We start from the raw sequence: 72,089 nt of genomic DNA, 5'->3' as shown, positions 1-72,089 counted from the left end.
CAGTGTGGGGCTGAAGGTCGTTTTAAACGCGATTGCCCTCAATTAACCAGGACCAGACTCAGAACCACGACCATGGAAACAGGGACGACAACGGGGATAGCGTTGGGGGAAGCAATGGAAACAATGACGCCGGGGCAGCGTGTACATGATTGGTCAGGGTGACGCAAGGAACGATCTTATCGTAATAATGGGTAAGTTTCTTCTTGTCGACTTCTATGTTACTTTATTGTCGGATTCGGGTGTGAATACCAATTATATGTCTTTGAAAGTTAGTTGAATGTTAAAACATACACCAACAACCTTGAACATCAAACCTGTCGTAGTGTTAGTTTATGGTACGAGTCTAGAGGCCGTTCATAGTTCAGAATTGTAATCTTACCCCTTGCTGGCCAGACGTTCCCTATCGACCTCATTCTTATAGTTTTGGACAACACCTATATCTCACGCACAGTATCGCCTAGCTCCACTAGAATTGGAAGAACTATCGACGCAGCTACAAGAACTCTTGGATAAGGGATTTATCCGACCTACCTCTTTGCCTAGGGGAGCTCCAGTATTATTTCTGAAAAAGAAGGATGGCACCTTCAGGATGTGAAATTGATTATCGTGAACTGAACAAGGTGACAGTGAAGAACCGTTACCCTCTGTCGCGAATTGACGGCTTATTCGACCAGTTGCAAAGGTCGAGTTACTATTCCAAGATTGATCTAAGGTCCGGTTATCATCAGCTGAGAGTCCGGGATGAGGACGTCTCCAAGACAGCATTCAGAACTCGCTACGGCCATTACGAGTCTCTAGTCATGCCATTTGGGCTTACGAACGCGCCTGCAGTCTTCATGGATCTTATGAACAGGGTGTGCAAACCTTATCTTGACAAGTTCGTCATTGTCTTCATAGACGACATTCTGATCTACTCCAAGAGTCAGGGGGAACACGAGCAGCACTTACGTCTTATTTTGGAACTTCTCCGAAAGGAACAACTGTACGCCAAGTTTTCAAAATGCGACTTCTGGCTTCGTGAAGTCCACTTCTTAGGCCATGTGGTGAACAGGGATGGGATTCATGTCGATCCATCCAAGGTAGATTCGATCAGGAACTGGCCTGCACCGCGTACACCAACGAAAATACGCCAATTCTTGGGTTTGGCGGGGTATTACAGACGATTCATTAAAGACTTTTCGAAGATCGCACAGCCGCTTACGCTACTGACACAGAAAGGTGTCACCTATCGCTGGGGAGACTCCCAGGAAACCGCTTTTCAGTACCTGAAGGATAGACTATGCAGCGCACCTATTCTCTCATTGCCAGAGGGCACAGATGACTTTGTGGTTTATTGTGACGCATCGATACAGGGGCTTGATTGTGTATTGATGCAACGGGATAAAGTTATTGCCTACGCTTCTCGTCAACACAAAATTCATGAACGGAACTACACGACGCACGATTTAGAGCTGGGAGCTGTTGTTTTTGCGCTTAAGATATGGCGACACTACCTGTACGGTACCAAGTGCACTATCTACACCGATCACAGGAGTCTCGAGCATATCTTCAAGCAGAAGGAATTGAACATGCGTCAACGACGATGGGTCGAGCTACTCAATGATTACGGATGCGCCATCAAGTACCATCCAGGCAAAGCCAATGTTGTGGCTGACGCCCTCAGTCGGAAAGATACCTTACCTAGGCGTGTACGAGCCTTGCAGCTTACTATTCAGTCTAGTCTTCCTGCACAGATACGTGATGCTCAGGTATAAGCATTGAAGCCAGAAAACGTCAAGGCTGAAGCCTTACGCGATTCAAGGGAACGATTGGAACAAAAGGAAGACGGTGCCTATTATGTAACGGGGCGTATTTGGGTCCCACTGTATGGCGGTCTACGAGAACTTGTGATGGATGAAGCGCACAAGTCCCGCTACTTGGTACATCCAGGTTCGGATAAGATGTACCACGATCTCAGAACTACATATTGGTGGCCAAGTATGAAAGCTCACATCGCGACTTACGTTAGCAAGTGTTTGACTTGCGCGAGAGTCAAGGTTGAATATCAGAAACCCTCAGACCTATTTCAGCAACCGGAAATACCGCAATGGAAATGGGAGCAAATTTCCATGGATTTTGTTACTGGCCTACCTAAGTCCCAGCGTGGGAACGACACTATTTGGGTAATCGTAGATCGACTCACAAAGTCTGCACATTTCCTGGCTATCAAGGAAACGGATAAGTTCTCTACATTAGCAGACATCTACTTGAAAGAAGTTGTCTCTAGGCACGGGGTGCCAACCTCTATCATTTCGGATCGCGATGCACGATTCACGTCAGAACTATGACAAGCAATGCACAAAGCTTTTGGCTCTCGGTTAGACATGAGCACAGCATATCACCCTCAGACGGATGGGCAGTCTGAGCGCACAATTCAAACTCTAGAAGACATGCTTCGGGCATGCGTTATCGACTTCGGCAACGGCTGGGAAAAGCATCTTCCTTTGGTGGAATTTTCGTACAATAACAGTTATCACACCAGCATACAAGCCGCTCCATTCGAGGCATTGTACGGACATAAATGCCGGTCACCTCTCTGTTGGGCAGAGGTGGGGGATAGTCAAATCACAGGTCCAGAACTTGTAGTTGATGCTACTGAACGAATTGCACAGATACGACGACGCATGGCGGCGGCTCGTGACCGTCAGAAAGCTTACGCGAGCAAACGCCGGAAACCGCTCAAGTTCCAAGTTGGGGATCGAGTGTTACTCAAAGTCTCACCCTGGAAGGGTGTGGTTGGATTTGGTAAACGAGGCAAGCTCAATCCACGGTATGTTGGACCATTCGAAATCACTGAGAAGATAGACAAAGTGGCCTACAGACTAAACCTACCAGCTGAACTCGGTGCAGTTCACAACGTATTACACGTGTCGAATATGAAGAACTGCCTGTCAGATGAGACCCTCATAGTTCCTTTCAAGGAACTCACTATCGACGAGCGGTTGCAGTCCGTCGAGGAACCAGTTGAAATCACGGACCGGGATGTTAAGGTCCTCAAGCACAAGAGAATCCCTCTTGTTCGAGTTCGTTGGAACTCCCGTCGTGGCCCAGAGTACACCTGGGAACGCGAAGACCAGATGACAGAAAAGTACCCCCAGTTATTCGAAACCAATGCAACTACTACTGAGGCTGAAGCTACTACTGCGGAATTTCGAGACGAAATTCCAAATCAACGGGGGGATGATGTGACACCCCAGGAAAACCAGTAAACGATACAACTACCTAGCTTCCTCAGTAACCGCATGCTAAATTTCGGGACGAAATTTCTTTTAAGTTGGGGATAATGTGACAACTCGAATTTCCAAGATTCTATTTCGCATTTATTGCACGTTCATTGTTTGTGTAGTTAATTATTTGCACATTAATTGCTATGGAAATTGGATACGTTTTGATACAATGAGGTGTGTTGTGTGATTATACCTGGTTATGTGTTAATTGTGATAAATTTGTTAAATGTATGAACTTGGTGGTGAAACTGTGAAATCAATGTGAGATGGTGTGCTTGTGTAAGATATAGTAATTAAGGGTGTGTAGAGTTATTAGTGAAACTTATATGATACTTAACCCTAATCCTTCACTAAACCTCTCACAAGAAACAAGGCACGTACTTTCATTCTTTGGCTTTCTCTGGCAATCATCACATCATCATTGGCAAGCTATTCATCACTTTCGATTCCACATTTTCTCTAGAATCTACACAAGGTAAATGATTACTGTTTATTGATTGTTTGATTGTATCAATTCCTGATTATTGTAATACTTGTAAACCCTAGCTTTCATGTGACGTTCTGTGATTGTTGTTTTTGGATTCTGAGTATTATGATAATGATGTTGATTGGTGAATGATCATTTGCCTGATGTTAAGACACAAGGCATGTTAGAATGATTGACTGATGATTGATTCCTGCTCTGCGAAGTCAGGTTTTTATTCTTTGAAAAATATATCCACCCAAGCCTGACCTTCCTTGGGTGTAACAATCTCATCATCTTTTCTTTCAATAGATTTTTGAACACGTCCTTTGGAAGCATAAAAATCTTTGATACTTTTGGCCTTACCGTTGACCATCTGTCCAAGGATACGTTTCACATTTCCGTTGAAAGTCTTTTCAACATCAAATTTCTTCTTGTCAGAATAAAATTGATTTGAAATTTCAACTTTTCCAACTTTCTTCATAAAATTTTCAGCACACAACAGTGGAAAATTTTCATCGTTCATAGTTGGAACTGATCTTTCAACTTTTTTCTCAACACGTGGCTCCTCTGATTTTGTGGAATCAGATTCATCACCAGAACTATTACCTGAACCTTTCACAACCCATTTTTGATTTGGCACATTATCTTTTCTTCTTGAAGCACTCTTTGAACATTCTCCTTTCTCAGAAGTTGAATTTTCAAAGCCAGTAAACTTTCGGGTTGACAGTTCAGTCTTCTCAACAATTTTTTTCTTTCATTTTACCTGAGACTTCCTGTTTTGGCTTGAATGTCTTTGGACAATCCTTCGCCACATGACCAGCAATCTTGCACTGAAAACAAGTTCTCTTCTCAATCTTCTTCGGAACTTCATTCTTCTTCAGTTCTTCTTGCTTCTTGGCAAGGAATTCCTGATTAGACTGCTTTCTGAATAATTGTTCTTTCTCAGCCTCTGTTGTTTTCCCTGAAACAAACACAGTTTTTGGTTTATAAACTTTTTCATTTTTATAATTTTTCGGTGGAACAAAACCTAATCCTTTCTTTTTGAAATTACGATTATGGTTTGGTTTCTTTTGGAAATTATAACCACAATTGTAACCCATTTTCTTGTTTAATCTTTGTTGCACTCTTGAAGTGTATTGTTTAGGTTTTCCGATAAGATTTAAATCTTTTATTTCAGAAATATTAATTTCTGTTATTTTGAAAACCTTTTGAATCATTTCAAATTTGACACTTCTTATTGGAAAAACTTCATCAGAATATAATTTGTCAGAATCTTTCAAAGTATATGCCACTTTGAATGATTCATCATGCAAATTAGCTTTTGATAGCAAAAATTCTTTATCATAAACCCGTTTGTTCTTTTTGAATATCGGCTTTGACACATTGGACCCAGACTTTGACTCGGGTTTGGACTCCAGATTTGACTCCTCACTGTCATCTTTATCTAACACCTGATCGACCACACTTTTTATCAACTTTGACTCATGATCAGTGTCTGATGACGTATACGTGACATCAATATTTTCTGGCAAGTTATCCGACGGCCCAAACTCCCATTGTAAATTGATAGCCTTATTGACTCTTTCGGAATTTGGATTTCGAGGTGAATATCCATTTTCGACCGGGGGCGGACATCTGTTATAGACCACACTTGATTTCTTACCAGAAGTCTTCACCTTTTCTTCATCTTTTGTCACAAATTTCTCATCTTCAGATGTCTTTACTTCTTCAAATGTCTTCAAATCTTTCACAACTGGATAGATCCTGTCAACAACAAAAGTAGAACATGAGTAACTCTCTAATAATTTCTTAACTTTCTCAGTTTCTATCTTTTGTGTTGCTAACTCCAATTCCAGATCAGCACATTTCTTTATGTGAAAATTTGCATCATCAAGCTGTCTTAGATATGCTAACTTCGGTGTATTCATTGCCACAGCTTGTTCACCATCAGAATCCGTATATTTGTTAATTTCTCTCTTCATTGTATCATAGGATTCTTTCAATCTGTTTATGTTGTGCAACAATTCATTGTTCTGCTTGATAAGCGAATCACAGTTCATGCACTTTTCTGGAACTTGAACTGGTTCTGCATCAAGTTTCACTTCAAATTCAGGAACCTCTTTGACTGTCCTGTTTGGTTGTAAGAATTCAGCTCTTCTTTTCTTCTCAGCTTTAGCCTCAGCTTTTAATCTCTCTTCCTCTTCTTCCTCTTCTTCAAGCTTTCTTCGTCTTGCTTCAGCAGCTTCTATGACTCTTCTGTTTCTTTCTGCACATTTCAAATCATAAGCATTAGCAATGAAAGCATGAGTATTGAACAGATTGTTGGACATCTCTTTGGCCATAAATTCTTGATCTGGGCAAAAATTGTCCCAATTGAAGCCTTCAGCTAATTTCTCATCATCTTGTTCTGCCACACAAACTTCGCTGTCTTTTGGAATATATTTATCCCATGAAAAGTTTTCATTTTTGCTTAAACATGCTCTTTTTGGACTATCAATCACATCTCTCCCGTGAGCAGTTTGTGCCTGATGCTGTGCTGGTGACGTGACTTGATGATAAATCGCCTTTTTGTGATAATCGTTGTTTCCAAAAGGATTTTGGGCTCCAGTAGCTTCACGATTTTTGCACTCCCTCTTGAAATGCCCCTTTTCCCTGCAACGAAAACACGTAACTTTAGATTTGTCAAAGCCTAATGTGAAAACTCGAATTTCTAAGATTCTATTTCGCATTTATTGCACGTTCATTGTTTGTGTAGTTAATTATTTGCACATTAATTGCTATGGAAATTGGATACGTTTTGATACAATGAGGTGTGTTGTGTGATTATACCTGGTTATGTGTTAATTGTGATAAATTTGTTAAATGTATGAACTTGGTGGTGAAACTGTGAAATCAATGTGAGATGGTGTGCTTGTGTAAGATATAGTAATTAAGGGTGTGTAGAGTTATTAGTGGAACTTATATGATACTTAACCCTAATCCTTCACTAAACCTCTCACAAGAAACAAGGCACGCACTTTCATTCTTTGGCTTTCTCTGGCAATCATCACATCATCATTGGCAAGCTATTCATCACTTTCGATTCCACATTTTCTCTAGAATCAACATAAGGTAAATGATTACTGTTTATTGATTGTTTGATTGTATCAATTCCTGATTATTGTAATATTTGTAAACCCTAGCTTTCATGTGACGTTCTGTGATTGTTGTTTTTGGATTCTGAGTATTATGATAATGATGTTGATTGGTGAATGATCATTTGCCTGATGTTAAGACACAAGGCATGTTAGAATGATTGACTGATGATTGATTCCTGCTCTGCGAAGTGTATGAATTAGGGTTCCTGTTCGTATGAATGTAACTGATGTTTCTTGTGGCTGATGTTCTGCTCGATGAATTATTTTACTTGTAGTCTGAGTTTTGATCGTGCAAGTTTGTCCGAGTATTACATGATGTTGTGCTTGTCCGACTTTTAGCAACACTACATAGCCCGACTTTTAGTGATTCATCATAAAGTCCGAACTTCTTAAATGATAAGGGGACCGAGTTTTGCCTTGTAAGGTTGTCTGAGTTTTGGCCCCAAGACCTTGTCCGAGTTTTATGACCACATCACCTGTCCGAGTTTTATAAGGAGTGCAAGAGTCCGAGTACTTTGTTGTGGGTTGTCCGAGTTTTAAAGGCTCAAAGCCTGGTCCGAGTTTTAACCCCCCAACCTCATGTCCGACCTTTGTGACCCCCTACTTCTATCCGAGTTTTGTGATATCTAGTCCGACTTTTGTATGATGTTACCCATGTGATCCGAGTTATGCCTTGATGTTATGTCCAAGTTTTTGTACTAGGGTTGTTGGTTCAATAACATGCTAACACTGTTACCTTAATAACCTCATTAATTTAGTAATTATGTTATATGTTAACCATATTATGTCCATTAAGTTGCATAGGTTAACTCTGCTAGCATCTCATTGATATTGTTAACTCTGTTGAATTAATTATACAACTCCGTTAAGTATAAACTCTGATTAGTATGATGGATCTGTTAAGTCTGTTAACTGTGACAATTACATTAACATCCACGTTAGATTAAACTATGTAATCAAAGACACGACGCATGAATTACGAGAAAATGATTAACTGTTTATGTGACGTATGATTCTATACATGATCGTATGATACTGAATGCAACTATATGATCTTGCATGCGTGATCATTCTATGTGATATCATCATGTACACAATAAACACACAAAGCACAGTTACTCGAATATCAAGGATTTGTAAACCCTAAGTTGATGCAAACACTTACATCGTATCATGTGCAACATATCCTAGGTCTTGTGTAACAGACTTAGACAATTGTTAAACCCTAGAGCATAGCATACCGAGCAAACCAAGGTGAGTTCACACTCTTACTAAGGCATGGGATTCCCAGGGCTTGGGAATGGGATTGAAGGAATAAGGTTGAATAGATTCGTACTGACACTAATGCTAGACTACCATACCATTGTCCTCGGTTGTGCAGGACACATACTTATGCTACTCACTGTCCTCGGTTGTGCAGGGCATATGCTTATGCTATTCACTGTCCTCGGTTGTGCAGGACACATACACACAATATACGTATACTTATACTTACTACTATCCTCGGTTGTGAAGGATACTTACGTAATACCTACGTAAAACTTGTACGTACTACTGTTCTCGGTTGTGAAGAACACTTATGGTTACAAATAGTCTAGTGGTTATACAACATGGGAAGCCCCTACCAATAGAACGTACTATCGGCACAGTAGAGCCACATGTTACAAACGAATATGCTAGTACGCATTTACTTTCTGTGAACTCGCTCAACTAGTTGTTGATCCTCTGTTACATGCCTTGCAGGTCGTTAGATACATGGAGCTTGCACAGGGAGGAGCTGGTCGTTGTGGGCTTGGATCGTGATTATCTTGTTATACACTTATGACATTTGATACCTTATTGTGATGGGTTTTACTTATACGCTTCCGCTAAACAATGATAACTTGCTTATGTTTTGGAACACCTTTCATATGGATTTGGTTTGGTTTAATGGCAATTACTTTTAATATATATATTGTTCTATATGATTGGTGGCTTGATCCTGGTCAGTCACGCTCCCAAGCGGTGATACTCCGCAGGTGGATTTTGGGGGTGTGACACCTAAAGTTGAAACACTAGCGTCACGAAAATCATCTCGGCCTGTAATTTGTTTAAACTTTTCAGCACGTCTCATCACGCTAGCCATGCACCATTTAATGTCCACTAATTCCATTTCTTCAACATCGATTTGATCGTAATCCTCTTTTGTGAGCATTGGATTACCGATCTTTCCAGCCACAAAACTACTATAAGATTCCAATACCATTCCCAACAAAGACATTTGATTTTTAGCAATCTCTTCAGTGTAATCCTCATCATTTTCAATACTAAGAACAATGTTGCACTGAAGTTTTCTTCCATTCTTTGTTACAGAAATGTTTGGATCGAATGATGAAAATCTTGTGCTGCTTGATCCCTGGGATGACTTCTGTTCTGAAGAATCTTTCACACTGTAAGCAGTTTCAATTTTCGGAGAATGGTTTGTCATTCCAGAAACACCACCTTTATAATACAAGCTGATATCCTGTTCTCCATCATAGTTTTTCATTCTCACGATCCTCCTTTGCTCCATCTCTTGAGCTTCCAAATGCTTTATGAAATCTCCCAGTGTCATACTCTTGTAATCTTTTCTGTTGGATCGTAGCATCATCAGAAACGTTCCCCAAGTTTCATATGGTAACGCATCAGCAAGTTTTTCAACCAATTCCTCAGTAGTTTTCTTAATTCCAAGTTTTGACATGTTTCTCACCAAGTTACAATATCTATCAATTATCTGCTTGGTGTTTTCAGTTTTCAATCCCCGGAATAAGTCAAATTCTTTCTTCATGAGAGACATCTTATTCTTGAGCATGTCATCACTTCCAATAAACTTTGCTTCCAATTCTGACCAAATAGAATATGCGGTTCCATCATGTTGAAGCAGTATCAAGATATCTTCTTTTATAGCTTGCTGAAGCAGACTCACCATGAGTTTCTCATCTCGATATTTCTTTTTGTCTTCCGAACTCATTTCTCTAAGTGTTAACGGCACACCATTTTCAACATTGTTTTTTGTGGGCCTAACATATTGTTCCTCAGTGTGTTCCCACGCATCTAGATGATAAGCCTCAACCCAGTTTCCAAAACGTTCAGACCACACATTATAATCATCAATATCCATGAGTTTAGGTGGTTTTTGTGCAGTCCCCGTTTCGTTTTCTAGATTCATGTTTTTAGCAAGGACAGCTGGAGTAGACGGAGTAGCAAACGCGTTGTAGAAATCTTCGTCCATGTTTTCAAATGAGCTGGTACACAAATCACCTTGAATCACCTCGTACAATAATACCTGACAATCAAACAAACAAGATACAATCAGTTTAAAAAATTATCGAATACTAAAATAAGACTGATACTCGGACTGATGAATATTCTGATCAGAGAGAAGGTTGACACACTGTGCAGACAGCTAAGACCCGGATCAAATACAGATGACTTGACACTTTTTCGTACACACTGACGGACTTTCAAATAACCTGATCTTTTCAGACTTTTGAACTCCAAACTGTGCGAATTTGGTAATGAACTGACAACTAAACTTTGAGCTTTGAGATTGGGCCGATGTAAACAGTGGGCTTGATAATAGTCGACAAAAACAAGTATCACTATGATATGATATGATTGTAATATGGTTAAATGCTAAACATGCCGACAAAACATTCACATTGTTCAATGAACCATCAATATTCAACAATTTTGATTATCTCTTAATTCCCACTTGACCGCAAACGTAAAATCAGATAAGTTGATGGTCGACAATATCTTCATATCACATGCAAAACACTTATATTTAACAATGGCCGACAACTATTATTTCAAAAGAAATCCATTGGACCTCACAGACAACTAATCACTTCAATGGATTGGACCGATTGTCTAAGTGGCCGATTATCTAAGTTGACAAAAACATACTCAAACATGCATTGGGCCAAATATTACAAAGGCTGATAGGGCCACAAACTCGGTAGTGGACTTGATACTAAACAGTGACCGGATCTCTATCTTATCAACATATGTGGGCGGCACTTTTAAATGTGGACGGCACTTTAGATTAGAATCTCTTTTAAATGTGGCGGCAATATCACATGATATTATTTTTATATGCAGTCAACAACACATGCCATTGGACCACACATTTAACCACTAATTATACTTGTGGCCGACAATACTGATGATCACATGCAATCAATACATTTCAAACGGACAACTTTTATTATCACATGCAATGTTTATCAGTATATTTAATTCTTTTTGTGGCTTGACTATAACAATTTTTAATATCCAATACACAATAACATGCAAGTAATATTTGTGTGTCACTTCAAACGGCCATCATGGTAACTTTCAAACGGTCGATCAAAATTCAAACGATGTGTAACCTTTTCAAACGATGGGAATCATTCAAACGACCACTCAAACGGTAACAACTTTCAAACGATAGTTATATGTTCAAACGATGCATTTTCAAACGGTCACTTTAATTCAAACGATAGGAAGATGCTTCAAACGATAGGAACTCTATTTCAAACGATGGGACAAGTTTTCAAACGGTGGAACTCATTTTCAAACGATGGAAAATGATTTTCAAACGGACAAGCAATGATTCGTTCAAACAGACACCTTTTTTAAGCCATGTTTTGTCACTTTTACTTCGATTTTTGACCTGAAATTCTCAAGGCTTTGTTAAAACACCATTACGCACATATTGTGTAAGTTTCAGCCAATTTCAACCGTGAAAACTTGAAAAATTTGAAAAAGAAAGGTGTAGAAGTAGAAAATGCAGCTGAATTGTATAGAACTCCTCCTCCTGAGCTCTGATACCACTTGTAGGATCGGTTTCAGACCCGAACGAGTCAATCAGAAGAGTTTATCTCTAAACGAACGGCGGAAACAGACGTGTAGAGCTCAATTCAGCTAGATCTACTCTTTAAACTGTTGTATGATTGATTTCGTAACGTTTTACAACCTGACAACACTTCGGCAGCACTTCGTTGCTCTAGCCGGAAAGTTACAAATGTGAAAGTTTGAAACCTATTTATACTAATTGACCCTTCCGTTTGAAACACTTTCAAACAGACAGGAACTTTCAAACGGACAGACATTTCAAACGGACAGGACTTTCAAACTTTCAGCAGTTTCAAACTTTCAGCTTCAAACTTTCAGCTTCAAACTTTCAGCTTCAAACTTTCAGCTTCAAGTTAGTAAACCGAGACTCGATATAAGACGTAGACAACAGATGAATGCACCAACAATACCCCATACTAGAAGATGAACCCATGCCGAATCTAGCAGCCTACCCAAGTTTGGACCCTCCAGATCCCTGCTATGATAACGATGAATACATTAGGGAAATTTTAGAGAATCCATACCCATACCAGGGAAATTATCGTTGCTAGGGTGGTTCCAGAATTGCATTTCACGCCCGTCGTATTTCCAAACGAGCTTCTCTCCTATTTGTTTGATTCTCTCTCCTTCCTCAACTAACTCCTCACCAAAAGTACGGAGTTCCTGCACACTTTCCTCACTAATGGACCATAGTGGTGCGGGTATTGGGTCAGGGTTCTGGGGCATAGGTTCTCCATATAGGTATGGGTTGTCAAGTATCTCATGGACATACTGATCGGCATTCCAATATGGATCTAGAGGGTTAAGGTTGGTATATTGGGCTATGGGGTTGGGTATTGGGTTTCCCTGTGAATAGAGTTCCTGGTAATCCCTATGGTCATCCTCCCATGGGTCATACATTAGAGGGTTAGGTGCTGGGATTTTAGGTATCTCGTTTGGGTCAAATGCTGGTATGGGAAATTGATCTCCTTGGTTACGTTCTATCTCCATTGGTTGAGTTGGGAATAGTGGCAATGGCTGTGGTGCAATTATTTGGTCTAGCTTTGGGTCTGCTGCAGTGGTGGCTAGTATGTGAAAGTTGGCCAATCGTCTATTGACTGTCTTGGATCTAGGCGTTCATTTCCCTATTAGCTGCTGCTAAAGCCCTTTGTTGCTGCAATTGTCTCATTCGCTTCCTACGCTCATGTGCCCCCCGACTGAACCATCCTCTCTTTTTCGTAGGGAATGGCTCTTCGGATTGCGCCTTAAAGATGAAGATCCCCTCTTCAGTATCAGCAGAATACCCCGAAGGAGTAGGCTGTGAGGAAGTTCCTTCACTTTTGGGAGAACTGTCTAGGTGACGATAGGCGTCAGACGGACCTTAATCACTCATACTGTAAACTAACAAATTGTCAAATAACACAAAACGATAATACACAGATATGCACTTAGTCACATAGATTATTTCCTAACATAAATGATAAAATTTTGGTGTCAGCAGAACACTTCCGTGGCTTAAATCAGTGGCTGTGCTCTGATACCACCTTCTGTCGCAACCCCCGATCCCTTTCCCCGGGAGCGGGCGACCGCGTATCTCAGAGTGGTGGTATCGGTGTTTATTAATTTGGCAGCGGAAATTACATCAGGACCGTAGTTAGGAAATAGTTTATCAGAGTAAACCACCATACTTTTATAATTAATAAATATATGGGAAAAACCCAAGTTTCCATTACAAACATGTTTATAGGAATAAACTTTAGTTTATTGAAATAAAACTTCTTCTTTATTTAGGTAACTTTTTATAGCCACTTTTCCAAACCTTCAGTGCTCTCCAGCTAGCTTCTATTTGGCTTTCACATTTTGTTACCTGAAACGCGTTTAAAAAGTTTTATCAGCAAGAAATACTGGCGAGTGAATCCCAGTTTAATCAAAACAAGTTTTATCATTTTACAGCATTGAGGGCATCCACAATTACATTTGTTTACATCTATCAATTTACCACCCACGGTACTGTCAATCCTGACTTGTGGTCATGCTACTACTCACAGTGTAGTAATAAGTTATGTATACAAAACCCCAACATACCGACAATAATTGTAGAATCACAAATACTCAATCACTGTTAAATATAATTTAAAACAATTGAGGTTTTGTAAAAATAGTTTACAAAAAGAGGAATTACTCACATAGCTATTTTAGGTATTTCATAGTGACTTCCTGGTTATAATCTATTAAATTTAAACAATGCACACGCGTTAGTATAATAACCCAAATTTACATTAGCTATACCCTCCCCCCGAGACAGAACTCCAACGACTGAGTCGGGCAGAGCCTAGACATGCGTTACGGAGCTCTAGTTCAATCGGGCAGAGTAACTAATATGTAATTGGGGGTTATAATACTTACAACGAGGCAGAGCTTCGTTTTTTAGTGGGTATAATGCCCGGGTATTATAATTACTATTCAGAAGTTGAGAGGATTTTCGAGAAATGAACGATTTCAACTGAAGCTCAAAATCCTTATTTATAGGGTTGGAGATAGGGCGGCTCGCGGCCCGCGAGGCCCTTCTCCTTTTCTTTTGCGGCCCGCGACAAGGTTAGGCTAGGTCCTAGCCTTGTCGAGTTAGGGTTATAGCCACGCCGAGTCACCTGCCACGTGGCGGAACCGGGTTGAGCCTGGTGGCCAACTGTCGCGCCCCGCGACAGATGTGATGGTCCTGGTCTCGGCCCGCGAGGATCGCATATTTTTGTTTTATTTGATTTTTGTAAAAATAAAGGTATTTCCGGTCCTTTTTCGTATACGGGGTGTATTTTAGGACATATAGGGGTGTTTTAAGTATTTTTAGGAGGGTTGTTATACCGACCATTAGTAGCTCTCGAGCCTCTCAGCTTGTTTACAACCCTAGTTATAACTTTCTGAAGCTCGAGCCTGAGCTCGGCTCAATTCGAACCTTGGATTTTGGGCTCAAGCTCAGCTTGCTAGTAAAATTTAAAACTCGAGATCAACTCAAAAGCTTGATCTAAGTATATGTGGCGTGAGCTCGGTTCGAAGGCTCGATTTAAAGTTTAAAACGAAGTATTTGCATGTAAGATATTTTTGTGTTAAAAGTAAAACGAGCTACACATACAAGGCTCGATAAGGCTAGACGAGCCTAAACGAGCTACAAATACAAGGCTCGAGCTCGGGCTCAATATCTAATCGATCCTTATTTTAAGCTCGAGCTCGGGCTCGATAAGGCTCGACTCGTTCGAACTTTTATCGATTCGATCTCAACTAGCTTGCGAGCCGCTCGACTCATTTGCACCCCTAATTTTGGCATTTGATCAAACAATCTAACGGTTGAGATTAAGTGGTCCCCAAATTTCCAATTCACGTGACTAAAAACAAGAGAAACAAGTGGGGAAAGGGCAAAATAGTAAGATCTCATATTGGTGATTCATAAACCCATTTTCCCATGATTTTCAAACGGTCATAACTTTTTTATATGATAATATTTTTTTTAAATACACCATACTAACGAGCATGTCATTCTCTTTAATATGAGTAGGCTATTGCTATAGTTTTATTAATTTTTAAATTTTACAAACTATAACATTACGTGTATGTAATTACGTAATGCGCATTTTATTCTTGAAACAAGTGTAACGTTATGTGTAGGAGTTTATGGGTTTTTTCATCTATTTATTACACTTGAACAATTAAATTTATTGAATATTGTCAAACCATAACATTTTTCTCTTGACACATACTTTTGAATGTAAATGAGTGTTTGTCATTGTTCGCGTGTCAAGATAGGTCTTGTTTTTTAATGACGATAAAAAGATGACACACAAAAAAGAATGTCATTAATTTATTGAATGTTGTAAACCATGACATTTTTTCTCGGCACACGCTTTCGAATGTCATAAAATGAGTGTGTGTTATTGTTCGCGTGTCAAGATAGGCGTATTTTATAGTAAGGGCTATCTACGGTTGTTAACGGAGAATGGTGATTCAAAACAATAGGTGTCACGGGGAGTACCGTTGGGAATGCGGTGGTGACCGGTGATCAGTTCGGTTCATTTTAGTAGTAATGAGCTTCACGCATTAGCAACTTTCAATCCAAGTAAGATCAAGACCATGTCCTTCCAGCCAAGGATAAGAACGGAGTAACCGGTGAAGGTTGTTCTTTTTAGCGGAAGTATCCGATCGGAATTTGTGGATAGGCGGCCAGAAGAAGATTCGTCATGGCGGAGGCTTTGAATTTTGTCGCGTCTAGCAAGGAAAGAAGAAAATGGAAGAAATGAAGAACTTGTTTTTTTCTTTGACTGGTGGTCAAGAACGAGATTGTCCAGGTGATCCAAGAAGAGGGATGTCAAGATTGATCAAGGGATTGGAGTTGTCGATAATAGTGTGGATATGAAGAGACAGGTCCAATTTAAGAGGGAGAATGAAGACGTTAATCTTGAATTAATGAAGGATCAAAGACAGGTTATAGTTAATTATTAGTGAATTATTTATTGAGTCTATATATTTAAATAATGGATAAGTGTTGGTTTATTAGATATGTTTATCTAGTTAGTTAAATTATTATTTGAAAGAGTAAGTTACGTTTTTGGCCCCCGTGGTTATATCACTTTTACTATATTAGCCCAAAATAAGATTTTTTAACATATGTGCCCTCATGGTCTCTATAACTAACTATTTTGGCCCCTGAGTCTAACTCAACCCCAAACCTGGTTAATTATTAGTCACATGACGTGCACATGATGGGTAAATTGGTAACCCCCCCTTTAGTTACTTTATAAAGAAAAAAACCCTAGCTACTTTATCACTTATTATTCTTCTTCGTTTTTTCACGACTAAATCCTAGTAATTTCTCCTCCTCTATGTTCTTTGTTCCCAGAGGATGAACCGCACGGAGACTGGTACGGCGCCCCTGTTTTTTCTCTTGGCCAGAAACTTATGCAACGACGCTCTTCTCGCTATCGGAAAATCTGAATCCTTCGCCTGCTGAACATCTTTTTTAATCGGTTCTTTTGATCTAGAAACATCAACAAAAGGAGGAGGAGGTTTAGGTTTTGATGTTTCAACTCCGTTCTTCGCCATTAGCATCAGATCTCTCGCTCTATCTGCCGGAACATCATGCAAAACTAACACCTGGCCTTGGTAAAATAAAGTCATCTGTGCAGTATCAGTTTTAGCTTCAACTTTGTCTTCTACTTCACAGGAGGAGGAATCTAAGATAACATATTGAGGAATAACAACATCTACTGGTTTCTCCTCCACTTTTTCACCTATAGAGCTTAACAAATCAACAGTCGCAGACTGACATGTGGAATTAGGATTCGGTGATTTCAGAGATCTAACCGAATCAAAGAGGCCTGTACCTGTAGCGTCAATTTTGCATTGATTCCGAAATTGAGATCTCGAATTTTGCCTTTTTCTTTGAGAAACAAGCTCAGCCGATTGCAAGTCTGGAGATACTTGGATCTGAAACTGAAATGTGGGTTTTGGTTAGGGGATGATGATGATGGTTGAAGGGGGTCATGTCCTTGAAGATCTGGGTTTAAAGTTGATGTGTTCTTGAAGATGATGATGTGTTCTTGAAGATTTGGGTTAGAAGATGATGATGTGCAGATGATAATTATTGTTTTATTTTATATAAAGTCAGTAAAACTAAGGGGAGAGGAAATTACCAATTTACCCATCATATGCATGTCATGTGACTAATAATTAACTAGGGTTTGGGGTTGAGTTAGACTCAGGGGCCAAAATAGTTAGTTATAGAGACCATGGGGGCACATATGTTAAAAAAATTTATTTTGGGCTAATACAGTAAAAGTGATAAAACCACATGGGCTAAAAACGTAATTTACTCTATTTGAATTACACTTTGAGTTTGGTTAAAATTAAGTCTAGTATAACTAAAACAGTGGCGAAGGATAATGGGTGCCCGGGGGTGCACCCGCCCACCCCAATGTTTCGGTTAGAAGTGTATATGGTCCGATTTTTCGTCCGAAAATTTTAAAAATTATATAGGATCGCCCCCCAATTATTTTTCCTAAATAATGGATAGTTTGGTAAATATATTTTAACTCTTATTTTATTTGTTTAACCCTTGATTACCGACCACACAATAAAATTAATATCTCACAATTAGCTTCATTATTTACATAGAAAAAGAAATTGCTGATAAGTTTGATTCGGGAAACATATTTAATGAATTCAAAAATCTTAAAGGTCGCCGGGCTGAGTTGTAATTTTTCGTCGAGGTTCCATTTATCTCGCATCATTATATATATATATATATAGGTCTTTTGTTTGTTATACAATATTTAGTTTTTCTATGTGCAAGAACAGGTCCTTTGAATGAATGATTATTTTAGTTTTATTTGAAACTATTATTATTTGACCTGACCTGAATCGAATACCCGACCCGACCCATAACATAACGATAGGAAATTTTTTTTGGGTCCCATTAGTTTACGCCCCCTCGAAATTTTTGGTCAAGCTCCGCCACTGAACTAAAAGGTTAGGTCTTGATGTGTGTAAAATGCAACATATAAATTACATCAAATGAGGCATAAAACTAACCCTTTTTAAGTACTAATGTTGGAAAAAGAGTGTTTTTGTCTTCCTTTTGTATTTTCAGGATTAAATGAGCTCAAATTCACAAAAGAAGCAAAAAGACAGCTAAATCTAACATAAATACAAGAAAAGGAACATAAGTGGACTGCCCGACCCCTCAACGGCATCCTCCCAAGCAAAATAGAGAAGGCAGAAGACTGAACACGCCCCGTGCTCAGCCAGCACGGGGCCGTGCCCAAGAAGCAGCAGAAAAGACAAACCTATAGAAGCTTCTATTGCCCACCACGGGGTCGTGTCCAGTGAACACGGGGGCGTGGCGAAAGTACAGCAGGCGCATTAATTGTAATTGTGAATTACAATTAATGAAGAGAGAGAGTGTCAGACAGGCACGGGGGCGTGTCCAGCGGACACGGGGCCGTGCCCAGCCTTCTGTTCAGCCTATAAATAGGAGTGCTTGGTTTCATTTCAACTCATCCCTTGGCACACCTCCTCTCTCACACTTCATCCACCACCCACCACCATCACAACACCATCATCCACCACCATCATCCATTGTCCATCATAGAGTGTGTGAGTCGTCTCGGGATCCAAGATTGATCGTAAGAGTTCTTGACAATCAAGGCCATGTTTGCCTAAGTCTCTTACATCACTTGGTGAAGACAAGTGTTTAGTATAATACTTTTTATTTTTAATCGTTTGCACTTTTTATTTGGTTTTGTATTAATGACTTTAGTAACTAGTTGCTTATGTTGAAGGTGATCTTTCTTTATCGTTTTTCCGTGGTGTCTTGGCATTATTTTACTGTCTATATAAAATAAAAGATTTTCACCATTCATATCTCCACGGTCTATATGGAGATATGTTGGCTACCTGGCCGGGGGTTAAGGGAACGGTTTGGTAAGGGTCTTGCCCTTGTTCAGCGTTTAGAGGTCCTGCAAGGGACCTGGGTCAAATTTAGTAGGATCTCCTTCAATGCCCATAGGTATTGGATGGCGGGGATCCAAACTCTTTGATCCCCTCATAAGTTAACTACTATTAATACTATAACCCGGCTATTTAAGACTGTATCCCTGCTGACTCAGACTACTTAGTCGAGGGTAACGTCACCGCCAAAAGCGGGGCCTACCATAATTTGCATTAATAACTTAATTCATTATCTTCCAATAATCCAACCCTTTAGGATTGTATCCTTGCTGACTCAAACTACTGGGTTGAGGGTAACGTCGCCTTCAAAAGAGGGGCCTACTACAATAACTAAGATATTCTCTTAAATAAGTGCAAAAGTGCTAAAATAATCAAAGGTTATACTAATACACGAGTCGGATCCAAGTGATTCATCTTGTCTATCTGTTTTTATTTTTATTTTATTTTTCAGCATTTAGTTAGTTTTTATTTTCTTAGTTTAAAAACCTTTTCTAACTTTTTGATTTGATTAGACGTTGATGATAAACCGGTACTAAAAGCTCTTGTGTCCTTGGACGACCTCGGTATCTTACCAACACTATACTATGTCCACGATGGGTGCACTTGCCCATATGTGTGTTTAGTGTTAGTAAATATCGTGTTTTATAAATTTAAAAGTTGGCTAAAAGTGTAAAAAGGGCTTAAATATACATCTAAATTATATTACACCTAACGCACATCAAGTTTTTGGCGTCGTTGCCGGGGACACAAGGATTTTAAGAAAGTTAGGAATCAACGGCCTAATCATACTTTTATTTTTCTTTTTAATTTTCTAGGATTTTTTTAGTTTTTCAGCTTCTGCAGAGCTCAGCACGGGCCATGCCTGGTCGGACACGGGCCGTGCCCAGCGTAGTCACTGGCAGTTTTTAGTTTTCCACGTTACATAAGGCTGACCACGGGGCCGTGTCGATGCAACACGGGGCCGTGTGTCACACCCCAACCAATGGCGAAAACATCGGGATGAGACGAAGTGTGAAGATTGCTAGAGACATCATAACGCTATTTGTGACAATATTTAATAAACCGATTTCATTTCATAAAGTAAATTGTCAACATTACAAGAAATTCAAATACAACAAGTTCAAAGAAGTACATAACAACATAAGCAAAATTGGTACAACATATTAAACCTAAACGTCTATATGTGTATCTAGGCATCAACGCTACTTCTTTTCATAGCATCGTCATCATCAACCTGTAACATGTTTAAAATACAATTCAATGCAAAAGCAAAGGCGAGTATACAAGTTTGATACGTTCATAACAAAAGATAAGTTTTAAACAATTCCTCATAGCAAGCATTCGATTCAAGATAAACAATAAATTTGGCATGTGTCTAACATATCAAACCAATAATGAAACGGAAGATGCTCATGACATAACCACAAGTTTACGGGCGGGTCGTTAATCCTATAGCGCTACATATATCACGGTTAGGCTCGTACGAAGTTAATGATAAGTTCAACACATAAGTATCACCCAAGTTTAAAGTATCAAGTAATCAAATAAGCATGCGTGTAATAGGAATGTTTATGTATTATGATAAAGTTTGTGTGTAAGTTTATAAATAACATGTTACACCCCAAAAAGTGGTAAACGAAAAAGGGGTCAAGTATACTCACAAGGCTTGCATATGCTTTCCGATTATCCAATTGTTGACGAGTAGAGATTTAGAGTCCGAATGTATAAGGGTTAAAGTTCAAGTATGTTTAGAGTCGAGATTCGGTGTTTAAAACAACATAAAAATAAGATATGAGAATAACATGGAAAATAATCATTTAGTACATATGATGCTTGTTCTTGACACTAGGAAACTCGAAGGAGTTTAGATGTTTTCATGGAACAAGGTTCCATTAGAATCGTGACAAGTTATCATAGTCTAGGATGATGTAATCTAGTACCCCGACATATGAACACTAGTTCATCATCAAAGATTCGATTATTCGAATAATATGTTTAGGTTATATAATATATGTCCAATAGTTCAAGCATGAGGTAGAATATTAAAATCTTCATTTTGGTACCTCTAAATGTCATAGAAATCATGTAGGAGGTAGGAAGATCAAGTCTCAATTTAGGCACCTCTATGTGTTCACCACTACACTTGATGTAAAAAAACAACCAAGGAGGGTCATGAACATACAATAAAGAATAAGAAATATACACACTAACTAAGAGAAATCATCAAATCATGTGAGGATTGTATGTTTGGACAACCCAAGTTGTTCCATAATCACTCATGTATCAAAGACAAAGTTTGACATGACTTGTGGGTTAAAAACCCTAAACAAAACACCAAGTTTATGAGGTTTAATCCTCTGATTTTTAAGTGTCTCAACCTTGTTTTTAAGCCTAACCAACCACTAAAGTGTTGTAAGCATTAGGACATAGGTTTGAGATGAGATAGACTCAAGTTTGGTAAGAAATAACAAGGATTTCATGAAAACAAAAACAATTAGTGGACTTTGGAGCCTTTTTGCCGGAGTTCCAGGGACTTATTTACTGTGAAAAACCCATGAAAACGTAGATAAGGTCAATACAAAGTAGTAGGAAAAAGAATCGAGTGAATCGGATAAGAATTGAGTGAGTTATGCTCATTTTCGTGAAGGGGTGTCAATCTGCTCGAACCCTTGCTTTCAGCTACGGTTTGGAGGATGTTTTGAGAGTTTTTAGTGTTGCAAAAGTGGTAGGGAGGCTGGTTATAAGTGGTATTTATAGGGGGAAGGATTAGGGTTTCAATGGGTTGGGCTTTGGAAGTGTTTAGAAGGGGTTACACCTTGAAACTAGCCCACAAAACCCAACTATATGGGGCTGAATTTTACTGAATTGGGGCTCCCATATTTCTTTATTTTTTTTATTTTTTAAAAACATTATAATGAGTAATTTTGTTAATTAAGTTGTGTAATAATATGCAACAATGTTTCCCCTAACTTGTAACAAGGTGAAATATGAAATAAAACATGATTTAACTAGGTAAAAAGTGTAATGTACAAGTATGTAACATGTTTGTAAGTGACAAGTATATGTCACATATTAGATGATTAACTGTTGTATAAATAAGCATATTATTAGGGGTTTTTAGGTATCAACAATTTAAGGACAAGCATGGACATGCATCGTGAATAAGTATCGTATAAGTATGAATTACAAATAAGGATTCGATGTACAATGAATTCGAACGTATGAACATGTATGAATATGTAGATGGTGAATTTAAAGAAATACGAATTTTATTTATGATCAAGTCTCGGATTTTACAACGAAAAGACGACTACAATAATACAAGATTTCCAAAAATAGCATTACAAGGCGAGCTTTCTAATTATGGAAAGTATGAAAAAGCAGGGCGTTACAGTCTCCCCTCCTTTAGGAAATTTCGTCCCGAAATTTATTCAAGAGGAAGACCTTGGAGAAAAAGCATTTTGGCTAAAAGAATCGAGACTTGGGAGTTTTGAAACGTTTAGAAAAGTACGAAATTTTGAAGAACGATAGGATAGGAATTTGTTTGACTAAAATGAGTTGAGGCGTTTAAGCATAGGTAAAACGTGTATGCGTGCGCATAGGCAAAGGAGTTTAAATAAGTTTGAATGTCCCAGAATGGAGAGGTATCTTTAAAATATGATATCCAAGAAGTATAACTTTCGTATAATGCGTTTAGTATTTTGATGAAAAGTGTGGTAGTTTGCATGGGGAGTCTAAAGGATAGTATAAAAATCACATTTTCGTAAAAATTGTTTATTGAGAGTAACGAAAAGATTTGGTACTTTGAATAACGCGTTAAAGGTATACTAAGTACATTTACATAAGAATAAAGAATAGGAAGACGGTTTTAAAGGTAATGAGATAAGTTAGGATTTGAATGTTTAAACAAGCTTGATTGCGAACGGGGTTCATATGAAAGAAAGGATAATGGAGAATAATAGGAGTATGGGGTGAACAATTGACACTAAATGAATGCAAGTATATGAATGATATAAGTATTAGATAGACGAAAGTAGCGTGTTAAAGATGAAGTCTCGTCATGGATAATCGGATATAATGCGTTTGTGAGTTATTTAAAGTTTGTATTAGGTCAAAGGGTCTACAAAACACTGAATTTCTCATGGCACGTTTTACGACGGTTTGGTAACATGGTGAAACACTTATATATAGGAAGTACCAGCGGCGTATCCACCATGTTTTGACCATGTCACGTCTGTCTCGTATTCGGTGTCAGGTTACGTTCCGTGTCTTACCATACACTGTAGTACACTCTATGGTTCTCATATGCCTATCACTATAATCCCGTGTGCACCCGCGATTATTTTGATCGTCGCATGATCTGCATAGCTTGTACTAGTTGTGTATGAATCAGGGTATACATAAAAAGAATAAGAATGTGTACGTATAAGAATATAGTATGTAAGCAATTCCATGCTTAAGTATGTATGGGATCCACGCAAGCGAATCCCTCGGATTACGCTCGCGTATAGGTACGAATGTATGAATCATAAGTATAAGCAAAATTATGAGCATAAGTATAAGTTTAAGTATGAATATACACGTAAGTATGGGCATCAAACGTACGAGTAGTATGAGTATACGTGTAAGCATTAAACGTATAAATATAATTATAAGCATAAAACGCATGAGTACAAGTATGAATACGATTATAAGTATAAGCATAAAATGCGTTGTTATGAATATGAGTGAGAGTGTGAGTACAAATACTAATGATTACGTATATAGTATTAATTGAAACATAACAAAGTTACGTATGTAAGAGTGCTCAAAAGGTTGAGCATGTAAATACGAACGATATAAGTGAAATTGTCGCGATGAAGCGACAAAAACGTGTATGATGATATGCATGTATAGTTGTTTAAACGAAACGTTGAGTTTATTGAATCAAATTTAGATTGAGCTTGGTTTAAAAGGTAGAATATAGTTTGCATATGTATGAGGATATAAAGTACTTATTGGTCATGCATATCGTATTTTGTAATGAATGGAAATGCTACCTTTGTTTTAAAAGAGTTTACGAAATCCGAAGATGGTCGGTCCCCATGAAGTCTTCTTGCCCACGTGTTTTGGAAAATAGGTGTAGGAAAAGGTCTTCGAAAAAGTAAGTTCGTTTCATCAAAACAAGAAATTTTGGAGTTTTTGTGAATACGTTGATCCTTGGAAAAGGTATTTATCAAAGGTCTTAGTGTTCATTTTAAAGGGTTTTGACAAATGGTTCGTTGATGTTGGAAATATTCTTTGGTAAAACGATCTCATAATATCTACAAGATCCTATAAGTAATTGAGAATGGTTGGTTTGGTTTCAATTAAGAATGGAAGTCTCTAGTATGACGATATAATGTGAGCAAGTTTTAGTGATTAAATCGAATATGAAGTTCATGGGCAAGAGTTTCGTTGGACCGATTTAATTGATAGGTAGCATTTCGTAAGGTTTTGGAGTTCGAGTAATAAAACGTTTTAAGACATGATTAAGAATCTCGTGTATATGAGTTGAGTGAAAATAGATTGTAGAATAAGAAGTACGTTTGATAAAACAATGTATTTTGAAATCGGTATGAGTGGGTATTTTGAATAATGATAAACAATTTGGGTATAAAATATGATCGAGTTTGCATAATAAGATATTTTGAAGAGGCGTTTTGGTAATGATCACCTAGGTAAGGGAATCACCCCTAACTCGTTGGTGTTGTCGTTTTTTTTTAAGAAAGGGGGAGTGGAGTTAATCGTCAAGGTAAGGAAATCACTCCAATCTTAATGATATGTCTCCACTCGTCGTTACAAGGAATATGAATTTAAATTATATGAAATCATGCATATATATAAATGTATGGAAAAGGTTCGATATGTTGTGTGTGTGAAAAGAGAAATCGAAAGTAAACTCGAGTTTGAAAGATTGCATCGTATAAATAAATAATAGAAACACATGTTTGATCAAAATTTGGATGGTTCCAAAACGGAACTTTGACTAACCAAAGTGGTCGAAAAGTCTTTTGAATTTGAGGAGCATGCTTTGGCCTAATATGTAAAATACTCTGGCCGACAAGTCGGTTAACGGTATTTACCCTTCCGGTTACTCCATGTCCCAAATCAATCGAAATTTCGAGACTTGGCGGGATTAAAAAAAAATATCAAGGAGTGGAACTAGTCGCCAAGGTGCGGGTTTCACCCCTAACTTGACGATTTCGTATCCTAAGTGTGGTTGCTACTCGTCGGGTCAAAATTTAGTTTCGACATGTTGACAAGGGTCCACTAGAATTTGAAATTTGAGATTTACCATTAAGATGTGGATTTCACTCCTAGTTTAATGGCGATATCTCGTGTAAAAAGAAGAATAGATAGATTGAGAGTCGTTCACCAAATTGTGGGTTTCACGCCTATTTTGGTGAATTCGTCTCATTTGTATAATGCGAGTGTTTACGGATTTAGAATAGTCGAGTAAAATGCATGAGGGAAAGAGTATGTTAAAGGAATAAACAAACAAATTTAAACGCACAATGAAGCATATTAAGAATAGCACATAATGAATGGGACAATAAAACATGTATTAGCACATAATAAAGCAAATATAGCATGCCAAGTGTTAACACATAAGCGACATATATGCTTAAAAGATCAAAAGGGAATAAATAAGAACAAATAAGGTAGCATGCAAGTAGTTTCAAGCAAAACATAAGAATTAAGCTCTAAAACTATAGACTAGGCTAAAGCATTCCTACTTTCCCTAATTCCCTATAGTTATGGCTCTGATACCAATCTGTCACACCCCAACCAATGGCGGAAACATTGGGATGAGACGAAGTGTGAAGATTTCTAGAGACATCATAACGCTATTTGTGACAATATTTAATAAACCGATTTCATTTCATAAAGTAAATTGTCAACATTACAAGAAATTCAAATACAACAAGTTCAAAGAAGTACATAACAACATAAGCAAAATTGGTACAACATATTAAACCTAAACGTCTATATGTGTATCTAGGCATCAACGCTACTTCTTTTCATAGCATCGTCATCATCAACCTGTACCATGTTTAAAATACAATTCAATGCAAAAGCAAAGGCGAGTATACAAGTTTGATACGTTCATAACAAAAGATAAGTTTTAAACAATTCCTCATAGCAAGCATTCGATTCAAGATAAACAATAAATTTGGCATGTGTCTAACATATCAAACCAATAATGAAACGGAAGATGCTCATGACATAACCACAAGTTTACGGGCGGGTCGTTAATCCTATAGCGCTACATATGTCACGGTTAGGCTCGTACGAAGTTAATGATAAGTTCAACACATAAGTATCACCCAAGTTTAAAGTATCAAGTAATCAAATAAGCATGCGTGTAATAGGAATGTTTATGTATTATGATAAAGTTTGTGTGTAAGTTTATAAATAACATGTTACACCCCAAAAAGTGGTAAACGAAAAAGGGGTCAAGTATACTCACAAGGCTTGCATATGCTTTCCGATTATCCAATTGTTGACGAGTAGAGATTTAGAGTCCGAATGTATAAGGGTTAAAGTTCAAGTATGTTTAGAGTCGAGATTCGGTGTTTAAAACAACATAAAAATAAGATATGAGAATAACATGGAAAATAATCATTTAGTACATATGATGCTTGTTCTTGACACTAGGAAACTCGAAGGAGTTTAGATGTTTTCATGGAACAAAGTTCCATTAGAATCGTGACAAGTTATCATAGTCTAGGATGATGTAATCTAGTACCCCGACATATGAACACTAGTTCATCATCAAAGATTCGAATATTCGAATAATATGTTTAGGTTATATAATATATGTGCAATAGTTCAAGCATGAGGTATTAAAATCTTCATTTTGGTACCTCTAAATGTCATAGAAATCATGTAGGAGGTAGGAAGATCAAGTCTTCCATTTAGGCACCTCTATGTGTTCACCACTACACTTGATGTAAAAAAAACAACCAAGGAGGGTCATGAACATACAATAAAGAATAAGAAATATACACACTAACTAAGAGAAATCATCAAATCATGTGAGGATTGTATGTTTGGACAACCCAAGTTGTTCCATAATCACTCATGTATCAAAGACAAAGTTTGACATGACTTGTGGGTTAAAAACCCTAAACAAAACACCAAGTTTATGAGGTTTAATCCTCTGATTTTTAAGTGTCTCAACCTTGTTTTTAAGCCTAACCAACCACTAAAGTGTTGTAAGCATTAGGACATAGGTTTGAGATGAGATAGACTCAAGTTTGGTAAGAAATAACAAGGATTTCATGAAAACAAAAACAATCAGTGGACTTTGGTGCCTTTTTGCCGGAGTTCCAGGGACTTATTTACTGTGAAAAACCCATGGAAACGTAGATAAGGTCAATACAAAGTAGTAGGAAAAAGAATCGAGTGAATCGGATAAGAATTGAGTGAGTTATGCTCATTTTCGTGAAGGGGTGTCAATCTGCTCGAACCCTTGCTTTCAGCTACGGTTTGGAGGATGTTTTGAGAGTTTTTAGTGTTGCAAAAGTGGTAGGGAGGCTGGTTATAAGTGGTATTTATAGGGGGAAGGATTAGGGTTTCAATGGGTTGGGCTTTGGAAGTGTTTAGAAGGGGTTACACCTTGAAACTAGCCCACAAAACTCAACTATATGGGGCTGAATTTTGCTGAATTGGGGCTGCCATATTTCTTTATTTTTTTTATTTTTTAAAAACATTATAATGAGTAATTTTGTTAATTAAGTTGTGTAATAATATGCAAAAATGTTTCCCCTAACTTGTAACAAGGTGAAATATGAAATAAAACATGATTTAACTAGGTAAAAAGTGTAATATACAAGTATGTAACATGTTTGTAAGTGACAAGTATATGTCACATATTAGATGATTAACCGTTGTATAAATAAGCATATTATTAGGGGTTTTTAAGTATCAACAATTTAAGGACAAGCATGGACATGCATCGTGAATAAGTATCGTATAAGTATGAATTACAAATAAGGATTCGATGTACAATGAATTCGAACGTATGAACATGTATGAATATGTAGATGGTGAATTTAAAGAAATACGAATTTTATTTATGATCCAAGTCTCGGATTTTACAACGAAAAGACGACTACAATAATACAAGATTTCCAAAAATAGCATTACAAGGCGAGCTTTCTAATTATGGAAAGTATGAAAAAGCAGGGCGTTACACCGTGTCCAACTCTCCAGTAACTGGGATCTGGAAAACAATCACTGTAACTCCGACCACGGGCCGTGTTCACTGAGCACGGGGCCGTGGTGAACCTTCTGACCAGCATTCTTTTCTGTTTTTATTGCAGGACTTGGAACCAGACGCCATTCTACATAGTGTATGAGCTCCAGTTCTAATAAGGACATAAAAGGACCTCTAGAAGAACCCGAACGCTTTCTCAGAAAAAGACTAAAAGCCAAAAACCAAGAGAAAGTTTCGGGGAATCCACCTCCAATGGCGGACCAACGTACCCTCATGGATTATCTACGACCCACCGTAGGTAACCTAGGCGCCGCTATCAATGCACCGAATGTTGAAGCCAATAACTTCGAACTTCGGCCGCATTTGATACAAATGCTCCAAAACTCCACAACCTTCCATGGGCTTGCGGACGAGGATCCCCATATACATATTACTAATTTCTTAGAAATATGTGATACCTTTTGGATCAATGGAGCATCAAATGACGCCATCCGCCTTCGAATGTTTCCTTTCTCGCTAAAAGACCGAGCAAAAGCTTGGCTCAACACCCTCCCAGCTGGATCGGTAAACACCTGGGATGAACTAGCCCAAAAATTTCTATATAAGTATTTCCCTCCCGCTAAAACGGCTAAATTAATGACTGAAATTAATACATATTCACAAGAGGACGGGGAATCCTTATATGAAACTTGGGAAAGGTTCAAGGAACTATTGCGAAAGTGTCCACATCATGGCCTTGCGATATGGCAACAAGTATCCACTTTCTATAATGGGTTGTTGCCACACATAAGGCAGACACTTGACTCTAGCTCCAGGGGACTCTTAGGTAATCGCCGCCCGCATGAAATATATAACCAAATTGAGGAAATTGCTCAAACCAATTTTCAGTGGCACACCCCCCGAGGCAATAAATCTATTGCCCCGGGCGCCCATAAGGTTGATGAAAGTACTTCTTTACAAGCCCAAATCGAGGCTCTTTCTTCAAAAATAAAAAAACTGGAAATGACAAAAACAGTCTCGGTTATGGCTTGTGAAGGGTGTGGTGGGCCACATGAAAATTGGATTTGTGTGAAAGAAACAGACGATCAACAAGAGTCGGTAAGCTACATTGATAATAGACCTAGGCCGTCGGGTCCTCCAACGGGCACTTACAACCAAGGATGGCGAAACCACCCAAACCTTGGTGGGAGAGAGCCCGGCAATAGTAGTAACCAACAAACCCAACGAACAAACTTTCAACAACCAAGAAATGAGTCACAAAATTTCACTCAACAACAAGGTGGACGAGAAAGGCTTGAAGATACTGTATCTCGCCTCATCTCCGACACTGAAAAGAAAAACTCGGAAAGGTTTCTACAATTAGAATCAAATTTTAGAAACCAACAAGTTAGTATTCAAAACATAGAGAAACAATTAAATCAGCTAGCTCAAAATTTTTCCAAGAGACCACAAGGTGCATTACCAAGCAATACCGAGACAAACCCAAAAGCGCAAGTTCATCTCATCACATTGCGAAACCGCACCGTGGGGCCTGCGGAAGCACCGCCACCAACAGAAGAAACTATACCCCCGCCTCTGCAGGAGAAGAACTCCCCTCCATCATCAGAGCCTACCAAGGCTCCTCGAGTTCCGTACCCCGGTAGGTTAATTCGTCAAAAGACCAATGAGCAATTCGCAAAATTCGAAAGTCTATTAAAACAATTGCATATCAATATTCATTTTATTGATGTCCTAACCCAAATGCCCAAATACTCTAAGTTTATGAGGGACTTCCTCACTCATAATAAGAAAATTGAAACCTTGCGATTAGTTAACTTAGGCGAAGAATGCTCTGCCCTCGTACTCAACAAACTTCCCCAAAAGAAAATCGATCCTGGAAGCTTCACGATTCCCTGCTCGATCGGGGACTCCCCCGTTCGTAATGCACTAGCCGACCTTGGAGCTAGCATTAACCTCATGCCCTTATCAATGTTTAAAAGACTCGGCCTAGGAACAACGAGTCCTACCAAAATGAGCATACAACTTGCTGATCGATCCGTCAAATTCCCGCAAGGTGTCATCGAAAATGTCCTAGTAAAAGTAAGCAAATTTGTCTATCTGGCCGATTTTGTGATATTCGATATGGAAGAAGACACCGAGGTCCCCCTCATACTAGGGAGACCATTTCTCGCCACAGCACAAGCAGTGGTAGATATGAATGACGGAACGCTCACCCTAAGGTACGGGGATAATGAAGTAAAATTCGGGGTTGGGAAGAGAATAGAGGACGACGACCCGGTCAACTACATGAAGGTTATTGATTCGAGTTTGGATGCTGCTCTCCGACGGTGCAACACGGGATGCCAAACATCCCACTCGGAAAATATATAACCTCACATTGGGTCTAGCCAAGGACCCTTATAAACGTGGCGCACCACGGAGGCATTCCGCGGAACTATCCTTAGTTTAGTTTAATCTTTTAGTTTTAATTTGCAGGAATAAAACACACTCATGGTGGTAAAGGATGAGAAGGGGAACGAGAAAAATGACCCCATGCACAAGAACAAGGCAACCCGACATCAATTTCTCCATTACATAAGGTTCAACACGGGCCGTGTCCAACCAACATGGCCCCGTGCTGAACCCCCTGCAGAAAAATGCCCAGTTCAGGTAACTGGACACGGGCCGTGTTCACCAGACACGCCCCCGTGTCCAGGCTTCTGTTTCTTTTCTTTAATTTTTATTACTGGCACCTGAACACGGGGTCGTGTCCGGTCCCCACGGGGCCGTGTCCAGATTGCCAGTAACATAAATTTTTGCTTTTAACACCATATTACACATCTAATCAACCTAAAAATTTATTTTTGGGACACATTGAGGACAATGTGTAATTTAAGTGTGGGGGGGAGCTAAAACCTTGAAATTTTGCAAGTCCTAATAACAAGCTTTACACAAAACTCTATTGGAACCGCTAAACACCCCAATTTTTTTTTTTAATTTTCAACTTTTTTTACTTGTCTAAAGTTTAAGTTAGGAATCCTAAGATTAATAAGGTTATATTTTTACAAATTTACAACCGAGAGCGTCGTGATAACAAGAACCAACATAAGAAAATTATAAAAAGGCATGACAAGCTTAGTTAAAATTTGATTATATATACTTGATTACATAGAAAAACTCATTCCCACAAAAAGTGAGTTTTGAGCCTTTATTGAGCATATAAATTTACATCTTTAGACTAAATGCTCATTTTTTCGTTTTTTGTGTGAATAGCCGCTTGGTTCTTACGACTCTAGAACTTGCCACGACAATTCATTCCCGGTCCTTACCAACTTAAACCCAAGTAAGTAAATGATGGAGGCATTAGGACTAACCATTTTTCTTTCTACACCATTATTTTTCATTTTTTTTTCACCACCTACCCAAAATCCCCCTAGTTAACCCCTTTGAGCCTAAACCTTTCATTTCTTTACCCTAAAACCCTTTTACCCAGAAAAAAAAAACCCTTTTATTTTTACCCTTTATTTTAGTAACAAGCTCGGTTTTTCGTGTGACTAAAAAAAATGATGAATGATGAAGTTAGAAATAAACAAACAAAGCTCTTAAAACAAAAAGCTTGTTTGGAGAAATACTTCAAAATAAAAAGTCACTAAAACAAAGTGTTTTACGAAAATCGACGCTTTTTACGCTTTTCGCCCTTTTCTACTAACCCATTCACCTACCTTTAGCCCAAGCCTTTACCCAAAAAAGTCCTCTTGATATTTACAAAGGTAACAAGTTAAAAAGGAGAAGGATTGATTGCTTGGCAAGCTTATGGTAGGAATAAGTTCCATGCCGCTCTCGAGTGATTCACTAAAATACACCTTCGGACGAGTGTGAGTGATTTCTACCGTGAGGTATGTGAACTTGTATATAAATGGAATTTTAAAAAGGCATGTTATGCCCAAATAAGTAATTTCTCCTATGAAACGTTCTAAACAAATCATAACGAATAGGATTGTAAATAAATAAAAATAAGACCCAAAAAGATCTTGGATTCCCAACACTCTATGACAAGCCAAAACCTTCTCTTCTACCTATTCCATTTGGGAGTGTAAGCCACATATTAAAGAGTTTTGCTTGAGGACAAGCAAAAGTTCAAGTGTGAGGGTATTTGATGTGTGTAAAATGCAACATATAAATTACATCAAATGAGGCATAAAACTAACCCTTTTTAAGTACTAATGTTGGAAAAGAGTGTTTTTGTCTTCCTTTTGTATTTTCAGGATTAAATGAGCTCAAATTCACAAAAGAAGCAAAAAGACAGCTAAATCTAACATAAATACAAGAAAAGGAACATAAGTGGACTGCCCGACCCCTCAACGGCATCCTCCCAAGCAAAATAGAGAAGGCAGAAGACTGAACACGCCCCGTGCTCAGCCAGCACGGGGCAGTGCCCAAGAAGCAGCAGAAAAGACAAACCTATAGAAGCTTCTATTGCCCACCACGGGGCCGTGTCCAGTGAACACGGGGGCGTGGCGAAAGTACAGCAGGCGCATTAATTGTAATTGCGAATTACAATTAATGAAGAGAGAGAGTGTCAGACAGGCACGGGGGCGTGTCCAGCGGACACGGGGCCGTGCCCAGCCTTCTGTTCAGCCTATAAATAGGAGTGCTTGGTTTCATTTCAACTCATCCCTTGGCACACCACCTCTCTCACACTTCATCCACCACCCACCACCATCACAACACCATCATCCACCACCATCATCCATTGTCCATCATAGAGTGTGTGAGTCGTCTCGGGATCCAAGATTGATCGTAAGAGTTCTTGACAATCAATGCCATGTTTGCCTAAGTATCTTACATCACTTGGTGAAGACAAGTGTTTAGTATAATACTTTTTATTTTTAATCTTTTGCACTTTTTATTTGGTTTTGTATTAATGACTTTAATAACTAGTTGCTTATGTTGAAGGTGATCTTTCCTTATCGTTTGTCCGTGGTGTCTTGGCATTATTTTACTGTCTATATAAAATAAAAGATTTTCACCATTCATATCTCCACGGTCTATATGGAGATATGTTGGCTACCTGGTCGGGGATTAAGGGAACGGTTTGGTAAGGGTCTTGCCCTTGTTCAGCGTTTAGAGGTCCTGCAAGGGACATGGGTCAAATTTAGTAGGATCTCCTTCAATGCCCATAGGTATTGGATGGCGGGGATCCAAACTCTTTGACCCCCTCATAAGTTAACTACTATTAATACTATAACCCGGCTATTTAAGACTGTATCCCTGCTGACTCAGACTACTTAGTCGAGGGTAACGTCACCGCCAAAAGCGGGGCCTACCATAATTTGCATTAATAACTTAATTCATTATCTTCCAATAATCCAACCCTTTAGGATTGTATCCTTGCTGACTCAAACTACTGGGTTGAGGGTAACATCGCCTTCAAAAGAGGGGCTTACTACAATAACTAAGATAATCTCTTAAATAAGTGCAAAAGTGCGAAAATAATCAAAGGTTATACTAATACACGAGTCGGATCCAAGTGATTCATCTTGTCTATCTGTTTTTATTTTTATTTTATTTTTCAGCATTTAGTTAGTTTTTATTTTCTTAGTTTAAAAACCTTTTCTAACTTTTTGATTTGATTAGACGTTGAGGATAAACCGGTACTAAAAGCTCTTGTGTCCTTGGACGACCTCGGTATCTTACCAACACTATACTACGTCCACGATGGGTGCACTTACCCATATGTGTGTTTAGTGTTAGTAAATATCGTGTTTTATAAATTTAAAACTTGGCTAAAAGTGTAAAAAGGGCTTAAATATACATCTAAATTATATTACACCTAACACACATCAGGTCTATTGTATTTGTGTGCTCTTATTGATAAATAATAAAATGAGCTCAACAGAGTTTGCTTAAATTGTATTCAAGAGCCTGATATATATTCGTTTCAAATGCTATAACATCTTTAATATTAATGCTAGTCTATTTGATTTCTTATTTTTAATTTCTGAAAAAGTGACATGTCGGTCTTTAGGTATTATACTCAACACGTTTCATGTAGTATTGATTTCTTAAATCATTGGACTCGTAAGGTCCCTGTAGTGGGGCGTGATTGGTGCATTTTTTTTAAGGATAGCGCCTCATAGCGTCCCGAACACCAGGACGGGCGGCGCTACGAGGCTTTGTTTGGTGGGTGGCGCTATATCCTTCACGGCGTGATGTTCTCCAACACAAATTCCCCTACTCACACACATATATATACATACATATGTATGTATAATTGAAGGGCTTTATATAACCCCCTTACCACTACACCCTATTTTGATATAACGCCCCATAAAGCCCCTCTATTACGCATTTCTTCACATGTCGCATAATGCCCCCAAAGGGGCTTTATGACTACGGATGGCCTAATCATTCAATTCATATGTTATTCTTCTAAGACCAAGATTTCTCTTGGAGTACTAATAACTTTGATTACCTCATACTTCTTTGTTGGGTGCCGAATCCAGCAAATAAATATAAAATAAACATACTTGACACACTAAAAATAGTATGAATGGAAGTCAGGTTCGTGTCCACAGGGATACAGATTAATTAATTAATTATGCCAAAAACGTTTTAGACATAGATACGGTTGTTTTGAAGGGGGGGGGGGGGTTTAGTTTAACTAAAATGTAAAAACAATTCATAATTTTAGATTAAAAAGAAAAGCTAATAAAAGTGGTTAGAAAAATTTCAGATGTTAAAAACTAATTTCAACACCAGGGCAATTTCTTGATTCGGTCTGACTTACGATCATTAACATTAACGGTCACGGTGCAATAATCCTTTTTAAATAATAGTTTTTATCGACACTAGACGTCACGCAGTTCGGACCTCCACTCTATTTAATATCTAACCAAACGTCGTTCGTTGATTAGAGCCAACCCGCTACTCTAAACTCACGTCGTTCGGATTTAAGCGTGCGGGTTGCGCGATAGAAGTATTAATTACAATCAAACACTCATGTCGTTCGGAGTGTCTACTTATATTGTATGATTCTATAATAATTTTGGGTTCATAGACAAACTCAAAATATTATTTGTTCCTTGTGTCAAAAATTAAAACTTTATTGGAGTTCTAAAAATTGATTGAACTTTATTAGGAAAATTAATAAGTTGATCAGGTTTATTAACAATCTAATATTTTCCGGATCGAATCCGTAGTAAAACAAGAATCACATAAACAAACCACTAAAATAACAGAATCTAACATAACCATTTCACATAAGTTTATGAACCATATCAAAGAAAATAAACTCTGATGTCGAAACTAAAAAAGTCTAACCAGACACAGTAGCTAATTCAATCAATCACCAAAGAGAAAATGCCACCTAACTTTTTTTCCATAAAATTCTAGTTAATAGCGCTATTAGGTTTAACAAACCTCACACCGTGCCAGTCGGACGGGCGTGTACTAATGGACTATGGCAAACCGTCAGTGATGATAGACACTGATGTAGGGCACAACTTATTTGCGTAGTAGTCGATATGGTACAGTCTAGTGGTTCACATGGGGAAGCCCCCACTAATCATGAACAGGGTATGGGTAATAAAGAATGAACTGGTTAAAACTTTCTTTCAACTAAGGGGTAACCCCCACGGCAATTACGCCAACGAAAGACAAACCACGTTTTAGGAAAACAACTTAAAACTAAACAACCAAACGTGAACTCTCTCAACTTTGTTGTTGACTCGTTGTTACATGCCTTACAGGTCGCTAAATGCTTGGAGCTTGCATATGGAGGTAGTCGTTGTGGGATGCGAACTGACATGTTCCGCATTTAATAAATAAACCTTATGAACTTATTAAATCTACGCTTTGGACTTTAAACTTATGAACTATGGACTATGTTTTGAACTTATATTTTGGTATCACGTATTATGCTTCCGCTGTTTAAATTTAAAACTTGGTTAACTGGCTTTTGGTCACCAATTGTATTGTGGTTGGTTTTATTTACTTAAATACATTGTTCAATATGATTGGTGGCTCGATCCTGGTCACGTCACGCCTCCAAGCGGTGGTACTCCGCCTGGTGGATTTTGGGGGTGTGACAGATTGGTATCAGAGCCATTGGTTATAGTGAACTTGGTTTTAAAATGGGAAAAGATTTTTGATAAAACCAGACTATAACCTGTACAGTGCTCAACGATCCACAACGACGCTTCGCTCCACGTGCAAGACTCGACACCATAAGTGGTATGATTTATGTTATATTGTCGGTTAGATAGCTCACACTGTGCATTAGTTAACGTGATAACTTCTACTTGAACCTTGTGTGCTTACTCTCTACTGTCGTCCCACACTTACGCAATTTCACGACACTTTTCTCACTTACGTTGCTTCGTGATGAAGATCATGAGCGGACGCGGAGGACGTATCAACCTCACTCAAGCCCAGTTGACGGCTCTGATCAACGAACGAGTTGCTGAGGCACTCGCAGCTGTTCCTGCAGGAGGTATAACCTGCTACTCCGACCTATCTTAGGAAGTTTAGATCTTACCTTCGCAAACCTACCCTCGTGCCTAACCTTGTTATTTATTCTCGCACCATAGGTCAACATGCTCAGCCTCCTGTGTGTACGTTCAAAACCTTCATGGATTGCCGACCAAGCACTTTCAGCGGCACAGAAGGTGCTGTAGGCCTTCTTCACTGGTTCGAGAAGCTCGAGTCTGTTTTCGAGATGTGTGATTGCCCGGAAGATCGTAAGGTGAAGTATGCTACTGGAACACTCGAAGGAGCTGCGTTAACCTGGTGGAAAGCACAGGTCCAATTGCTTGGGTTGGCGGTTGCTAATGCCACCCCATGGAACGGCTTCAAAGAACTGATTAGAGAAGAGTATTGCAGTCGTGACGACATCCACAAGCTAGAGGTGGAATTTTTCAACCTGAAGATGACGGGGTCTGAGATTGAGGCGTATACTAAGAGGTCAAACGAACTGGCCATCCTGTGTCCTACTATGGTGGACCCTCCTTACAAACGCATTGAGCTGTACCTTAAGGGCTTGGTGCCGGAAATTCAAAGCCACGTAACCTCAGCTAACCTTGGCACTATACAACAAATCGTCAAGTTGGCTCATCGTCTCACTGATCAGGCGGTTGAGCAGAACAAGTTGCCCAAACGTATTAGCGCCACTACTTCTGATGCTCCCAACGACAATAAGCGCAAGTGGGATGGAAATCTGGGCAAGGGTTCTACTTCAGCTCAATCTCAGCAACGAAAGACAGATGAGTACAAGAGCCCCAGTCAGCAGTCATCTGGAAATCAAGGTCAGGGTGGGTACAAGGGAAATCACCCTAAGTGCAATCGATGTAATCTGTACCACAGCGGCCAGTGCAACAAGGGTCGTTGTCAGAGGTGTCACAAGCTGGGTCATGAAGCTAAGGATTGCAGGAGCCCACGTCCTGTGAATCAGAATCGCCAACAACAGCAACAAGCTCCGCAGAACCACCAACAGCAGCATCAGCAGGGCAATAAAGGATGCTTTCAGGGTGGCGCTGAGGGCCACTTTAAGAGGAACTGCCCCCAGCTGAACCAAAACCAGAACAATACCCAAAGAAACGGGAACCACAATGGAAACAACAATGGAGGCAACAATGGAGGTAACAATAGTGGAAATGGCGCCCAAGGTCGTGTGTTCGTGATTGGTCAGGGAGAAGCAAGGAACGATCCCAACGTTGTGATGGGTAAGTTTCTTCTGGACGACTTCTTTGTTACTATTTTGTTCGATTCGGGTGCCGATACTAGTTATGTGTCCGTAAAAGTTAGCCAAATGCTTAAGCGCACTCCAACACTTCTGAACACCAAACACACGGTAGAACTAGCTAACGGTAAAAGTCTAGAAGCCACACACGTAGTTAAAAGTTGTAACCTCGTCTTAGCTGGTCAGACTTTCTCTATCGATCTTATTCCTATCACACTGGGTAGTTTCGACGTCGTTATTGGGATAGATTGGCTATCTCATCATCGAGCGGAGATTGTTTGTAAGGAGAAAATTGTCCGCATTCCTCGTTCTGGTGGAAAACCCCTCATGATTTGTGGCGACAAGAGTGGTGCTGTCGAAGGCATCATCTCTTTCCTTAAGACCCAGAAGTGTTTGCGAAAGGGCCACACTGCCATTTTAGCACTCGTTACTGACACATCAACGGAAGAGAAGAGAATTGAAGACATTCCTATTGTACGCGACTTTCCCGAGGTATTTCCTGAGGAATTACCTGGCCTTCCGCCTCATCGACAAGTCGAGTTTCAAATCGAGCTAGCTCCTGGAGCAGCACCAATAGCTCGTGCGCCTTATCGACTTGCCCCATCGGAACTCGAAGAACTGTCTACGCAACTACAAGAACTTCTGGAAAAGGGTTTTATACGTCCTAGCTCTTCGCCATGGGGAGCTCCAGTCTTGTTCGTAAAGAAGAAAGACGGTACCTTCAGGATGTGTATTGACTACCGCGAACTCAACAAGGTGACCGTGAAGAATCGTTATCCTCTTCCACGCATCGATGACTTATTCGATCAATTGCAAGGGTCGAGTTTCTATTCTAAGATTGACCTAAGGTCAGGCTACCATCAGCTGAGAGTCCGAGAGGAGGACGTCTCCAAAACAGCATTCAGAACTCGTTACGGCCATTATGAGTTTCTGGTTATGCCTTTCGGATTGACGAATGCACCAGCGGTCTTCATGGATCTCATGAACCGAGTATGCAAGCCTTACCTAGATAAGTTCGTTATTGTGTTCATCGACGACATCCTGATCTATTCTAAGAGTCAGGAGGAACACGAGCAACACCTGAGACTTATTCTGGAACTACTTCGTAAAGAGCAGCTGTATGCCAAGTTTTCGAAATGTGACTTCTGGCTTCGCGAAGTCCATTTTCTGGGCCATGTGGTAAACAAGGATGGGATTCATGTTGATCCATCCAAGGTTAACTCGATCAAGAACTGGCCTGCACCCCGCACACCAACAGAGATCCGCCAATTCTTAGGTCTGGCAGGATATTACAGAAGGTTTATCAAAGATTTCTCCAAGATTGCGCAACCTCTCACTTCACTGACTCAGAAGGGTGTCACCTATCGTTGGGGTGATGCACAGGAGTCCGCATTTCAGCACTTGAAGGATAGACTTTGTAGCGCGCCTATCCTCTCATTGCTTGAAGGCACAGACGATTTTGTGGTTTACTGCGATGCTTCCATCCAAGGCCTTGGTTGTGGGTTGATGCAACGTGACAAGGTCATTGCCTACGTATCACGCCAACTTAAAGTTCATGAAAGGAACTACACTACTCACGATCTGGAACTGGGAGCAGCAGTTTTCGCGCTTAAGATATGGAGACATTACCTGTACGGTACCAAGTGCACCATTTACACCGATCACAGGAGTCTCGAGCATATCTTCAAGCAAAAGGAGTTAAACATGCGTCAACGTCGATGGGTCGAACTCCTGAATGACTACGAATGCGCGATCAAGTATCATCCGGGCAAGGCCAATGTTGTGGCTGACGCCCTCAGTTGAAAGGATACTATACCTAGGCGTGTACGTGCGTTACAGCTTACCATCCAATCTAACCTTCCTGCTCAGATTCGCGATGCTCAAGTTGAAGCATTGAAGGCAGAGAACATCAGGGCTGAGTCCTTACGAGGATCGAGGCAACGACTAGAACAAAAAGAAAACGGCGCCTACTATGTTAACGGACGCATATGGGTCCCACTTTATGGAGACCTACGCGAGCTGGTGATGGATGAAGCGCATAAGTCTCGTTACTCAGTACATCCTGGTTCGGACAAGATGTACCATGATCTCAAGACTACATACTGGTGGCCGCCTGGTATGAAAGCCAGCATAGCTACCTACGTCGGTAAATGCTTGACTTGTGCCAGGGTCAAGGTCGAATACCCGAAACCATCAGGCCCACTACAACAACCAGAGATACCTAAATGGAAATGGGAGCAAATTTCCATGGATTTCGTTACTGGCCTGCCCAGATCTCAATGCGGAAACGATACCATCTGGGTGATCGTAGATCGACTGACCAAGTCTGCACATTTTCTGCCTATCAAAGAAACGGATAAGTTTTCTACTCTAGCAGACATCTACTTAAAAGAAGTGGTATCAAGGCACGGAGTGCCAACCTCCATCATTTCTGATTGTGACGCGCGTTTCACCTCTGAACTGTGGCAAGCTATGCATAGGTCTTTTGGCTCACGTTTAGATATGAGCACCGCTTATCATCCACAGACGGATGGGCAATCTGAACGCACCATCCAAACCCTCGAAGACATGCTTAGGGCATGCGTAATCGACTTCGGCAATGGCTGGGAAAAACACCTCCCGCTAGTGGAGTTTTCATATAACAACAGCTACCACACCAGCATCCAGGCCGCTCCGTTCGAGGCATTGTATGGACGCAAGTGCCGATCACCTCTCTGTTGGGCAGAAGTTGGTGACAGTCAAATCACTGGTCCAGAACTCGTAGTAGATACAACCGAGAAGATTGCTCAGATACGACAACGCATGGCGGCAGCCCGTGACCGTCAGAAGAGCTACGCCGATAAGCGAAGAAAGCCACTCGAGTTCCAGGTTGGGGATCGAGTGCTGCTCAAAGTCTCACCTTGGAAAGGTGTAGTCCGATTTGGCAAACGAGGCAAGCTCAACCCGCGTTATGTCGGACCATTTGAGATCATTGAGAAAATTGGCAAAGTCGCTTATAGGCTGAACCTACCTGAAGAACTCAGTGGAGTTCACAACGTATTCCATGTGTCGAATCTGAAGAAGTGTCTGTCAGATGAGACCCTCATAGTTCCTCTCAAAGAGCTCACAATCGACGACAAGCTGCGATTCGTTGAGGAACCCGTAGAGATTACGGATCAAGACGTTAAGATTCTCAAGCACACCAGAATACCTCTCGTCCGAGTTCGTTAGAATTCCCGTCGTGGCCCAGAGTATACCTGGGAACGAGAAGACCAAATGAAACTCAAGTATCCCCAGTTGTTTAAGAAAAATGCAACCACTACTGAGGCTGAAGCTACCGCAGAATTTCGGGACGAAATTCCAAATCAACGGGGGGATGATGTGACACCCCAGGAAAATCTGGAAAACAACGCAACTTAACTAGCTTCCTCAGTAACCACGCGCTAAATTTCGGGACGAAATTCTCTTAACAGGGGAAGAATGTGACAACCCTCAAAATCCCATGTATTCCGTACAAATTATTAATGATAATTAAAGTGTCTGACGACTGTGTGGAATTACTTAACTGCTTTCTGATATCTGTGTTATGCTTACACGTATTTGTTAATATGCTAAGGAATATCCTAAGGAATATGCTAGGAATATGCTAGGAATATGCTAAGGAATATGCTAAGGAATATGCTAAGGAATATGCTAAGGAATATCCTAAGGAATATGCTAGGAATATGCTAGGAATATGCTAGGAATATGCTAGGAATATGCTTGGAATATGCTAGGAATATGCTATATGGAAGATCTTATAAATACCACCATTCCACCAAGCTCTCTCTTCTCTCCCTCTCATTTCCCTTGTTCGGAAGCCACCTTCCACCATACTACCACCATCATCAAGCTCTTTTTCAATCATTCCTCATACATACAAAGGTGTAAGAGGTCCAACAACGAAGATCGGTGCTCTCGGAAGTGGAAGGACCTCCTCCATTCGCTATTAACCACCACATTTCTTCACTCGAACTTCCCTAGCCTTGAGCTAGTGGTAAGAACTTAGATCCGTTCATTCTTTATGTTATTTTAGTGGTTAATAGATGTTAGAATGATAAAAAGTTAAGAAACTTTAAAGCTCATGAACAAGTCTTGAACATAATGTGTTAAGGTGTGGATAAAGAGAAGTTATGCGTGTAAATCGTGTAGATCTTGTGTTGTTATGATTATTGGTTGATTATCTGATGTTTTGCTGATTGATATTGATGTTTAATGTTGTTGTGATTAATAAACTTGTTAACGGTATCGATCGAACACGATTTAGAAAGTTAAACACTAAAAATCAGAATCTGTCCAAGTTTTACAGCCAACTTCAGTTGGCTGTAAACAGGTCATAAATCTAACGAGAAACTGATATTTTGACTCTGAAATGTGATATTAGGAAATACGGTTCTAATGGCACCGGAATCGAAATTTTTGGACTCCGTTTACTATTTTTAAAGTATTAATTTGTAACAGCAACTTAGGCTGGATTTTGACAGCAATAAATGGGTGTCGTACTTTCAGTCATAACCTGGGTTTTGTGATGAATCGGACCGTGAAATTTGTACAGTAGATGACAACCGATGCATGTGTAATTACCCCACTGGAATTTCGTAAATCGGACACTCGATGAATTTTTAATAAATTGTTCCGTGGACTGTGGTCAGAAATTCATAAATCTGAGTTCAGTCCGGAATATGATTTTTTATAAAATATTGGTAGTGAACCGGACCCCGATATTTTTACACAATAAAATATGGAACGTTTAAGACATCTTGTAAAAATTTGGGAATTTTTGAAATAATTTAACTATTTTATTAAGACGACCGAAAACTGCCGGTTTTGTATATTAATGCTGAATTGATATAAGTTGTGACCTTACGTGTCTAAATGTCGAGTATGCTATCCGTGAATGATCTAACATGTTATATATGTTATGTGCATTATCGTATGTTTGATTTTGAGTGGGGAATGGATGGGAAACTTAGATGGGCATAAACCGTTAAAACGATGCATGTTGTGTGATAGATACGTGTAGGAACTTTGTGTTCTATTTGAAAGCCACTAAATGACTAACTGGTAAATCATACTAGGACGTGATTGACCGACCTTGACTGTTAGCTATATTGAGAATCTAACCGAGCAAACCGAGGTGAGTTCACACACTTTCTAAGGCATGGGATTGCCGGTGGTTTGGGAATGGGTTAAAGAATTTAAAACTGAATCTACATATTCTCCTTGGGTAGGATATGTACGGCCATCCTCCTTGGGTAGGATGCCAATATTATTCCTGCGTATTCTCCTTGGGTAGAACTACGTACGTTCGTCCTCCTTGGGTAGGACAACAACCTTAAAACTTACTAGACAAAACTCTATCATAAGTCCCTCATTTTATATCGACTTAATCGCCGAGGCCAATGGCGAGCGGGTCATTAGTTAATAGCGCTATTAGGTTTAACAAACCTCACACCGTGCCAGTCGGACGGGCGTGTACTAATGGACTATGGCAAACCGTCAGTGATGATATACATTGATGTAGGGCACAACTTATTTGCGTAGTAGTCGATATGGTACAGTCTAGTGGTTCACATGGGGAAGCCCCCACTAATCATGAACAGGGTATGGGTAATAAAGAATGAACTGGTTAAAACTTTCTTTCAACTAAGGGGTAACCCCCACGGCAATTACGCCAACGAAAGACAAACCACGTTTTCGGAAAACAACTTAAAACTAAACAACCAAACGTGAACTCACTCAACTTTGTTGTTGACTCGTTGTTACATGCCTTACAGGTCGCTAAATGCTTGGAGCTTGCATATGGAGGTAGTCGTTGTGGGATGCGAACTGACATGTTCCGCATTTAATAAATAAACCTTATGAACTTATTATATCTACGCTTTGGACTTTAAACTTATGAACTATGGACTATGTTTTGAACTTATATTTTGGTATCACGTATTATGCTTCCGCTGTTTAAATTTAAAACTTGGTTAACTGGCTTTTGGTCACCAATTGTATTGTGGTTGGTTTTATTTACTTAAATACATTGTTCAATATGATTGGTGGCTCGATCCTGGTCACGTCACGCCTCCAAGCGGTGGTACTCCGCATGGTGGATTTTGGGGGTGTGACAGCCGAATCCAGCAAATAAATATAAAATAAACATACTTGACACACTAAAAATAGTATGAATGGAAGTCAGGTTCGTGTCCACAGGGATACAGATTAATTAATTAATTATGCCAAAAACGTTTTAGACATAGATACGGTTGTTTTGAGGGGGGGGGGGTTTAGTTTAACTAAAATGTAAAAACAATTCATAATTTTTAGATTAAAAAGAAAAGCTAATAAAAGTGGTTAGAAAAATTTCAGATGTAAAAACTAATTTCAACACCAGGGCAATTTCTTGATTCGGTCTGACTTACGATCATTAACATTAACGGTCACGGTGCAATGATCCTTTTTAAATAATAGTTTTTATCGACACTAGACGTCACGCAGTTCGGACCTCCACTCTATTTAATATCTAACCAAACGTCGTTCGTTGATTAGAGCCAACCCGCTACTCTAAACTCACGTCATTCGGATTTAAGCGTGCGGGTTGCGGGATAGAAGTATTAATTACAATCAAACACTCATGTCGTTCGGAGTGTCTACTTATATTGTATGATTCTATAATAATTTTGGGTTCATAGACAAACTCAAAATATTATTTGTTCCTTGTGTCAAAAATTAAAACTTTATTGGAGTTCTAAAAATTGATTGAACTTTATTAGGAAAATTAATAAGTTGATCAGGTTTATTAACAATCTAATATTTTTCGGATCGAATCCGTAGTAAAACAAGAATCACATAAACAAACCACTAAAATAACTGAATCTAACATAACCATTTCACATAAGTTTATGAACCATATCAAAGAAAATAAACTCTGATGTCGAAACTAAAAAAGTCTAACCAGACACAGTAGCTAATTCAATCAATCACCAAAGAGAAAATGCCACCTAACTTTTTTTCCATAAAATTCTAGCCGGATATAGTGGCTAATTCAATCAATCACCAAAGAGAAAAAGCCACCTCCCTTTTTTTTTCTTCCACGTGGTAGAGGGCTTGCATTTCTCTTGAGAGATGCAGGTTCGACTCTCACTTGGTGCAGAGTGAGGCACTGGTGGGCAATGATAGGAGACCCAGGGAAACCTGGGTTGGATCCTTGAGCCAAACGGGTTTTATCGGTAATTTCACTGTCGTGCCCACGGGCGAGTGGGTTACCGGGTTTTCCCTGAATTGGTGGTGGACTCGGGTTACTCTCGGAGTACTCCGTTTGTCCAGTGGGTGCCCCGAGAGTGCTCGAGATTGAGTTTGTTGGCCGTTCAAAAAAAAATATATGTTTAAGACTTTTCCGAAAAGTCGTTCCAGTTGTTTTTGTGATGATTCCTTTCATATGTGAATTCTCTAGCAGCCCATGTGAATTCTCTAGCAGCCCACTATTGCATCAATCTATTGATGTGGGTGCTGTTACGATCAGGCCAAAACTTCTTTATATTTTTTTTATGAACTTTAAACTCTAAACATCCATACTATTAAACTATACACCTTCAATTAAAAAGGGGATAATAATAATAATAATAATAATAATAATAATAATAATAATAATAATAATAATAATAATAATAATAATAATAATAATAATAATAATAATAATATTTAAAACCCAATGGAAGGTTTTCTCCTCATATCGTTTCGCTTGTTTTGAGATTCTTGGCGTTATGAATCCTTCCATTTCTTTCCAATCCCCATTGTAGCCCTTAGCAATCGCTCCTCACCAACAAAATCATTCCGTTCCACAAAAACACATATATTCCAAAACAATGCTATATCTATAGTATAAATACCTAAAATGTGGTAAATATACCTAAAAATGCAACTAACAATCTTGTGATTTTTAAATATATTTATCATACCTATAATTTTATTTAACGTGTCGTCTAATCGGTCCATTTGGTAATTAATTAATTAAATTCACGTCATACTAATCTTGATATTAAACAAGAAACATAAAGTATAGAAATAAGTACATTAAAATACATATGACAACAAACAAGAACATTAAGACCTCGGGCGATAAGCTAGACCAGAAACTGATGATATCTAAGCATTAAAAACATTGACATCTAGACCTTCTTTGAAATAAGGGACGTCTTTAACTTCTAGAAAGATGTATGCATCCACTCCATTACCATTCGCATTGTCGATCAAAAGCATTGCATTTTTCATAGGCGTCGTCCAAGGAACCGCCCAAATGGGCTTTCCGAAACCAAAGTCAGCTTCATAAAAAGGGAACTTACACCAGCTAGTTGAGATAATCATGTTTGTTGACAAAGGAGTGTTGGTTACATTTAAAATAGAATTCAAAACAATCATTTGCCCTTGTTCGCTATCATGGTGTACCTTTGAGTATTCGTCTATAGTTTTCTTCACAGAGTAATTTAAAAGATTTTCCAATTCTTCGTTTGTTTTAACAGTCGTGGAACAAAGTCCCCAAAGATTCCCACAAGAATAACTGGGTATTGGAGAAGCCATTTTTTCCCTTAGATTTATCGCCTGGGAGAGCATAGACTCTCTTAGATAACCATGTGTCACGCGATCAACACCAATGAGAGCTTTCCATATGGTCGCAAATACCAATTGTACCTTCGATATTCGTGCATTTGTGATAGCCTTTGCTTTCATGTTGGATATATCACTCTCACTGAATGAAAGTTTCTTCCATGTATATTTGCTTAACAAGTCTTCGTCGGTAATAAATGGTATTAAAATGGGACGAACACCACGGGCAGGAAACAAGGAGGATGAAATGAAACCTGGCGTTGTGAATTTGATATCATTTTCTTCGCGGTTCATAGCAGCCCATTCATTTACAAATGTGCATAGCGTCGATGTATCAACAACCTTATGTGTAGCACTTACACCAAGTGCCACACCTCCACACTCAAAGGTGGTTAATTGAATTGTAAGAACATTGTCATGAGGTATTGTTTTCAATGGAAGAAGTTCTTTAATCGACCTAGCATTTACCTCAAGCCCAAGAATGTCTTCAAGTTTGATGTTAACTTTGGCTTGTATGAACTCAACACCTTCGTCGTTACAGTCAATGGTTTGACTTTCTTCAACAAATCTGCCGGCAAGAGGGTATAATCGTGTCAAGGTTTTTTCTAGGGATTTTTCTAGTTGATCACCAAACTTTGAGTTGTGATTGGTATTTTTGGTGAAAAAAAGAACGATCGCCACATCCATGAACGGAGCAAGTTCATCGATGAAGCCTATCTTGTAGTGTTTAAGGTTTGAAGGGGTTGGAACCGATGGTTTTATGAATTTGCTTGGTTGTTTTTGAGCATTCATTGCGGTTATTGTTTTTACACGTATTGTGTTCACAAGTTGATAAAACATAAAATACTAAAGTTCTATTTATAATGTAAGAATTTGTTTTATTTATTACCTTTTCAAATAATGCATACTAAATAAAATTCCATGTTGTTGACTTTATAGTACATATATTCATCAATAAGTGGCAGGCGTCGTATGTGGAATGAAGTTATGGTCATGTTATTTTTAGAGGATGATTGGTATATCAAGAGTTTAAGAACAAGCCTTGTACACTTATAAGAAACTTTGTCAATTTGAAATAATATATCAAGGGTTTAAGAACAAGCCTTGTACACTTATAAGAAACTTTGTCGTGTCGATTCGAATTAGGGAAAATCTTGAAAATAGTCATGTTAATCAAGACTTTAAAAAAATAGACATAGTCTTTGTCGATTTGTAAAATAAGCAAACCAATAGAGAACGATAAGTAAGTAGATCCGTCACCTTTTTAGCCCACACTCCGACTTTCCAACACCCATTTAGCCCACAAAAAATACACATGGGTCCACATCTCACCAAATAGTCAATCGAAGAATTACAAGTGTAAAGTGTTGGCATTATTTTTGCCTTTGAGCTTAAAGAGCAGAAACCATTTTTGTCAGCACTGAAAAAGAAGGGGTGTACCAATCAAAAAGTTACAAGTGTAAAAGTGCAGACACTATTTTGCCAACATAGAAAAAGTGCTCCCTCTATTTCTGTGCCGACAAAAATGACGCCTGCTCCTTGAGCTTGTAGGAAAAAATAGTGTTAGCACTTTACACTCTTAACTTTTTGATTGGTTATTTGATGAGATGTGAACCCCAAGTGTAATTTTTATGGGCTAAAAAGGTGCCCGAAAGTTGGAGTGAGGACTAAAAAGATGTTGGCGACGTTCCTTCGTAGTGTGACTCGGAGAACGAGATTCAAGTGACATGAATAGTATAACAAAATGGTTATTACATAGAGCTAAACTAAAAGCCCCAAACAATTTGGTCCATGACATGGTTTGGATCTTTATGATGCCAATGTGGTTTGGTGTATAAAAGTAGTATAAAACCACTGTGGATTGGAATGATTGTAAAAAGCAACTGTCATTTGGAATTGTTTAGACACTATTATTTTAAGACAAGTCCAAACAATAGTGCTACTATCGTTTGACATGTCACTGTCGATTAATCACACCCACGGGATCACCATTTCAATTGTTTTAAATGTTTATTAAATGTGGTACTATTGTTTGGCATGTCACTATCGACAGTGGTACTATCGTTTGGCATGTCACTATCGACAGTGGTAGTGGCATGTCACTATCGACTAGGGGTGCAAACGAGCCGAGCTCGTTTAACATATGTAAACTTGAGCTCGAGCTCGGCTTGATTCGAGCTTTATTTTTGAAGTTCGAGCTCAACTCGAAAGTAATTTTTCAAGCTCGAGTTTGGCTCGGGTTCGACTCATTTAGTATTTATTAATTAATTTATATTAATTATAACTATTATTATACATATAATTTAGTTATTTTTCTATATTTAGATAAATGGTAATTATTATTATATAAATATATGTTTAATATATTAATAAAATATATATAAATAGAAAGCTCGATTAGGCTCGCGAGCCGGCTCGAGCTCGATAAGCGAAGCTCAGGCTCGGGCTCGAGCTCAAGTTCGTTTAAACTCGGCTCGTTCGAGCTTTTTTTCGAGCCGAGCTCGAGTAGCTCGCGAGGAGCTCGGCTCATTTGCACCCCTACTATTTACAGTGGTACTATTGTTTGGCATGTCACTATCGACAGTGGTACTATCGTTTGGCATGTCACTATCGACTAGGGGTGTAAACGAGCCGAGCTCGTTTAACATATGTAAACTCGAGCTCGAGCTCGGCTTGATTCGAGCTTTATTTCTGAAGCTCGAGCTCAACTCGAAGGTAATTTTTCAAGCTCGAGCTCGGCTCGGGCTCGACTCATTTAGTTTTTATTAATTAATTTATATTAATTATAACTATTATTATACATATAATTTAGTTATTTTTCTATATTTAGATAAATGGTAATTATTATTATATAAATATATGTTTAATATATTAATAAAAAAAATATATAAATAGAAAGCTCGATTAGGCTCGCGAGCCGGCTCGAGCTCGATAAGCGAGGCTCGGGCTCGAGCTCGAGCTCGTTTAAGCTCGGCTCGTTCGAGCTTTTTTTCGAGCCGAGCTCGAGTAGCTCGCGAGAAGCTCGGCTCATTTGCACCCCTACTACAGTGGTACTATTGTTTTAAGGTTTTCAATTGTTTTAAAATAATAAACATTTAAAACAATTGAAAAAGGTGATCCCATGGGTGTGATTAGATCCGCTCATACAGAGGTCGCGGGTTCGAACCCGGCCTCATGGGTTGTTGTTGGACTTTATTATTTTTTTTTTTACTTAGTTAAAGGATAAATATAATTAAAATCGGAATATTAACAGGTTAGACATATAGCCCAGTTGTTCGGTTGTGTGCACACGAAGTGAGAGGGTTGTGTGCACACGAAGTGAGAGGCACAAGCACCATCCGGGTTGGGTGCATTTTTTGGCCTATTCTTTTTGACATTTTATTTTTTCTAAATTCATTTCCCTTTTCCCTTATTATTATTTCATTTTCCCCTTTTATACTAAAGCATTAAATAATTATTATATATATCAATTATCATCGGAGGGGTTTGCGCCAGGGAAGATTTTTAGTTTTCAAGTGTGACCACATAAGTTCCTAACTTTCTGATGGTGGACAACCAAGAAAGAGAAGAGGGGTTCTTTCACAAGGAATAAAGAGAGAGCGACTGGGAGAGATGAGGGGTTTTCTAGCGATGTTCACGGCAGTCTCGCCAGCCATCTACTATGGTGTAACCAACAGTGACGAAGATTCTGGGTTTTTAGGTGTAAATCGGAGGAGCTAAGCGGTGATGTTGGTGTTTAATTCAAGAAACCCTAAGCCACAATTTGATTCGGGTGCGGATACCAGCTATATGTCTTTGAAAGTTAGTCAAATGCTCAAGCGTACACCCACACTTTTGAACACTAAACATGTCGTAGAGTTAGCTAATGGTAAAAGTCTAGAGGCCACACACATAGTTCAGGGTTGTAATCTTATCCTCGCTGGTTTAGACATTCTCTATCGATCTTATTCCCATAGCTCTGGGTAGTTTTGACATCGTCATTGGTATGGATTGGTTATCCCAACAGCAAGCAGAGATCCTATGCATGGAGAAGATAGTTTGTATTCCTCGTTCTGGTAAAGAACCTCTCGAAGTTCAAGGCGACAAGAATGGTGCTGTGGTAGGCATCATCTCCTTTCTAAAGGCTTAGAAGTGTTTGCGTAAGGGCCACACTGCCGTTCTGGCACTTGTTACTGATGCATCAGCAAAAGAAAAGAAATTGGAAGACATTCCAGTAGTACGCGACTTTCCTCAGGTGTTTCCTGAAGATTTACCTGGGCTACCGCCTCACCGCCAGGTCGAATTCCAGATCGAGCTAGCTCCAGGAGCAGCACCCATAGCTCGCGTACCATACCGCTTAGCTCCAACTGAGCTGGAAGAACTGTCTAAGCAACTATAAGAGCTCTTGGATAAGGGCTTTATTCGTCCAAGCTCTTCGCCTTGGGGAGCTCCAGTATTATTCGTGAAAAAGAAGGACGGTACCTTCAGGATGTGCATTGATTATCGTGAGCTCAACAAGGTGACAGTGAAGAACCGCTATCCTCTTCCACGAATTGATGACTTATTCGACCAGTTGCAAGGGTCGAGTTACTACTCCAAGATAGACCTGAGATCAGGTTACCATCAGCTGAGAGTCCGAGATGAGGACGTTTCCAAAACAGCATTCAGAACTCGCTATGGCCATTACGAGTTTCTAGTCATGCCATTCGGGTTAACGAACGCACCGGCAGTCTTCATGGATCTTATGAACAGGGTGTGTAAACCCTACCTAGGCAAGTTTGTGATTGTCTTCATCGACGACATCCTGATCTATTCCAAGAGTCAGGAGGAGCACGAGCAGCATTTACGACTTATTTTGGAACTCCTTCGAGCAGAACAGCTGTACGCCAAGTTTTCGAAATGCGACTTCTGGCTTCGTGAAGTCCACTTCCTAGGCCATGTGGTAAACAACGACGGGATTCATGTAGATCCATCCAAGGTAGATTCGATCAGGAACTGGCCTGCACCGCGTACACTAACGGAAATACGCCAATTCTTGGGTTTGGCAGGTTACTACAGAAGGTTCATTAAAGACTTCTCAAAAATTGCGCAGCCGCTTACGCTACTGACACAGAAGGGTGTCACCTACCATTGGGGTAGTACACAGGAAACAACTTTCCAACACTTAAAGGATAGGCTCTGCAGCGCACCTATTCTCTCATTGCAAGAGGGCACGGACGATTTTGTGGTTTATTGCGACACATCCATCCAGGGTCTTGGATGTGTGTTAATGAAGCGTGACAAGGTCATTGCTTATGCTTCGCGCCAACTCAAGGTTCATGAACGGAACTATACTACGCACGATTTAGAGCTGGGAGCTGTTGTTTTCGCGCTCAAGATATGGCGACACTACCTGTACGGTACCAAGTGCACTATCTACACCGATCACAGGAGTCTCGAGCATATCTTCAAGCAGAAGGAATTGAACATGCGTCAACGTCGATGGGTTGAGCTACTTAATGATTACGAATGTGCCATCAAGTACCATCCAGGCAAAGCCAATGTTGTGGCTGACGCCCTAAGTCGGAAAGACACTACGCCTAGACGCGTACGAGCATTGCAGCTCACTATCCAATCCAGTCTTCCTGCACAGATAGGAGATGCTCAGGTGGAAGCATTGAAACCAGAAAACGTCAGGGCTGAAGCCCTACGCGGCTCAAGGCAACGATTAGAACAGAAGGAAGACGACGCCTACTATGTAACGGGGCGTATTTGGGTCCCACTATATGGCGACTTACGCGAGCTTGTAATGGACGAAGCGCATAAGTCCCGTTACTCGGTACATCCAGGTTCGGATAAAATGTACCATGATCTCAGAACTACATATTGGTGGCCTAGCATGAAAGCTCACATAGCAACATACGTTAGCAAGTGCTTGACTTGTGCGAGAGTCAAGTCGGAATACCAGAAACCATCAGGCCTACTTCAGCAACCCAAGATACCACAGTGGAAATGGGAGGAAATTTCCATGGATTTTGTTACTGGCCTGCCTAGATCTCAATGTGGGAATGATACTATTTGGGTGATCGTGGATCGACTCACAAAGTCTGCACACTTCCTAGCTATTAAGGAAACGGATAAGTTCTCCACTCTAGCAGACGTATATCTTAAGGAAGTTGTCTCAAGGCACGGAATGCTGACCTCTATTATCTCTGATCGAGATGCACGATTTACTTCAGAACTGTGGCAAGCAATGCACAAATCTTTTGGCTCTCGATTAGACATGAGCACAGCTTACCACCCTCAGACGGATGGGCAGTCTGAGCGCACTATTCAGACTCTAGAAGACATGCTTCAGGCATGTGTTATCGATTTCGGCAACGGCTGGGAAAAGCACCTCCCTTTGGTGGACTTTTCATACAATAACAGTTACCACACCAGCATTCAAGGCGCTCCATTCGAGGCATTGTACGGACGTAAATGCCGGTTACCTCTCTGTTAGGCAGAGGTGGGGGATAGTCAAATCACAGGACCAGAAATGGTAGTTGATGCTACTGAACGGATTGCACAGATACGGCAATGCATGGCGGCGGCTCGTGACCGTCAGAAAAGCTACGCTGATAAGCGTAGGAAACCACTCGAGTTCCAAGTTGGGGATCGAGTGCTACTTAAAGTCTCACCCTGGAAAGGGGTAGTTCGTTTTGGCAAACGAGGCAAACTCAATCCGCGGTATGTCGGACCATTCGAAATCATAGAAAGAATAGGTAAAGTAGCCTACAGACTAAACCTACCAGTAGAACTCGGTGCAGTTCACAATGTCTTTCACGTGTCGAATCTGAAGAAGTGTCTATCAGATGAGACCCTCATAGTTCCTTTGAAGGAACTCACTATCGACGAGCAGTTGTGATTCATCGAGGAACCTGTTGAAATCACGGACCAGGATGTTAAGGTCCTCAAGCACACCAGAATACCTCTTGTTCGAGTTCGTTGGAACTCCCGTCGTGGCCCAGAGTTCACCTGGGAACACGAAGACCAAAGGAAAGAAAAGTATCCCCAATTGTTCGCAAATAGTACAACCACTACTGAGGCTGAAGCTAACGCGGAATTTCGGGATGAAATTCCAGATCAACGGGGGGGGGGGGATGTGACACCCCAGGGAAACCATGCAACTGAACTAGCTTCCTCAGTGAGTACGTACCAAATTTCGAGACGAAATTTCTTTCAAGTTGGGGATAATGTGACAACTCGTGTTTCGAACCTATCTTTGTGAAACGTTATATAATTATGTGAACTTTATTAATTGAATGTTATGTGTATGCATGTATGTACTTAAACGACTCCAAACGCACAACTCTTGGCCGATCGCACAAGCCCATTCGGGCCTTACTCTTTGTATTCGGATCAAGGGCAGCCCATGATGGGTTCGGCCCACTTCCTTTGCACGCATAACATTAGGAGGAGGGGGTATACTCCTCATTAGTTGCAAAACACTTTACACACAAAACCCTACTCTCTCTTTTCCTCTCTCGAAGCCGACAGCAACTCGCATAGCCGAAGATATCTCGTGAAGCCTTCTTGACCGGATCACCTTTGTGTTACTTTCTAATCGGTTAGTGTTCTATTGTTGATTTCTTGATTGAATGGCGTTATGATTCATATGTATTACATGATGGGTTAGGGTTTGTATGTGTTTGTTTGTGATGAAATAGTTAAGTGGTATGATATTTATGAAATTCTCGATTTACATGTGTATAGATCACTGTAGAATTGATAACTATATGATGTTAAAGAACCGAATACATGATAATCGGATGGGATATATTAACAATCGGATGAATGTTGTGATTGTTATGTTAGTATGCATGCTAGTGATCAAGAATATGAATCATGTTAATATGTTTAAGTGTTATGATTTTTGTTCATACTTTGATTATGATTAGGATTCATATGAATTTGTGATAAAAACCCTTGTTTGATCGAATATTGATTAAGTTTGAAACTGTTGATTGTGTTGATTGATCGAATAAATGGAAACCTTGTAATTGATTTGCAAGATAAATGTTATGTAACTGATTGCCATAATATTCGGAATTTAAAACCAATCGCACAAGATCAGATTATGCAAGATCTGATCTGAACGCACAAGACTAGGCCTGATCGCACAAGACCACTCGCACAACACGATCACACAACAGGAATGCAAGTAGATAAGCACAGTGTACAACCAGGTTATGCATGATCGCACAACATATTGTGGATCGCACAAGCTGGTGCCGATCGCACAAGATGTTGGGCCACACACAAACTACTTAAAACTGTTACACTGATTGGGCCTCACAGCCCAACCCCAATCGCACAAGGATTGATCAGTCGCACAAGCTACCCGGATCGCACAAGATCCCTACTTGTTGTTATTTGGGCCGAGTATACTGCTGGACTGTTTATGATATTTGGGCCGGATTTATGTTGGATCACACAACATGTTGTGGATCGCACAACATGTTGGGCCGGGTATTATATGGGTTCTTTAATAAATCGCACAAGTTGGAATTGTTACTTGACTATTATGTATTCGCCATGACCTATTCGTGCTCGTAACCTGTTAGTCTATATGTAAACATACGTGCATTACTTGAACCTAGACCTGACTTGTATGGTAACCCTGTTAGGACGTGGTTGACCACTCTTAGTTCAAGTAACCTTTCATGTAATCTGCCGAGCAAACCAAGGTGAGTTGTAACAACTGCCACTAAAATCAATAATTAGGACGATAATTAGTCAATAAGGAAACCCTAATTAAGACACCCAATTAATTCTGCACTAGCCCTAAAATTTTCAGAATGATCGGAATTAGGATCAGGGCCCCTAAAACTCAAGGGGGGCAAACCCTAGTTTAATATTTATCTAAAATTAACGTTGCACAGTTCTGATTAGTTGAAATGTTGAGTCACCAAGGCTAGTCCCGAGTCTAGGCAGCCTATGAATTAGACTACTTAGCTTACGGACCGTAAGGGGTCAGGCATACGGTCCGTAAGGGAGACCCAAAAATTACTATAAATAGCCGACCTTGGGACTTGCACAGGGGAGTTAAAACGACGTAAATAGCTTCTGTGTACGTCGAGTTCAGGCCATTATATCACAATAAACACACACACGATCACGAGGTGCTGCCGCAATCAGGGTAATAACTCGATCGCTATTACGATTCAACGTCCAATCGATTATAACTATCCAACGATTGTCCGAGTGCTGCTCAATTTGAGCTTGCACTTTGTTATTCATTGTGATTTCAACTTGAATGTTTGAGTGCTGTTCGAATTCGGACTACGCTCTGTCATTCGTTGTGAATCCATTGAATTGTTAAGTATCGCACTTGATAATAGTTGTGAGGGTTTAATCTCGTGAATTGACGTAACTGCTGAATTAGTTACTAATCCCGTTTGTGTGTGTGCATTGTTATTTAAATTAGGTTAGAAGGCTAATCAGTAAAGCTTGTACTCTGCTCGTAAATCTGCAATGTGAGTCATTCCACTTTTATAAACTCTTTTCTCACAGTTTGTGAGTCATTCTCTTTTATCAAACTGTTTTACAAAACTCCAAATTATTTGCAAAGTTATAGCTACAGTGATTAAGTCTATGTAATCACCAAGTTACAGCCGGTTTGTGGGGTTTTGTATACATTACTTATTTCCCGTCACACTTGGACAAACGGGTGGCCAAGGGGTGATCTGACCACAGTCACAGACACCATTGGACAAATGGGCTAGCCAATGGATGGTCGAGTGACAAATACTGTGGGTAGTTGGTTTGATATCAGAAACATTGTAATTCCCCTTAATACTGTAGATTATAACAAATGTGTCGTTTTCAGTAAAATGAATGATTCACTCAGTATTTCCCCGCTGACAAAACCTTTTTCAAACATGTTTTAGGTGATCTGGTATGAGCAAAGAAAAGTGCCGTGGAGCACTCCCAGCTTAGAAAAGTGGCTCAATGTAAATAACTAAATGAACATGTTTTGAAAATAAAGATTTCCCTGAGAAATCATATTATTGTAAATTATGGGATTTATCCCTAAGTTATAAAACGAGCAGTTTAAATTATTAAAAGATCCTATTTTTAAAAAGACTTCCGCTGTCGCCTAAATTAAATACCACGGGATTCCTGTCCCGCGGCTCCTGAAACGGGTCAAACCGGGTCGGGGGCCGTGACAGGAAAAGGTGGTATCAGAGCCACTGTTTTAAGCTTACTGATTAAGCTCACTGTTCTAATTAATTTAAGTTTATTGAAAATTTTATTTGTCATTCTGTGAATATATGCTTATTAACTGATTAATTGTTAAAATTACAGTATGGGTAAACAAAAGATTTCTGATATCTACCGCAAATTAGATAGTACACCTAAAGAACAGGGAACCTCTTCCTCCAAAACTTCCGTCAAGTTAGAGGAAGGAATCTTTGTCCGTAAGGCAAATTATGAAAACCCACTTACACCAGAGAAAAGGAATTTGATTATTAGGAAGGGTCAAGAGAAAAAGAAACCCCAAACCAAGAGAGTGAGGTTTAATCCGGAAATTCAGGAAATTAACAGTAATCCACCAGGGGAAAATAACTTAGATGAAAAATGGGCAAATCTGTATCTGCTCGCTACTGTAGCAGAAAATGCAAATCTTTAAGCTTTAAATCTAGAAATATTTACTTCCCAGTAAATAAATAAATAGATCTGAGTGTGTTCTGTTTGCTGTTATGTTGTACAAATTGGTGTGCAATAAAAATGTTTATTTGTTAAGCTTTGTTCCAAAGTTTTAACTTAGCATTTTGTGCATTTTGCATATATGCCGTACAGTATGAATGAGATGTCGGAAGCATTTCAGAATCTCAACCTCTATCCTGTGCCAATTGAAGTCTCCCACAACTTCACTGGTTACATTGCTGACATAGAGGAACCTCTGGAATTCCAAGCTCCACCGCTGGAAAAAGCAAAACCTAAAAAGAAGAGAAGATATGTAGGGTGGCGAAAAGTGCGCAGAAGGAAACCTAGGAGAATCCCTAAAATAGAAAACCCTGTGAGTGTGAGCAAGGGAAAAGAAATAGAAACCGGAGAAAGTTCCAAGCCAGCAGAAATAGGGATAGACCTAAAGCAAAAGGGAATAGAGATCGGAGAAAGCTCTAAACAGTCTGAGGAAATCACATTCCAGGACGAAATAGACCGCCTACTGGATAATTGTGATGTTCTAGAGCCTATCAACGATAATCTCTTCTCTTATCCTGCTACAGCTCAATTCCCAATAAACCTAGGACCAGCTATTCCAGACCCACTAGTTCACACCCGACCATTAGGCCAAATGGAGGAATGGTGGACCAATGACTGGCAATTCCAAAATATAGTCAATAGTCCCTATAGTTTTCTCCCACAGTTTGATCCATAACCTATCCCTAATCCGCCAATGAGCTATGAAAATTTAGCTGAACTACGTCAGTTTGGTGAAGAACTGATAGGCACCGGGAATAGGATTTGGGAAATGGGGGAGCAGATCTCTTGGAAGTACGACGAGAGGGAGCGTCGTTACTGAAACTGCCAGTAAACCAAAAGATAGGAGGGGTTTGGAGAAGTTGTTTGTATTATAACTAATATAGTAAAACTAACTTTGTAAAATGGGCAATAAAACACTGTAAGATAAAAAGTGTGTATTGAAGCAGGTATATTATATAAAACGAAACAGAAGTCGAGGCATCGACAATTTTGGCTATGCTTGCATGTTATACTAATCTATGTGTTTATCTGTGATTTTGTTATCAATAATTAAAACTAATAATTTCTATTAATACTAATTAGCAGATGGAAAACGCTAATAGTGAACCAGTTAATGAAGTAAATCAGTCCGAGCAAAATCAGGAAGATCAATATCTAACTAGACAAGATATTGAGAACTTTATTGCTCAAGGGATAGCCAATTCTATTCCAGAAATTGTGGCTGCTGTCCAAAAACCTGTCGAACCACAATTAATTCCTAGTAAACGTACTCCGGAAGATAACGGCAGTGACAGCATAAATGGAGGCGGCAATCATGACGATCATGATCCGCAACAGGCCCCACTCCCTAAGAGAATGAAAGCTGCAACACCTGGTTGCACTTACAAAGAATTTCTTGCCTGTAAACCTGCAGAATTTGCAGGTAATGAAGGGGCAACTGCAACACTGCGTTGGTTAGAGAAAACCAAAGCAGTAATTGCAATAAGTAAATGTGCTGAAGAAGATCAAGTGATGTATGCATCAAATTTGTTCAAAGAAGGGGCGCTAGAATGGTGGAACACGGTGCTACAAGCAAAAGGAAGAAGGGTGGCCTATGCGATGAATTGGGAAGAATTTAAGAGTTTTGTAGAAAGAAAATTCTGTCCCGAATACGAGAAGGAACAAAATGGCAAACAAATTCCTGAGCCATCGTATGATAGGTGTAGACTGTCGAGGATATACTTCGACATTCTTCGAATATGCGAGAGTGGTACCTTCCCTGGCTTCGCCAGAACCGGTACTTATTTCCCGTTATTTTGGGGATTAATCGGAGAAATCCGTAACATCGTTAAAGCTGCGGGACCATGCACGATTGACGATGCTGTGGAATTAGCTAATACCTTAACCGATGAACTAGTCCGCACCAGAGAAGAAGATCGCAAGAAGGAATTAGCTCAGAAGATTACCCAAGGATTTCGTGTGGGTAATAGTAACAATAAGTTCAAAAAGAGGGGAACAGGGCAATCCTCATCACCTCCTTTCTGCAGAAATTGCAAAAAGAAACACTATGGACAGTGCAATATATTTTGCAACTTTTGCAAAGCAAGAGGACATCGGGAAGAAGACTGCAGAAGGAAAACAAGAATTTGTTATAACTGCAGAGAAACAGGACATTTCCAGTCTGAATGTCCTAAGTTAGCTAAACCAGCAGACAGTAGAGCTAAAACGACTGAAGGAACTACTAAGAAAAATGCACGAGCATTCCAGCTGACCACTCAAGAAGCCGAACTCATTCCAGACGTGATAGCGGGTACGTTCTTAGTGCATAACGTCTATGCAAAAGTATTATTTGATTCTGGTGCAAACCAAAGTTTCATTAATACTACATTCTGCCAAGCTCTTAACTTACCTCTAACTACCCTTAGGCAGATTTATACAGTCGAAACAGCAGAAGGGAATTCTGTTAACATAGACAAGGTTTTGCAAGAAGGAAAGATAGAATTATTAGGCCATAAGTTTTCTGCAAACCTATTACCTATGAATTTAGCCGGATTCGATGTGGTATTAGGAATGGATTGGTTAATAGCCAACCATGCTCGAATCCTGTGTGATAAGAATTCCGTAGAAATCCGTACCCCCACAGGAGAAGTAATCCTAATTACAGGAGATAGACCTCGAAAGCCACTAAAATTCATTTCAGTAATGAAATTGGCTAGTTATTCAAGGAAACAAGAAATGGTGTATATGATTTCTGTAATCATTAACACTAAAAGTAAGGAACTCCAGGACATCCCTATAGTTTTAGAATACCCAGATGTTTTTCCTGAAGAATTACCTGGTTTACCACCTGATAGGGAAGTAGAGTTTAGAATTCATTTAATTCCAGGTACTACACCAATAGCTAAGACACCTTATCGACTAGCACCTACTGAAATGCTAGAATTGAAAAAGCAATTAGATGAATTACTAAGCAAAGGATTCATACAACCTAGTTCATCCCCTTGGGGTGCACCAGTGTTGTTTGTGAAAAAGAAAGATGGATCAATGAGAATGTGTATCGATTATAGGGAATTGAATAAAGTTACAATTAAGAACCGATACCCATTACCTAGGATTGATGATCTTTTTGATCAATTGCAAGGAGCTAGGTATTTCTCTAAGATAGACTTAAGATCAGGATATCACCAGCTGAAAGTGCAAGAGGAGGACATACCTAAAACTGCTTTCAGAACTAGGTATGGTCATTATGAGTTTACAGTCATGCCCTTTGGATTAACAAATGCTCCAGCTGCATTTGTGGACATGATGAATAGGATCTGTAAACCCTACTTGGATAAATTTGTGATCGTTTTCATTGACGATATACTTATTTATTCCAAAAGTCAGGAGGAACATTGTGAGCACTTGCATACACTCTTAACATTGTTAAGAAAGGAAAAGCTTTATGCCAAATTCTCGAAGTGTGAATTCTGGCTACAAGAAGTGCAATTTTTAGGTCATATGGTGAATCACGACGGAATTCACGTAGATCCTGCTAAAATAGAAGCAATCACAAATTGGAAAGCTCCACGAACGGCTATGGAAGTTAGAAGTTTTCTAGGCTTAGCTGGATATTATAGACGATTTATTAAAGATTTTTCTAGGATAGCTATACCTTTAACTAAGCTAACGTGTAAAGCCGTTAAGTTCGAATGTGGAACTAAACAAGAAGAAGCCTTTAGGATTCTAAAGCACAAATTGACAAATGCTCCAATTTTAGCTTTACCCGAAGGAACTGAGGATTTTGAAGTATACTGTGATGCTTCAAAATTAGGATATGGATGTGTGTTGATGCAACGCAAAAAGGTAATTGCGTATGCCTCTAGGCAATTGAAAAAGCACGAAGAAAATTATACAACTCATGATCTAGAGTTAGGAGCCATAATTTTTGCCCTTAAAATTTGGAGACATTATCTGTATGGAAGTAAGTTTACTATCTATATGGACCATAAGAGTTTAAAGTATATATTTGGGCAAAAAGAATTAAATATGAGGCAAAGAAGGTGGATGGAAATCCTAAGTGATTACGACTGTGATATTCAATATCACGAAGGAAAGGCAAACGTAGTCGCAGATGCCTTAAGTCGTAAGTATCATGAAAAGCAAAAGCGAGTCCGTGCTCTTAGGTTAAATCTACAATTAGATTTAATGAAACAATTGAAGAAAATTCAGGGAACGGCAATCAAGAACGATGCCGAAGGAATGAAAGGTTACCTAAAGGAATTAGAACAAGGAAAGGATGGAATATGGAGATTCCACAAGAAACGAATTTGGGTACCTAAGCAAGGAGAATTAAGAAATAAGATTTTAGAAGAATCTCATAAATCTAGGTATACTGTACATCCAGGAAATAATAAGATGTACCAAGATTTAAGAAATAATTTTTGGTGGATAGGAATGAAAAAGGATATAGCCGAATACGTATCTAAGTGTCTAACCTGTTCACAAGTTAAAGCCGAACATCAGAAACCTTCAGGACTACTACAACAGTTAGAAATGCCCGTATGGAAATGGGAACTCATAACAATGGATTTTGTTACTAAGTTACCCAAAACCAGAAAAGGCAATGATGCTATTTGGGTAATTGTGGATCGATTAACCAAATCAGCTCATTTTCTACCAATGAAGGAAACCTTTAGCATGGAAAGGTTAGCCAAGTTGTATGTAGATGAAGTAGTATCCTTACATGGAGTCCCACTCTCCATTGTATCGGATAGAGATAGTCGTTTTACTTCCCGTTTCTGGACAAGTTTCCAAGAAGCAATGGGAACTCGACTTAATTTGAGTACTGCATATCATCCTCAAATGGACGGACAAAGTGAAAGGACGATACAAACCCTGGAAGACATGCTCCGAGCATGTGTAATTGACTTTGGTGGTAATTGGGATAGCCATTTACCATTAATTGAATTCTCCTATAACAATAGTTATCATTCAAGCATCGAAGCTGCTCCATTCGAAGCACTGTATGGACGCAAGTGCAGAACTCCCGTTTGTTGGGCAGAGATAGGAGAAAATCAGTTATCAGGTCCAGAGATTGTACAAGAGACTACAGACAAAATAACTCAAATCAAGGAAAGATTGAAGACAGCTAGAGATCATCAGAAGAGCTATGCAGACAATCGCCGTAAGCCATTAGAATTTCAGGTAGGAGACAAAGTACTTTTGAAAGTTTCTCCTTGGAAAGGAGTAGTACGATTTGGTAAGAAAGGAAAACTGAGTCCCAGATATGTTGGACCATTTCCAGTGATCCAACGAATAGGACCAGTAGCTTATCGTTTACAACTACCAGAAGAATTAGCTGGAGTACATGATGTGTTTCATGTATCCAATCTCAAGAAATGTTATCAGACGAATCCCTGGTAGTACCTCTTCAAGATATAGAAGTAAACGAAAAGCTGAAATTCGTAGAGAAACCCTTACAAATAGAAGACCGGAAAATCAAGTTTCTCAAACACAAACGACTAGTGCTAGTGAAAGTCAAATGGGAATCCAGGAGAGGACCAGAATACACCTGGGAACTGGAATCAGAGATGAAGCGAAAGTACCCTCATCTATTTCAGTAAATCTCGAGGACGAGATTTTTCTCAAGGTGGGGAGGATGTAACAACTGCCACTAAAATCAATAATTAGGACGATAATTAGTTAATAAGGAAACCCTAATTAAGACACCCAATTAATCCTGCACTAGCCCTAAAATTTTCAGAATGATCGGAATTAGGATCAGGGCCCCTAAAACTCAAGGGGGGCAAACCCTAGTTTAATATTTATCTAAAATTAACGTTGCACAGTTCTGATTAGTTGAAATGTTGAGTCACCAAGGCTAGTCCCGAGTCTAGGCAGCCTATGAATTAGACTACTTAGCTTACGGACCGTAAGGGGTCAGGCATACGGTCCGTAAGGGAGACCCAAAAATTACTATAAATAGCCGACCTTGGGACTTGCACAGGGGAGTTAAAACGACGTAAATAGCTTCTGTGTACGTCGAGTTCAGGCCATTAAATCACAATAAACACACACACGATCACGAGGTGCTGCCGCAATCAGGGTAATAACTCGATCGCTATTACGATTCAACGTCCGATTGATTATAACTATCCAACGATTGTCCGAGTGCTGCTCAATTTGAGCTTGTACTTTGTTATTCATTGTGATTTCAACTTGAATGTTTGAGTGCTGTTCGAATTCGGACTATGCTCTGTCATTCATTGTGAATCCATTGAATTGTTAAGTATCGCACTTGATAATAGTTGTGAGGGTTTAATCTCGTGAATTGACGTAACTGCTGAATTAGTTACTAATCCCGTTTGTGTGTGTGCATTGTTATTTAAATTAGGTTAGAAGGCTAATCAGTAAAGCTTGTACTCTGCTCGTAAATCTGCAATGTGAGTCATTCCACTTTTATAAACTCTTTTCTCACAGTTTGTGAGTCATTCTCTTTTATCAAACTGTTTTACAAAACTCCAAATTATTTGCAAAGTTATAGCTACAGTGATTAAGTCTTTGTAATCACCAAGTTACAGCCGGTATGTGGGGTTTTGTATACATTACTTATTTCCCGTCACACTTGGACAAACGGGTGGCCAAGGGGTGATCTGACCACAGTCACAGACACCATTGGACAAATGGGCTAGCCAATGGATGGTCGAGTGACAAATACTGTGGGTAGTTGGTTTGATATCAGAAACATTGTAATTCCCCTTAATACTGTAGATTATAACAAATGTGTCGTTTTCAGTAAAATGAATGATTCACTCAGTATTTCCCCGCTGACAAAACCTTTTTCAAACATGTTTCAGGTGATCTGGTATGAGCAAAGAAAAGTGCCGTGGAGCACTCCCAGCTTAGAAAAGTGGCTCAATGTAAATAAATAAATGAACATGTTTTGAAAATAAAGATTTCCCTGAGAAATCATATTATTGTAAATTATGGGATTTATCCCTAAGTTATAAAACGAGCAGTTTAAATTATTAAAAGATCATGTTTTTAAAAAGACTTCCGCTGTCGCCTAAATTAAATACCACGGGATTCCTGTCCCACGGCTCCTGAAACGGGTCAAACCGGGTTGAGGGCCGTGACATGAGTTCACACTCTTACCAAGGCATGGGATTCCCGGGGTTGGGAATGGGTTTGAAGAATGGGATTGAACAAATACTGGTACTTACATTGTTACTAGACTATCTACCATCGTCCTCGGATGCGAAGGACCCATACATAAAACCTACGTATACTTGTACTCATCACTGTCCTAAGGATGCGAAGGACACTTACGTAAAACCTACGTAAACTTATAATCACTACTGCCTCGGGTTGAGACAGGCACTTACGTAAAACCTACGTAAACCCTCGCGTACCACTGTCCTCGGGTGAAGAAGGCGCTTACGTAAAACCTACGTAAACCTCGTACGTACTACTGTTCTCGGGTTAAGAAGAACACTTATGGTTACATCTAGTATAGTACATACATACATGGGAGCCCCCACTAAATGAACATACGATTGACTTAGTTAACAACGCATGATGATGCAACGAACTTACTATTACGAACTTACTTAATGTGAACTCGCTCAACTAGTTGTTGACTCTCTGTTACATGCCTTGCAGGACCATAGGTACTCATGGAGCTTGCACGGGAGGCGCGGTCGTTATGGGCAAGGATCGTGGATGTTTTGATAAACACTTATGGCAGTTGAAAACTTATTAATTACGTTGGATTTTCATACTATGCTTCCGCTACTCAAACTATGTTATTTGAACACCTTTCATATTGTGGGTTGATATACATTTACGTTTACTATTTACATATATGTTCAATATGATTGGTGGCTTGATCCTGGTCATGTCACGCCTCCAAGCGGTGGTACTCCGCGTGTGGATTTTGGGGGTGTGACAGCTATTTAACTAATGACCAGTTTGCCATTTGCCCGACGATTAAGTCGATATAAAATGAGGAACTTAATGATAGATTTTTTGTCTAGTGTCAATGTTGTCACCCTTCAATTAAGAGGGTGGGAGTACGTGTCAAGAAGAACACGCAAGTTTCAATGTTGTCACCCTTCAACAAAGAGGGTGGGAGTACATATTCTACCCAAGGAGAATACGCAGGTTTCCGTATTAACGTTAATCCATTCCCAAACCACCGGGAATCCCATGCCTTGTAGAAAGTGTGAACTCACCTTAGATTAGCTCGGCATATAAACAAAAAGGTCACTTAAGCTATTTGGGGTCAACCACGTACTAACATGGTTACCATACAAGTCAGGTCTAGGTTCAGGTAATGCACGTATGTTTACACGTAAAGTAACAAGTTAGGTACACACTACGATCATGGCATACACATAGAAACATGTTAACAATATCGATCAAGTATACACATAGCCCAATTTGTGCGATTAAAGTGATTGGGCCGTTGTGGTTGTGCGAGCCCAATCATCTTGTGCGACTTAGAAGAATAGGCCCAATTTGTCCGGCCCAACCTGTTGTGCGATCAGCACGAACTTGTGTGATCCTCAATAGATTGTGCGATCCAACTAACCCAGCCCAATGAAACATGCGGCCCAATAAACAACAACCGTTTAAATACTTGTGCGGCCCAACATGTTGTGCGATCAGCACTGTCTTGTGCGATCACATTTGTTATACATTTATACTTATAACACAATCACACATAACATGTAACATTCAACTCATAATCATTCCATTAAAAACAACATATCAATTAATCACATAATGTTCAAACATGTTACATCAAGCACAAAAGGGAAGTTCTAAAATACGAGTTGTCACATCATCCTCAAGTTGAAAGAAATTTCATCCCGAAATTTAGCACGTAGTCACTGAGGAAGCTAGTTAGGTTGCGTGGTTTTACTGGGGTGTCACATCATCCCCCCTTTGGTTTGGAATTACGTCCCGAAATTCCATAGTAGCTTCAGCATTAGTAGTGGACTCCCTTTCCCTAAATAACTGGGGATACTTGCGTTTCATTTGTTCTTCTCGTTCCCAGGTGAACTATGGGCCACGACGGGAGTTACAATGAACTCGAACAATGGGTATCTCGGTACGCTTGAGAGTCTTAACTTCTCGGTCCGTAATTTCCACTGGTTCCTCGACAAATCGCAACTGATCGTCGATAGTAAGTTCCTTGAAAGGAACTATAAGGGTCTCATCTGAACGACACTTCTTCAGATTTGACACATGGAATACGTTGTGAACACCACTGAGCCCTTCGGGCAGGTTCAGTCTGTACGCCACTTTCCCAATTTTCTCAGTGATTTCGAAAGGTCCGACATAACGCGGATTAAGCCTGCCTTGTTTACCAAAACGAACCACACCTTTCCAAGGTGAGACTTTAAGTAGCACTTGATCCCCAACCGGGAACTCGAGCGGTTTTCTGCGCTTATCAGCGTAGCTTTTCTGACGGTCACGGGCTGCCACCATTCGTTGTCGTATTTGGGCAATCTTTTCCGTCGTGTCGACGACGAGTTCTGGGCTAGTGATTTGGCTGTCGCCAACTTCTGCCCAGCATAAGGGTGATCGACATTTCCGTCTGTACAAGGCCTCAAACGGAGCAGCCTGGATACTGGTGTGGTAACTGTAGTCATATGAAAACTCCACCAAGGGTAGATGCCTTTCCCAGCCGTTACCAAAGTCAATTACACACGCTCGAAGCATGTCTTCAAGAGTTTGGATGGTGCGTTCAGTCTGCCCATCCGTCTGTGGATGATATGCTGTGCTCATGTCTAGACGTGAGCCAAAGGATTTGTGCATCGCCTGCCACAAATCAGATGCAATACGTGGATCACGATCAGAAATGATGGAACTTGGCACCCCGTGCCTCGCGACTACTTCATTTAGGTAGATGTCTGCTAGAGTAGAGAACTTATCCGTTTCCTTAATAGCCAGAAAGTGTGCAGACTTTGTCAGTCGTTCCACTATCACCTAAATGGTATCATTTCCGAGTTGAGATCTAGGTAAGCCAGTAACAAAATCCATGAAAATTTGCTCCCATTTCCATGTCGGGATCTCTGGTTGTTGGAGTAGGCCTGATGGTTTCTGGTATTCGACCTTGACCCTAGCACAGGTCAAGCATTTACTAACATAGGTCGCTATGTTAGCTTTCATGTGGGGCCACCAGTACTGAGTTTTGAGGTCTTGGTACATCTTGTCAGAACCAGGATGTACCGAGTAGCGAGATTTGTGTGCTTCGTCCATCACAAGTTCTCGTAAGTTTCCAAACCAGACACGTTCCATGAAGTAGTGAATACCATCTTGCTTACGTTCGAGTTTCTTTTCCATGCCCCGCAGGGACTCTGCTGAGAGGTTCTCTTCCTTCAATGCTTCGACCTGAGCATCACGAATTTGGGTAGGAAGACTGGAGTGAATGGTAAGCTGTAACGCATGTACACGCTTAGGTTTGGTTTCTTTGAGACTGAGGGCGTCGGCTACAACATTGGCTTTGCCTGGATGGTACTTGATTGCGCATTTGTAGTCGTTAAGGAGTTCGACCTATCGACGCTGTCGCATGTTCAACTCCTTCTGATCGAAGATATGCTGGAGACTCTTGTGATTGATGTAAATGGTGCACTTGGTACCGTACAAGTAACGTCTCCATATCTTAAGAGCAAATACCACCGCTCCCAACTCCAAGTCGTGAGTAGTGAAGTTCTTTTCAAGAACCTTAAGTTGGCGTGACGCGTAAGCAATGACTTTCTCGCGTTGCATCAACACACAACCAAGTCCTTGAATTGATGCGTCATAATAAACAACAAAATCGTCTGTGCCTTCAGGTAATGAGAGAATAGGTGCGCTACAAAGTTTCAACTTCAGCTGCTGAAATGCGGATTCCTAAGCATCACCCCAATGGTAGGTGACACCCTTCTAGGTAAGAATAGTAAGAGGTTGTGCAATCTTCGAGAAATCCTTGATAAACCTTCTGTAGTAATCCGCCAAACCCAAGAATTAGCGGATTTCAGTTGGAGTTCGAGGTGAAGGCCAGTTCTTGATTGAGTCAACTTTGGATGGATCAATGTGAATCCCATCCTCATTAACCACGTGGCCTAGGAAATGGACTTCACGGAGCCAGAAGTCACATTTTGAAAACTTAGCATAAAGCTGTTCTGCTCGAAGGAGTTCCAGAATGAGTCGCAGATGACGCTCGTGTTCCTCCTAACTCTTGGAATAGATCAGGATGTCGTCAATGAAAACAATAACAAACTTGTCCAAGTAAGGTTTGCACACTCGGTTCATAAGATCCATGAAGATCGCAGGTGCGTTTGTCAGTCCGAAAGGCATAACCAGGAACTCATAGTGCCCGTCACGAGTCCTGATGCTGTCTTGGAGATGTCCTCGTCTCGGACTCTCAGTTGATGATAGCCCGATCTCAGATCAATCTTTGAGTAGAAGCTCGACCCTTGCAACTGGTCGAACAGGTCATCGATACGAGGGAGAGGATAACGATTCTTCACGGTCACCTTGTTGAGTTCGCGATAGTCAATGCACATTCGAAAGGTACCATCTTTCTTCTTCACAAACAAGACTGGAGCTCCCCAGGGCGAAGAGCTAGGACGAATGAAACCCTTGTCCAAAAGCTCTTGCAGTTACACGGATAATTCTTCTAGTTCAGACAGAGCTAAGCGATAAGGTGCATGAGCTATTGGTGCTGCTCCAGGAGCTAGCTCGATTTGAAACTCGACCTGACGACGGGGCGGAAGACCAGGTAATTCCTCAGGGAATACCTTAAGAAAGTCACGTACGATTGGAATGTCTTCTATTTTCTTCTATTTCGTTGAGGTGTTAGTAACGAGGGCTAGAATAGCAGTGTGGCCCTTACGCAAACACTTCTGGGCCTTAAGGAAAGAGATAATGCCTACGACCGCACCACTCTTATCACCACGAATCACGAGGGGTTCCTCACCAGATCGAGGGATGCGGACAATTTTCTCCTTGCAGAGTATTTCCGCTTGATGTTGAGATAACCAATCCATCCCAATGACAATGTCGAAACTACCAAGAACGATGGGGATAAGGTCGATAGAGAAGGTCTGACCAGCTAGAACGAGATTACAACCCTTAACTATGTGTGTGGCCTCAAGGCTTTTACCGTTTGCTAGCTCTACAACATGTTTGGTGTTCAAGGGAATTGGGGTACGCTTAAGCATCTGGCTAACTCTTATGGACACGTAACTAGTATCAGCACCCGAATCAAACATAACTGAAACAAAGAAATTATCCCGTAGCAACTTACCTGTCACGACGTTGGGATCGTTCCTCGCATCACCCTGGCCAATCACAAATGCACGTCCTCTGGTACCGTTACCATCATTGTTATCCCTGTTGTTTCCATTGCCCTGATTATTATTGTTGTTCTGGTTCTGGTTCAGCTGGGGGCAGTCTCTTTTGAAGTGGTCCTCAGCTTCACACTGGAAACATCCTTTGTTGTTGCCCTGATGTTGCTACTGCTACTGGCGCTGGTTCTGTGGAGGCTGTTGTTGCTGCTGCTGTCGTCTCTGATTTACAGGATAAAGGCTTCTGCAATCTTTTGCTGCGTGGCCTGGCTTGTTGCATCTCTGACAGTTGTTCTTCCTACACGACCCGCTATGGTGCATGTTACATCGGTTGCAGTTAGGGTGGTTTCCCTTGTATCCACCATGTCCTTGATTACCAGAAGACTGTTGACTAGGGCTCTTGTAGTCGTCAGTCCTTCGCTGCTGAGATTGAGACTGAACAGAACTTGAACCCTTGCTTGAATTTCCATCCCATTTGCGTTTGTTGTCACTCGGAGCATCAGAAGTAGTGGCACTAATACGCCTAGGCAGCTTGTTCTGCTCAACTGCCTGATCAGTGAGATGGTGGGATAGTCATATGATTTGCTGGATTGTAGGGAGGTTAGCTGAAGTTACCATACTCTGAATTTTTGGCACTAAACCCTTGATGTATAGCTCGATACGTTTGCAAGGAGGATCCACCATGGTAGGACACAATGCAGCTAATTCGTTCGATCTCTTAGTATTCGCTTCAATTTCGGACCCCGTCATCTTCAGATTGTAAAACTCCACCTCTAGCTTGTGTATGTCATCACGATGGCAATACTCTTCTCAGATTAGATCCTTTAAGTCATTCCATGGGGTGGCATTAGTAGCTGCCAACCCTAACATTTGCACCTGTGCGTTCCACCAAGTCAACGCACCGCCTTCAAGTGTTCCCGTAGCAAACTTTACCCTACTAGCAACAGGGCATTCACACATTTTGAAAACAGATTCGATCTTCTCGAACCAGTGGAGAAGACCTACAGCTCCTTCTGTACCACTGAAGGTACTAGGTCGACAGTCCGTGAAGGTCTTGAACGTACACAAAGGAGGCTGAGCATGTTGACCTGTCGTGTGAGGAAGAAAAGACAAGGTTAAGCATGAGAGTTGGATCACGAGAGTAGGATCTAAACATCCTAGGATAGGTCGGGATAACAGGCTGTACCTCCTGCTTGAGCTGCTACGAGAGCCTCAGCAACTCGCTCGTTGATTAGGGCCGTCAGCTGGGCTTCAGTCAAATTGAGGCGTCTACTCATGATCTTCACATCGAAAGAAACACAAGAAAGAATGGTGGTGTAGAGATGTGAAAGGTATGAGGTGACAGAAGAGAGTAAGCACGCAGGGTTTCAAACAAGCAAGTGCATGTCAAAAAGGTACATTACAGCTAATAGCAACATGCTACTACGTTAACTAAGCATACCATGATCAACACACTATTAAACTAACAAACATGCAATACAAACATAAACCATACCACCTATAGTGTTGAGTCTTGCACGTGGAGTGAAGCGTCGTTATGGATCGTTGAGCACTGAACAGGTTATAGTCTGGTTTTTTTTATCAAAAGCTTTTTTCCATTTTAAAACCAAGTTCACTATAACCAATGGCTCTGATACCAATCTGTCACACCCCCAAATTCCACCAGCGGAGTACCACCGCAGGGAGCCTGACTGACCAGGATCCAGCCACTAATCATATTGAACAATGTAATTAAATAAATAAAAGTCCAAACCAAACAATATAATTGGTGTCAAAACAATTCAACAAAGTTTAAATAATCAGCGGAAGCATTAAGTTCAAAACCATGATAAAGTTTAAAAGTTCATAGGTTCAACATGGAACTCAACAGTCCATGTCCCACAATGACCTCTTCCTCCTGTGCAAGCTCCATCTAAGCACCTAACAACCTACAAGGTATATAGTAACAAATCAACAACAAAGTTTAGCGAGTTCACAGTTGGTTGTCCATTTTAGTGTTGTTCCAAAAACCATAAGTTGTTTCGAAAACCACGAGTTTAACCAGTTCCTTGTTTCCCAAACCATAATTAGTGGGGGCTTCCCCATGTAATCCACTAGACCCGTTACCATATCGACTATTGACTGTAGTTATGTTTATGTGCCCTGCGTCAATGTCTATCATCATTCACTAGTGCCCAAGTCCATTAGTCCACGCCCGTCCTCTGCGGCACGGTGTGAGGCTTGTAAAACCTAATAGTGCTATTTAACTAATGACCCGTTCGCCATTGGGCCGGCGATTAAGTCGATATAAAATGAGGGACTTA

At 40.0% G+C, this 72,089-nt stretch overlaps 2 protein-coding genes and 1 non-coding gene across 3 annotated transcripts; all 3 read right to left on the bottom strand.

The window, feature by feature from the left end:
- Positions 1–16,574: 16,574 nt before the first annotated feature.
- LOC110886686 (protein TIFY 10A-like) lies at positions 16,575–17,398 on the bottom strand. Its single transcript, XM_022134529.1, has 3 exons — positions 17,387–17,398; positions 17,078–17,272; positions 16,575–17,015 (listed from the first exon to the last, which is right to left on the bottom strand). Exons 1-3 carry the CDS (start codon positions 17,396–17,398, stop codon positions 16,575–16,577), a joined length of 648 nt encoding a protein of 215 aa, XP_021990221.1.
- An 11,678-nt stretch (positions 17,399–29,076) lies between these two features.
- LOC118489851 lies at positions 29,077–29,183 on the bottom strand. Its single transcript, XR_004887864.1, has one exon. It is a non-coding gene; the product is annotated as a small nucleolar RNA R71 (small nucleolar RNA).
- Positions 29,184–46,315: 17,132 nt separating this feature from the next.
- LOC110886679 (pelargonidin 3-O-(6-caffeoylglucoside) 5-O-(6-O-malonylglucoside) 4'''-malonyltransferase) lies at positions 46,316–47,566 on the bottom strand. Its single transcript, XM_022134520.1, has one exon. It carries the CDS (start codon positions 47,564–47,566, stop codon positions 46,316–46,318), a length of 1,251 nt encoding a protein of 416 aa, XP_021990212.1.
- Positions 47,567–72,089: the final 24,523 nt, after the last annotated feature.

This window comes from Helianthus annuus, chromosome 2 (genome assembly GCF_002127325.2).
Source record: "Helianthus annuus cultivar XRQ/B chromosome 2, HanXRQr2.0-SUNRISE, whole genome shotgun sequence".
In the NCBI taxonomy this organism is placed as follows: domain Eukaryota; kingdom Viridiplantae; phylum Streptophyta; class Magnoliopsida; order Asterales; family Asteraceae; genus Helianthus; species Helianthus annuus.
The sequence above is the reverse complement of the archived record's forward strand: the minus strand, read 5'-3'. Positions and strand labels throughout refer to the sequence as shown.

What these genes read in the sequence shown, in the direction of transcription:
- LOC110886686 (XM_022134529.1), bottom strand. An exon ending in ATGCAAAATTGACGCTACAG is followed by an intron (nt 17,016 to 17,077) that starts GTACAGGCCTCT and finishes TCCACATGTCAG; the next exon opens with TCTGCGACTGTTGATTTGTT.
- LOC110886679 (XM_022134520.1), bottom strand. Translation starts at nt 47,566, where the DNA reads ATGAATGCTCAAAAACAACCAAGCAAATTCATAAAACCATCGGTTCCA.